This window comes from Spea bombifrons, chromosome 1 (genome assembly GCF_027358695.1).
Source record: "Spea bombifrons isolate aSpeBom1 chromosome 1, aSpeBom1.2.pri, whole genome shotgun sequence".
NCBI lineage: Eukaryota > Metazoa > Chordata > Amphibia > Anura > Pelobatidae > Spea > Spea bombifrons.
In genome coordinates, this window is record NC_071087.1 from 124,871,440 (window position 1) to 124,932,387 (window position 60,948).

The 60,948-nt window shown below is 40.6% G+C and overlaps 4 protein-coding genes across 9 annotated transcripts; 2 read left to right on the forward strand and 2 right to left on the reverse strand.

Annotated features, from left to right (window-relative positions):
* The first annotated feature begins 2,617 nt into the window (after positions 1–2,617).
* Positions 2,618–28,852, forward strand: RILPL1 (Rab interacting lysosomal protein like 1). Of its 5 annotated transcripts, none has more exons than XM_053472135.1 (8): positions 2,618–3,139; positions 4,714–4,864; positions 17,607–17,725; positions 18,540–18,764; positions 19,837–20,009; positions 20,958–21,050; positions 23,541–23,624; positions 28,501–28,852. In XM_053472135.1, exons 1-8 carry the CDS (start codon positions 2,855–2,857, stop codon positions 28,643–28,645), a joined length of 1,275 nt encoding a protein of 424 aa, XP_053328110.1. In that variant the 5' UTR covers positions 2,618–2,854; the 3' UTR covers positions 28,646–28,852. The 5 variants fall into 5 exon arrangements, with proteins under 5 accessions (XP_053328110.1, XP_053328127.1, XP_053328135.1 ...); XM_053472152.1 differs by lacking the exon at positions 23,541–23,624 and adding an exon at positions 25,380–25,467 and having other exon boundaries at positions 2,619–3,139; positions 28,501–28,640; XM_053472160.1 differs by lacking the exon at positions 23,541–23,624 and adding an exon at positions 22,231–22,286 and having other exon boundaries at positions 2,619–3,139; positions 28,501–28,639.
* A 2,967-nt stretch (positions 28,853–31,819) lies between these two features.
* Positions 31,820–39,029, reverse strand: SNRNP35 (small nuclear ribonucleoprotein U11/U12 subunit 35). Its single transcript, XM_053457438.1, has 2 exons — positions 38,950–39,029; positions 31,820–32,813 (listed from the first exon to the last, which is right to left on the reverse strand). The coding sequence occupies exon 2, from the start codon at positions 32,808–32,810 to the stop codon at positions 32,010–32,012; it is 801 nt and encodes a 266-aa protein (XP_053313413.1). The 5' UTR covers positions 32,811–32,813; positions 38,950–39,029; the 3' UTR covers positions 31,820–32,009.
* A 130-nt stretch (positions 39,030–39,159) lies between these two features.
* RILPL2 (Rab interacting lysosomal protein like 2) lies at positions 39,160–44,702 on the forward strand. The gene is made up of 5 exons (XM_053457445.1): positions 39,160–39,310; positions 40,128–40,442; positions 41,679–41,830; positions 43,885–43,998; positions 44,092–44,702. The coding sequence occupies exons 2-5, from the start codon at positions 40,137–40,139 to the stop codon at positions 44,120–44,122; spliced, it is 603 nt and encodes a 200-aa protein (XP_053313420.1). The 5' UTR covers positions 39,160–39,310; positions 40,128–40,136; the 3' UTR covers positions 44,123–44,702.
* Positions 44,703–47,073: 2,371 nt separating this feature from the next.
* Positions 47,074–57,470, reverse strand: KMT5A (lysine methyltransferase 5A). 2 transcript variants are annotated; one of them, XM_053472186.1, is made up of 8 exons: positions 57,331–57,470; positions 53,810–53,907; positions 51,878–52,034; positions 50,392–50,566; positions 49,702–49,789; positions 49,544–49,603; positions 49,134–49,324; positions 47,074–48,666 (listed from the first exon to the last, which is right to left on the reverse strand). In XM_053472186.1, exons 1-8 carry the CDS (start codon positions 57,338–57,340, stop codon positions 48,456–48,458), a joined length of 990 nt encoding a protein of 329 aa, XP_053328161.1. In that variant the 5' UTR covers positions 57,341–57,470; the 3' UTR covers positions 47,074–48,455. The 2 variants fall into 2 exon arrangements, with proteins under 2 accessions (XP_053328161.1, XP_053328153.1); XM_053472178.1 differs by having other exon boundaries at positions 50,392–50,590; positions 57,331–57,469.
* Between the last annotated feature and the right edge of the window lie 3,478 nt (positions 57,471–60,948).

Genomic DNA, 60,948 nt, shown 5'->3' on the forward strand with positions numbered 1-60,948 from the left:
AGGCATGTCAGTAACACCATTTATGCTTGGGAAGCGATTCAGATCGCTTCCTAAGCTGTTTTAGCCGGGCGCCGCCGCGATCTTTGATGATCGGTGCGGCGGCGGCCATTTTTCTTCCGGGGAGGGCTGCCGAGGGCTGCCCTCCCCGGATCCACGGTCAGCCTCACTTGTGAGGCTTCCGTGGATGCTGCAAAGCCGCCGATCGCAGCTATTTAACGGCAGCCCGTACATGTACGGGCATTGTCGTTAACCCATAGCACGGCAACCCCGTACATGTACGGGGATTGTCGTTAAGGGGTTAAGAGCTGGGAGGTGAAATATCTTTTCCTTTACAATGTTTCAAACCTTTTTAAAATGTATTTTATCTCATCCTCATTAAATTTTTCTGTGATTTTAGAATGCCTATTGTAATGGCTGCACTTTCATCATCAGGCAGCTACTGGCCTTAAAATGCCAGGTCCGTCTCGCCATTGCCAGCCCAGCCCAGCCCAGCCCATAAGAGATCCAAGAAGGGTCTGAATACACCTTCTGAGATCTGTTTATATATTTTTTATATGTGTTAAGTGTTTGGGCATTTAGACTCTATTGAAGCATAATCGCTGTTCATGGTCCAGTAAGTCTGATGTTCTATGTGCAGGGAAATTGCCTGTTTGGATTTGATGTAATGAAACTGTCTATGACCATACCTGGGAAGAGTCTACTTGGAGCTCTCTGAGGGTGGGGTTATAGGTGGGGCTTACTGCATGTAAGAGCTCCACTAGCCCCAGTTAGCCTTTAGTGGGCAGGGATTAGGTGGGACTTGGGCAAGGAATGGGTGTCACCAAATGCCTCTCATCTGCCCCAAGAATGCAGAGATTAACCTAGCTTCCCAGGTATGGCTAAAGTAAGCAGCTTTTAAGGTATCTGTAGCAAAAGTCAAAATTAATTTTCATAATTTTAATATTTTTTTTTTAAAATGGGTTTCTATTATAGACCTGCCGATTTGTGTAATTTGCATGAGTTTTAGTTTACACTAGTCTAAATTACACATCCAGATACTATAAACAAATATAATACGGTACACTGATGGACAGATACAGACGAGGATGTAAATGTGAATGAGATTGATGAATGTCCCAGCCATGTTACAGAAAAGAAGTCCATCTAGTACACTTTGGAACACAGCCAAGGGCTTATTATATTGTTCCTAAAATACTGCAGTGTACGCTGAATTCATGTGACAGCACTGCATACTTTCCAGTGTCATACCCTTGCACTGCAAGTCACTTTAAAAAGCTGACACTAAATAAACTTGAGCCAGCAGAAATATACTTAAAAAACTAATGTGTGTTTATCTGAGAGAGGCCGCACCAGCTGGAGATCATATTTGCTTTTAAGTGGCAGTGTGGACTTAAATTGCCAGTAAACATTGAAAATTTCAGTTTTCAGAATACAAACTTTCAACCTAACACCTGATGGCTCCCGACATGTGCTGATGATGTCAGTGGACATAAAGACCAATCAGCTGAATGTGGATGCTAATCAGCTGAATGTGGGTGATTGTCCCTCACCACTCCGGCTCTCTTATCTTGGCTGGTGGTGTAACAAAAAATGGCGGGGCCCCCCACGAGACTTACAGGGGGCCCCAAGCGCCTCCCATAAAAAACAGGTCACTTGATGACACCTCACCTTGGCCACTTACTCACATGTGTGGAGACACGTGCCTTTACATGACCCGTGCACCTGCGCACACATCTACATCAGGCGGTCAGGAGCTGCCTGCACCCTGCAGAACTTTAACCCCTTAAGGACAATGGGCGGTCCCTAAACCCATTGAAAACAATGCATGTACGGGCTTTGTCATTAAGGGGTTAAAAAAACACGATGCTAAAGTTAGCTTCTTATTCAGGCAGCTTCTTATTCAAACCTTATACAATTTTTTACTTCAGTTATGTTTAAACAGCTGATTAAAAAAGCCAATATCCAGATGGGTGGTAGTGCTTGAGTTGGGGGCCCCACAGGACAATGCAGGGGCCCATGTTAAACCAGTGGATTTGGTTTACAAATGGTAGAGGGGATCTAGTTAAAATGAGTGATTGCTGACGACCGGCATGCAATATCTGCTGCTGGCCATCCTGAGGAAAAAAATCTTCCTAAGTATACAGGCTGCCTTCTTAAGAGTTTGGGGTCAGTACAAAAAATAAGTTATTTTTAAAGTTTATGGGCACGTTAAGCACCTGCTTAACTCCTTGATAAAAATGGACTCAGGACTGGTTCCATATCAGAGATAACCTGTTGAGAAAAAAAACAGTTAAAAAAAAACAGTTATATAAGAAAAAAATAAGTGTAACTGAAAAACATGTTGTGGATCTAAGAAAAAAAAAGCATACGTGGACATATTTGAATAACTCTAAAATACTGCATATATAGGTTGATTCTTGAGCACAACCAAGCCTTCCAGGTACCTTTCATGCCACCTACCAAGTTTGTGTTTTAGTAATTTCATTTATATTGCTGTCCTAGTTAGTTTACAGATATAATGGACGCTCTGTACGTCACACTGGGTCACAGTGCAGTCAGCGAATGGGTTAACAAGTGTGCCAGGCTGGACATGCGCAGTAGCGCCCTCTGCTGTCATGCAGCCAGACCGTGTGTTGGTCTCGCTGAGAGTTGCTTGGCAGCTTTTCTGCGCTGATTAGAATAGAAGGCCAGGGGTAGATTTAGCTTCGGAGATCATGAAGAGCGTTCGTGTTATTTGAGATACCCCACATGATCTGAGGATTCCACTGCTTCGGGAGATCGCCCTGCCCCCGGTTGTCCTGCGGGAGGAGGCTGTGTGGAGGGCAGGAAGGAGGTTGGGAGGAAGGGAGCAGTCATGGAGCAGGTCTCAGCCATGGAGAAGAATGTGGCCGATCTGACGGTCATGGATGTCTATGACATCGCCTCTGCAGTGGGGCAGGAGTTTGAGAGAATTATAGACCAGTATGGCTGCGAGGCCATAGGGAGGCTGATGCCCAAAGTGGTTCGGGTACTGGAGATCTTAGAGGTACTGGTCAGCAGGAACCACATTAACCCAGAGATGGACGAACTCAGGCTGGAACTGGACAGACTGAGGCTGGAGCGAGTGGACAGGATTGAGAAGGAGAAAAAACACCAGAAGGTAACAAAGTGGCAGAGCACTTTTCTTTTTTTCCTGGTCTTCCCAGTTACTTGCTAGTTCATTTGGCAGTCATCGGGTTGAAGGGAGAGGTCCTGGTCACACAGGACACAAATGTCCTACCCAACTTTCCTTCTACCATTAATGATCACGTTTTGGACCATCTGCTGCACATAGTGTGTGGATATGGTCTCATTTTTGGGTGATGTAACCATCAGTATTCGATGAGCTCTTACACTTCTTGTGTCAGACCCAGACAGTATAAAATGCAGGATGTGCTTGTAATACACTCACTGGTGCATGATGTGTCTGCTGAGTAATATTGGGGTACTTTCTGTGCCAAGAAAAGAGGATACCAGTAAACAGCTCCCCTCTCTCATAAAAATGAAAATAGCTACCCTGCGCATAGACTGATCCTAGAAATAAGATTGCAGGTCATATTACTCTGGTTGTTGCAGGCTTTTTGCCCCAGGCATTCTATTTGTTTTCACAGCTCTTACAAAAGGTAAAAGGAATTTTGCCCAAGACATCTGTATGCGCTGTATAGCTGTCCATGCATCCCGGCGTTGCTCTATAGTGCATGGTGACTGTTTTGTGGGGTGGTCGAATAGTTTGTTTTTAGGTCCCTGTAGTTTTCTCTCTTAAATAATACAATTTGGAGAGGATTCAGTTCACTGATTAAAAACCTCCTCTCTTATTCAGTAGGGAGGTATAGCTGAATTGGATAGTTTAACTATAATTTATGCCTATGTGAACCTCATTGTGACAGAATGACCTGTCATACAGGGGCCCAAGGTACTCAGAGATGGCTCCAGCCTGGCTGCCAAACAGGCAGGAACTCCATTGTTTAATTAATCCCATCAATAGGATTGCTGATTGGGGATTAAAGGTTGGGTGGAATACATGTATCTGTTAATTTATGTTAATGAAGTTCTGTGGCTATATCAGTCTATGTTTTACTACAATAAACTGTTCATTCCTGCTGTACTCAGTTCAAGGTAGTTGTGTCTACTTATTGGGTACACATAGCAGGGTTCCAAGGTGCGCATGCTGACTGGTGCTGGAAGTGATTCCGGGGACAACAGGAGGATACATGTGGGTGATCTCTGGGAGTTACTACAGCTCTCTTGGTGAACCCGTTACACTCATTAATATTGTGTATATTTACATAGAATTTCACTGCAGATAAGAACCGTTCATCCCATATAGTCTGTTCATTTTACCAGATGTAGAGGCTCAGACCTTAATTAGCACTTATATATTGGATATATTTATGCCTAACCTATACATGTTTAAGTTCACTCACTATGTTCGCCTCTGCAACGTCTGATGGGAGGCTGTTCCATTTACCTACCACCCCCTTTTAAATTAATTTACATTTATAGTTAAACTTGGGCATTCTTTAAAGCAGGCTATTAGGCACCAAGTAGGCCCACCTTAGAATTAGCACCATCTCAAACTAAGCCTCACATTCGATAAATTATACAAATATCAATTATACTTGACCTGATCAATCAACTTATGCTGCATTGATATTTGGACAGTTCATGTATGAGTTATGTTTTTTGGTGTTTTAGGAGCTTGAGCTGGTAGAGGATGTTTGGAGAGGAGAAGCTCAAGATCTTCTGGGTCAAATAGCCCAGCTTCAGGAGGAGAACAAACAGCTCCTGTCCAACCTATCCCTGAAGGACATCAATATCACAGAGGAGGAATTTCAGAAGCATGAAGGTAAACAAACCATGACTTTTGAAGCATTACTTAAACCTGCTGTTTCCCATACTTTTCTGAATTAACACTCTTATGACTAAATGTAGTATTGCCACTTGAATGTCACATGACACAAGAACAAACACTGATAGGTTGTTTCTATAGGAAGTGTAAAACTTTTTTCATCGTTTATATATAGAGTCAAGAGGATTTCTTTCTTAACCAGTTTGGGATATTGATGTCATTGGGGTTTCTTGTCTTCTTCTGGCTCAACAGATATGGGAGGGTTTAGCCTGAGGGATGTTGTGTCTTTTTCAGCCTATGTAACTTTGTTAAATTCAAAGGACAGACACCGTGTCCCATGCAGCCTCACCGGGAACTAATCTTTTGGCATTGCTGTAGCTCTGGTACGCCTTCCCTGTGGTCTGGTTTTCATGCCACCGATTGGCTGCTTGAAACAGCCAATCAGTGGCGCTCCCACATGTGCACATGGGGTCTTGCAAGACCTTCCCAGAACCCTTGCCAAGCCTGCCATGGAGCTGACTGGCAGTGAGAATGCCATGTAGGCACAGGCAGCGATGTTTGGCCTAGCATATCTCCTGCAAGCCTAGGAGCTGGCGGGCGAGCAGAGAGGCAAGTGCACATTGGGGCATTCTGCAGAATCTCCTCATGCGTTTGCAATAGGAAAATTTAAATGGAAAACTCAGCTATAATATGCTTTAAAGTGCATATGATGGTTGGAGTATTCTTTTAACGTAAACATGCATCTAAGGTTTGTTTACATGGGTCAGCACTTTTAAGCACCATATTATTATGTCATATTCCCAGTTGCGTATTATTAGGGAGAAAGTTACAGTCAATATGAGAGATGCTAAGAGGAGAAAGTAATTTACTAGGCAATGGTGCCAACTCAGGAGTGTTTCAAATGAGCGTTTAGCTATTTTACCTATGATTTGTGAGGACACAGAATACTGGGCTCAGGAGACAAACAGTAGAGACGTGAGATGCTTCCCGGACACGTAGTTAGCATACCAATATGTCTGTTGTGAGAGCTCTCACGCTGCTAATAACGAACCCTTCTTCATGCTGCTGTTGTCGGCTACCAGCTATGAATATTGTGAATATTGGTGCAAGATATAGTCCTAGTGGTGCTTGCAGCCTTTTTTTTTTTTTATAAAGGGTTTGAAAACTAATGGGGAAAAAATAACCATTAAATGTCTTTTATTCTCGGTCTATTCAATCAACGTTTAATTTCCAACTACATTTCTAGAGGCATCCAGTGTTCTCTCTAGCTGCGGCCTCCTGACACCAGGGTGTAACATTTGTACTCAACACTTTTTTTTGGACAGGAGGTTTTTTTCTTTCAAGGCCTGAAGTATCATGCAGGAGTGAAACACCAGGCCCAGAATCTTCCTCTTCCTGGGCCGCATTCTCCAATGCAGATATGGACCCCTTTCTTTACTGCTATGGCCACAGCTAAAGCAATGGCCTGATCTTCTTAGGTCTCTCCTGAAGAGGGAAACCGCTTACCTTTTCCTTTGTGTTGTTCCAAACGGAATAACACAGGTCTGAATAACACAGGTCTTAACATGCTGTGCTGACCATCTTGGCAAGACACTACTTCTCCCTAGACATGGATTGTTTAGCCTGCAGGACCCCCTGATGCAGAGCTCCAGCCTTGTTATTTTGCATAAGTAAAGCGGAAGGCCAGGGGGTGCATTCTGTTTTGATCGCTAGTGTATTACTGAATGCAGGTAATTAAATATTTATATGCAGTGCACAATAGGCTGTAGGCTTTGCTGCCAGGTTTGAATAGCCAATTGAATAACACATTTACATGTGGAAACATTACATTGATGGCAGAAAGAGAAACAATAGTCTCCTTTTCTTACGGCTTTGAAAATAATTATTGTAATGGTATTATGCGCCATGTTTTCTTTCATTTGTCAATGAACCTCTACCGGAATGCAAGCAGTGCCGCTTGGCGTTCATACCTCCTCTTCCATCTCCAGAATAGTAAAAACTCAGAGTAATATTCTTGTTCATTGCTCAGTGTTCCTGAATGGACACTGCAGCCATCATATGCACTTAGTAATAGTAATAACAACAATGGTGGGAGCCCCCCTTTAATAATCACAAGGAAAGGTGCTGTTGGATATTGCCATTGAAACTGAAAAGTGAGAGTAAAGAATAAAATGACAGATCTGCTAACATTTATTTCTTAACATCTAGAAAGCTCACATGATAGCTCTCAGAGCTATTCCATTGCCGTTTCCTTATAAACGTACACATATACATCCATCTTTATGGAAACAGTTATTTAAGGGATTTTTAAAATGTCACTCTTAAGTGAACAAGAGATTTGTTTGAATCATAATCTAGGGTTTAATATGTACTTGTATAAGCATAACATGCATAATTTTGGACTACATTTTCAGGAAAACTATATATATAAATGACATGTTAGTTCGTACTTGTCTATAATACACACCCAATTTCTAATTGTCCTAGAAAGGAATAAAATAAATGTGATGTCATTGGGCTTGAATACCTATTGTAGGGCTCTATTCCAAATATTGCACTTTATATATGAATGTGGAGGGCTGTATAATAAGTAACACTAAAGGTCTGAATACTATTAAAGTAATGATGTCATATAACATTTAATACATGTTATGATTATGGCAGACAAGATTGGAGCTGTTACATAGAAACATGGGACAGCAGAAAAGAACAATTTGGCCAATCTTTTCCTGATGTAAATACTCAGACCTTAATCAATCCTTGGTTTTGTCTTAGATTAAGGATAACTTTATGCCTATCCCATGCATGTTCCAAAATCCGCACTGTATTAGCCTTTATCATTTTTGATGGGCGGCTGTTCCGTTTATCTAGCACCCTCTTGGTAAACGGTAGGGTATCCCTCTGTAAGGGGCAATATTAAATCTCTTGTGAATTGTGGCAGACGCATATTTTGAAATATTATACATGGATACTTTCTGTTCCATTTCAACATTGTAAATTATCATTTGACGCCCAATGCCAGTGGCTACATTTATATACGTCATAATAATCACATTTATAATACAGTCTTCGTTGGAGGATCATTGGAAATGATGAAAGTTGTGCATGGAATGTCCTGTGTACTGCTTTGATGGGGGTGGATATGATGTCTGAGCTTTAAAATACAAACCTAAATAATTTGAAAAGCAAATAAACATAATAATAATATTTACAGGATTAAATTACCGAGTACAAAATCTTGACCACAGAAGCAGGTTTCATTATCTGTCCACAGTGTGAATGAGCTGGGCTAGGCTCTTTTCGTGAGTTTTTATTATTTATAACTTAAAATTAAGTGGATGGAGCAGAAACCCTCTTTTTGACATTTCTCTCTACATAATCCATCATTAATAGTGAGACTTTGGTCTGCTGATTTTACAATCCAACCTTATTTACTTCTAATTGACTAATTTGCCTCTAATTCAACATCAACCTCATGTTATTTTGATCTTGACCCCTGGATTGTTATCCTGGAAATTTATCGCTATGGTCAGTCCATTAATACAATTATTCAAATAACAAAAACATCCAAAAGTATGTATATGGGGAAAATGGAACGCTTCTTATATAGTGCTTTAAAATGACATTTATCTTACGTGTGTCTATAGGACTAGTGGAGACTTCCAGTCTTGCTCCTGTGTAGACAACACACGACGTACTGTTCCTGTGAGCTCCTGTAAATATGTTATAGCCATCTGTGTTTTTCCTATCGGTATATGCAGTGCTGAACTGTGTGCTGCGGTTAAATATAGCCCTGTTTGTTTGAGTCACTCTGGTGTCCAGACAGAGACGCTGTTCCGTGTCAACCTATTCCCCTAGAATAGAACAGCTTGGGCTGGAAATAGTGAAGCGTCTCCAGCCGACAGTGAGCGCTGTAGAGAAGTTGGCCTCTTACTCATTGATATTGGCTCTTTTTGCTCCTTGTGGTCTTCAATATAAGGAAATAATATTTGTCTGATTTGGCAGCAGAACCCAAAATGACTCATTCAGTAGGTACAAGGGGAAAAAAAGATTTCTTTCTTTATGAAATCAGCTGATGTTCCTTGTATTTATCCACTTATAAGCTGCTGGACCTTTTCCATACCTCTTACTTATTGTTGGCAGTGGCTCTCCAAATCCTGGAGTCCATGATTTTGCTGTTGGTACTTTGATTTTATTCTCTTTTTATAGATCTCTGTAGATCTCGATTCCCAAAAAATTACTCTGGCGCAAATTATCTTTGTGTGTGTGTGTGTGTGTGTGTGTGTGTGTGTGTGTGTGTCAGATGGAAATCCCTCAAAAGTGTCACAAAGTAGTAATACCAAAAGGTGCTCATATGTTTATTCTCACTACCAACCAGCTAGGGTGGATTTTTTGCGAACGGGAAAACAAATCATATCACAGTACTTGCAAAGTTCTGAGAGCAGAACTAAATGTGTTAATAAAGGGAAAGTCTCCCAAAATATAAATGCATACTAAAAAACGCAGGTAAGTATTTCATATTAAAAAAAAAATTCTATGGGATACCCTTTTTTATTAAGTCATGGATCTCTGCTAAACCAAGTTCTTCAAATGCAGATGAACACCTTATAAGATTATTCGAAGTTCCCATTTGAACGTTATCTCCAAGGATTGGCAGGTTTAGCTTTTAAGCCTTATCATGGGTTAATTTTTCATCATTTGATCCAATTTCAGGCAACAAAAATAAATAAATTAGTGATAAGTGGCCTATAATTTGAAATTATTCTAGCCTTGGTGCCCGAATAATTATAATTTTAATAAAGACAGGAGGCGAGTATTTTGCATATCTTCCTTTACTCTCACCAACAGCAGCAAAGAAAGAGTTAATAACACAAGTGAAAACAACCAATAGAAACAGTACATAGGTGGTATATAAACTCCTTAACTATCTTCCTCTTCCTCTTTCGTCCGCTGTGAACCGGAACTGAAGAACGCAGCAAACCATCTAGCAACATAAAACCGAACCCAACACTCAGAACAGGGGCTCGAACAGGAACCAAAGTCAAGAGCAAGGCGACAATGCACTCCAACTGGGAAACAGAACCGCTATGACACGGAGATGGTATCAAGCTGAAACAAAGAGAGAGAGACATAACAGAACCAAATTCTTCACAAACATGGTAAAACACAGTAGAACGAGCATCACTGACAGTCATCACAAATCATCAAATGCAACGGAGCAGACAAAACCCCAAGAAAACACAAAACGAAATCAAACCAGGCTTACTTACCCAGAGTGTACACCTAACCATCGGGAGGGTAGGGAGGGAAAATACTCGCCTCCTGTCTTTATTAAAATTATAATTATTCGGGCACCAAGGCTAGAATAATTTCAAATTTTAAGGCAAGACAGGAGGCTTCGTATTTTGCATTTTTAACGCCGGAAACCAACGCCATTGCCCCTGAAGAAACCAGGCGGAAATATGCCCGAAAGGTGGCGGCATGGGACCAATCCGCCGCTCGCAGAATAGCCACTAAAGCTCCACCAGCCCGAAGGGCACAGGAGGCCGCAGCCCCCCTGACGGAAAGAGCACCGATGCTCTTGTAGGAGAAGAAAAACAGCCTTGAAAGGTTTCACAAAGGAGAGGAGGAGTTGAGATGTCAAGACCGGACGTATCGACGTCGTGCGTGACAGATAAGTCCTGACACACCCGGCGACACATTTTTGGGTCGTCTAGAAAAAAGGGATAGGATACAGACGAGAACAACTCAGGGGAGAATAGAGACAGCATGAGCATCCAAAGCGCTAACATCTGAAACCCTACGAAAGCATAAGAGACACAACAGAAGGGTAAGTTTCGCCGACAACTGTTGGAGGGAGAGTGTATCGTTGTCTGGCCATCCCGAATGGAAAACTAACACGACAGCTACTTCCCACAGAGAACCGTAGCGCGGCGCCGAAGGACGGGATAAATGAATACCACGCAAAAGGTGGCAGACTAAGGGAGCCAAGGGGATCCATGTGCCGTCCCAAACTCCAAGGAGCCCAGCCTCGCCAAGCTGTCCGGTATGACATACTGGTACCTGGAGCCCAAGATTTGCGGAGCAAGGACTGAGCCGCCTCCAATAGGCCCGAGACCGTACGGGGTCCCCTGAAATCGTCCATACGACCAGGAGGAGATGTCTTTCCAGGATGAGCGCATGAACCTGGACCTCCGGGCCCGTCAGGGGATAGTACAGAGATGGGATCTCCAGAGGATCCTGGGCAGATAACTGCAGCAGGGCTGGAAACCACGGCTGAGCATGCCACGGGGGGGGGGGTCACCAGAACCAAAGGCCCCTCGTCCCAACACAGGTGATGGATGACCCTCGAAATGACCGTCTGGGGATTCGTCCTGGATGCAAATAGGTCCAGGTGCAAGACCCGACAGAGAAGTCTCCAGTCGCTCGCATCCCGCCAGTGTCTGGAGAACCCGTCCGCCAAGAGAACCTCGGCACCCGGGAGGTATCCTGCCGGCAGAGTATGTTGCACGCAAGGCAAAAGTCGAAAACCTCCTTTGTTACCTCTGAGGTACTTGGACCGAGAACCCCCTAAGCGGTTGATATATCGAAACGCCGACATGCTGTCTAAGAAGCCTAAGAAGAGAAAGCGGCTTGGGACTAGTTCGGATTTGAGAGAATGGACTAGAAACCCGAGATGGTGAAGGGTCTGCACCACGAAATCGGTCTGGGCGAGCAGGGTCTCCCGGCAGCTAGAGAAGAGTAGAATGTCGTCTAGATAGACTATACACCTGATACCCCTGGACCTGAAGAGAGCCATGACCGGCTTCAGGAGCATTGTAAGGCACCAAGGGGCTGAACTTAGGCCGAAGGGAAGGGCCTTTAACTGCCATACCTGCCTGCCCCAGCGAAACTGAAGAAATCGCCCGGAATCTGGGTGAATTGGGACGGAGAGAAAGCGTCCGAGAGGTCCAACCATGTAAAGCAATCGCCTTCCAACCTAAGGTCTCAGAAGAGACGGATCCCTTCCATTTTGAAGCGGCCAGAAACAAAGCATTGAGAGCCCGTAGATTGATCACTGGGCGGAAGTCCCCGGTGCATTAGCGTACTAGGAAAAAGGAGCTGAGGAAACCGATTGATCCTTTTGCCCGCTGGATAGCCCCCTTGTCGCGGAAGGTGCGGAGTTCTGCTACCATTAAGGCCTGATCGGTAATGCCCTCTGAGATGTGGGCGGTCAGCGTACTTGAAAGGGGGGAAGAGCTGAAAAACTATCTTGAAAACTTGCACCGTTAGGGGGATCCAAGGGTCCGACGAAATCCACACCCAGTCGTGGAAAAAGATGATATATGGCCCGCAACCCCGAGGAAGGGAACGAAGGACAAGAAGCATTCGGACTTACCGAAAACGGAGCGTCCCCTGGGAAAACCAGAAGCGCCTCTACCGTCTCCGCGTGGGTTGAAGGCCCTCTGTTGGAACGGAGTCCTGTAGGACCTCTGGTTCTGAGGGAAGTACCAGGAGCCTTGGGATGAACGGCTGGCGGCCCGGCGGTCGACCAGCCCTCCCAGAAAAACAAAGGTCAGTCTGAAAGACCTTCCTCATTGACAGTTTGGCCTTATTCCATGATGTCATCACGGATACGTGGCGGTTTAATTCCTTGACAAATGTGTCTCCAAACAGTAAGTGGCTGCACCTAGGTCTTTAGGGCCCAATTCCGCCAACCTGGGATCATCTAGGTGGGGCTCATCCACCAAATACTCACGGACGAAGCGTGAGTCAAAATCTCTGGGCAAGACCAGATTTGCTGAAGCCTCTGATACACTAGATGAATCCGCGTGCCATACGTCCACTATAGATAATGGGTCATGCAAAGGAGTGTCAGGGGGTTTTGGGCGTTTGGCAGGTACCTTACCCTTGCCAACTGAAACACTACTGCCCGTCCAAGGCCGTTTGGAGCCGGACGCCTCTCCTTCAAAGTTCTCGGATTCTGACTCCGATGGTATTGCCTCTGGTCTGGAGGGAGCAGGAGGCTGCCCTTGGGGCAAATTGGCAGACATTTTAGAGAAAAAGGATTCCACTGAGTTAGAAGACTTTGCCCCTAACCAGGCCATAAAGGCATCCTGGGATGGAACAGTATCCTGAGACATTATGTCTGTATAAGGTAGGTGATGAGAACAGAGGCTCAGCCTGTATATTGTGCAAGGCCACTGGGACTCAGCCCGTATATTGTGCAAGGCCACTGGGACTCAGCCCGTATATTGTGTACGGCCACTGGGACTCAGCCCGTATATTGTGCACGGCCACTGGGACTCAGCCCGTATATTGTGCACGGCCACTGGGACTCAGCCCGTATATTGTGCACGGCCACTGGGACTCAGCCCGTATATTGTGCACGGCCACTGGGACTCAGCCCGTATATTGTGCACGGCCACTGGGACTCAGCCCGTATATTGTGCACGGCCACTGGGACTCAGCCCGTATATTGTGCACGGCCACTGGGACTCAGCCCGTATATTGTGCACGGCCACTGGGACTCAGCCCGTATATTGTGCACGGCCACTGGGACTCAGCCCGTATATTGTGCACGGCCACTGGGACTCAGCCCGTATATTGTGCACGGCCACTGGGACTCAGCCCGTATATTGTGCACGGCCACTGGGACTCAGCCCGTATATTGTGCAAGGCCACTGGGACTCAGCCCGTATATTGTGCACGGCCACCGGGACTCAGCCCGTATATTGTGCAAGGCCACTGGGACTCAGCCCGTATATTGTGCAAGGCCACTGGGACTCAGCCCGTATATTGTGCAAGGCCACTGGGACTCAGCCCGTATATTGTGCAAGGCCACTGGGACTCAGCCCGTATATTGTGCAAGGCCACTGGGACTCAGCCCGTATATTGTGCAAGGCCACTGGGACTCAGCCCGTATATTGTGCAAGGCCACTGGGACTCAGCCCGTATATTGTGCAAGGCCACAGGGACTCAGCCCGTATATTGTGCAAGGCCACAGCCTGTATATAATGTGCAAGGCCACAGGGACACAGCCTGTATATAATGTGCAAGGCCACAGGGACACAGCCTGTATATAATGTGCAAGGCCACAGCCTGTATATAATGTGCAAGGCCACAGCCTGTATATAATGTGCAAGGCCACAGCCTGTATATAATGTGCAAGGCCACAGGGACACAGCCTGTATATAATGTGCAAGGCCACAGCCTGTATAAAATGTGCAAGGCCACAGGGACTCAACCTGTATATAATGTGCAAAACCACATGCACTCAGCCAGTATATAATGTGCAGAACCACATGGACTGAGCCTGTATATAATGTGCAGAACCACATGGACTCAGCCTGTATATAATGTGCAGAACCACATGGACTCAGCCTGTATATAAATGTACAGAACCACATGGACTCAGCCTGTATATAATGTGCAGAACCACATGGACTCAGCCTGTATATAATGTGCAGAACCACATGGACTCAGCCTGTATATAATGTGCAGAACCACATGGACTCAGCCTGTATATAAATGTACAGAACCACATGGACTCAGCCTGTATATAATGTGCAGAACCACATGGACTCAGCCTGTATATAATGTGCAGAACCACATGGACTCAGCCTGTATATAATGTGCAAAACCACATGAACTCAGCCTGGGAGATGCAATTCCAGAAAATTCCCAACAAATATTGAAAGTAATGCAGGACTCACCCTGTAACCACTCCAGTGAGGCACAGATAAGAAGGAGCCCTTTAGAGTAATGCCAGCTATATGTGGTTCAAAATCACTTCCACACACATCATAACTGTAATGATCTAGAAAATAACTGAAGAAACTAGCGACCAGAACTCACAAAAAGGGGTCCCAGATAGGGAAAAGAGAAGGGAAAAATCCCTCCCAAGATGCACAGATGCAAAGAAACAATGAATATAAATAATGAAAGACAAGTAAAAAATATACATACAAACATATATTTATATCAGAAACCTATACTGTATATAAATGTGCATACCCACCTAATTATCTAGAATTAGGTGAAAAAAGCAATATGTAATGAATAATAAACAGATATTATTCAATAAATCAGCAATAAATGTAGGTAGGAAGAGGACTGACCTGCAGCTTTGGTGAGCAGCAAAGAAAGAGGAAGATAGTTAAGGAGTTTATATACCACCTATGTACTGTTTCTATTGGTTGTTTTCACTTGTGTTATTAACTCTTTCTTTGCTGCTGTTGGTGAGAGTAAAGGAAGATATGCAAAATACGAAGCCTCCTGTCTTGCCTTAAAATTAAGATACTTGATATGTTCCTGTTCATCAAACACTTGGGATATACGATAAGTGTTAGAACTTGATTTTAAGTCAAAAGAAAATAGGTACAAGGAATAATAAATCGGACTACTTGAGACATTTCAAGTGACTTGAGTCAATATGTACATTTTCTTATAAAAAAGCATTTAGAGGCATATGACTATTACCATTATAGAAGAATATATAACACGTGATAAAAGCATGATGTTAGAATTGAGGACTACTTGAGAAGAACAACATAGAGGTTTGAGTCATTATAACTACAGCACAGGTAAAACATTAACCCCGTCTCCAGAAGGATATACCTAGTATGAGAGTGTTAAGGGAAGGGCTACTGAAATTGTGACTGGTTTGCAGGATAAATATTATCAGGAAAGACTAAGGGATCATATAGCTCAGAGGAGAACTATTTAAGCTGGGCTGCTGGAGGGGCCCTCCCAATAACACACACTCACATCCAGCGACACACGCAAACATGCATGCACACACACCCTCCGCACTAATTCACACACCCTGACACTCGCAACAACACAACGGACACCTTTATAGGTAAAAGCAAGGTATCATGTTCCGTGTAACAGATACATCATTATTTATCATGATATTATATTTGCTTTACTTCTTAACTGTGGTTTTAGAAGAGAATCAAACATAAGGTACTTTGTTACCGGACTAGTATATTAGAGGGATATAACGTAAATACACCAGAGAGTACATTTGGTGCCACAGTAAATTACATTAAATCTGCACTGCTACACATCTAATGACAACATAATAAGTTACCGTCAAAATCAGTGATAGCTTTTTATGATTTGTATCATATTGCACCTGTACCATATTATTTCATAAGAGTGATATGTGAAACTCTTGGCCGATTCATTATAGCCACCTGTATTTAAGCCACAAAATGTAAATGTTTTGTTGGTGCATTCTGTTGTACAGGCCTAAGGTATATATCATTTATTTAACAATAAACACATTAATATGGCAGCATCTCCAGGTAAGAGTGAGCTTTGTCTGCATAGTTAGCTTCAGACAATTAGCCATCATGATGTGAAGAAGCGGTTTCAGACTTGCATGACTGTGTGTGCTAAAAGCATTATTTATTTTGGAATCAGCCAATAACACTTTTACACTGTTCATTGTCATTCTTATGCACCATTCTCTTAGCTCTGAGATTAGCCAACTAATCTCATTTAAAAATATCCTTTACTAAAGATAACCACTGTACTTACATCCTCTCTGGCAAATTTCCTCTTTGCCATACAGGGGTCTTACCGGCAGTGTAGTCTGTGGTGCTGACCAGATTCTTTTTTTATTTATTTTTTTATTATGAAAATATACCCATACATACAGGTTTTATGATATGTCTCAATAAATTCATAAATGTATATACTATTATTACGTAGTATGTCTATTTAAGTCTACCCGAGCATAAGCATACATTTATCCACAATTTTCCTAAAGTTGCGTAATGGACCTATCCTTCAGACACAATGGATAGTCAATTATCCTACATGATGTAAAAATACAATAAAACAACATTATATCATGAGGAGCAATGGTAGAAAGCAAAAAGAGGGGAGGGCAAATTCCCATGGGGATCTGGTAGATTAATCCACTGTCTGACAACAAGTAGTGAAGGAAAGAAAGAGAAATACGTCTGAAAATATATTATAGACCAGTAGTAATTAAATTGATTCTATTGGATCAGCTTAATTCACATAATTCCTATAAGTTTAGCCGGAAGGAATTGGATTTGTCTATATAAAAATAATATTAATTTAGCTAGAGTATTCCTTGATGCCACAGTTCAGGTATTATGGGTAAATTCCCAGAATCCAAGCCATGGAGACCATATAGAGTTGTATTTATCAATATTAGAATAGACCAAGTAGAAATATCTTTCCGTTTCACTCTGACACTTTATTTGTGAATACTTTCTCACCAGTGGGGACTGATTACCTCCAGGATCTTGCCATACATGTTTTTATGGCTGCTAGAATATGGATAGTTAAAGATAGACATTTGTTATTCAGAGGAGGATCTAGATAAAACAGAAAAAAATATGGGCTGAGATTAATATCTTGTTTTGAATTAAGATTTTAATATATCAAATAGTTTTTTTTTGTTTCATATATCTCAAGTTTTCACACTCCCACCAAAAATGATAGGTAATTCCAACTGGCAAGGTACGCCTCAAAACAACTTGGCCTGGGGATACCAATGGCTTTGGCGCCCGGATTTAGAGGTCCGTAAGAGTGACTCTATTGGTTGCTGGCAATTTCCATTAACCCCTGCTATACTACAGAACTGCATTCATGTTATAGGAGAAAAATATTTTTTTCCATCGGACTTCCACTTTAAAACATACACGAGTATTGAAAGAGCCATGTGTGAAATCATTGTTTGCTGTAACAGACTGTGTGTTTTGTTCTCTTCTAGGAATGTCAGAGAGAGAGAGACAAGTTATGAAGAAGCTGAAGGAGGTGGTGGACAAACAGAGAGATGAGATAAGAGCTAAAGACCGAGAGCTTGTACTTAAGAATGAGGATGTAGAAGCTGTGAGTGTTAAAATATCTCTAACATGAGGGAATATTTATATTCGAACACCCTGGTACATGTGTCGCTTTAAAAACAGCTTGTCCAAAGGCACACTACTGTGGCAAAACCCTATATTATCTTGTTTCCAGTAGATGTCTGTGCACAAAAATCATTATAGAAAGTGAGACGTGGATATTATTTGCCATTAATCATAATTTATTTTTTAATTATTGTCACTGAGGCCTCTGTGTTTGCAAAGTACAGGACCAATCCACTGTCCTCAGAGTCTCTAAAATTTAGGAAATATAGAAAAACCTGTACCAGGGGAAAAATCAGTAGAAACTGATCCCTGTGCCTACACACAGAAGTCTTTACAAGGCCAGGGCCCATAGTCAATAGGGAGGAGGCTGGCTCTCAGGGCTCTCCAGGGGCCCCGGTGACGGAGGGTTCCGTCACAACAATCAACCTGCAAAACAAGAGATTGTTTCAATGACGTTTCGTTGTTTCATCTCACTTTTGATTTTTGACATGAGTGACATGAGTGTCCACTAATTAGTGGTTACGCTAATTTTTTTTCCCTTCTGTTTGGAGGCCATTAACACGGAATCCACGAGGAACATTGAAATCAACCTGCAAAACAAGAGATTGTTTCAATGACGTTTCGTTGTTTCATCTCACTTTTGATTTTTGACATGAGTGACATGAGTGTCCACTAATTAGTGGTTACGCTAATTTTTTTTCCCTTCTGTTTGGAGGCCATTAACACGGAATCCACGAGGAACATTGAAATCGTTTTTTGTAGGTCTGATGTTTGTCTACTTCTCCCTATTACAGTTACAACAACAGCAAAGCCGTCTGATGAAAATTAACCATGATTTGCGCCATCGCATTACGGTGGTGGAAGCTCAGGGGAAAGCACTGATTGAACAGAAGGTAGAGCTGGAAGCGTATCTGCAAACCAAGGAGCAGGAGTCTAGTAACTTCAAAGTGGAGATCAGCAAGCTGAGAGAGAGGCTGAAGGGAGATCAGCAACTGAATGGAGTGGAGAAAAGGATAGAGGTATGGAGAAATCATGTTCAGTGATTTGTTGATGTAGAGGTTGGTGAGCCAACAAAAACCTTGTGCTAGTGTGTGAAGCTAGTTCCTCTTCATAGACATAGTGGGACAAAAGTGCAAACCGATTGGCACCGCTGGTATCGTTATTTGGTGGTTAATGGTGTCAGTGTCTGACAATCTAACTCAAGAAGTGCCCATATCTAGAATTACTTGTTTTGGGAGCACAGATGCATGTTTACAGGGCCAGTTAGAAGACCAGTCCTGTTTTACACCTACTGGACCAGAGCAGTTTTCGCGATTGCCAACCCTAATTTCTCCCATTTAGTCTAGCCACACAATTGATATATTGTGTTTTTTCAGGACTAGTAGAGTTTTTGTTTGAAACCATATACATATAACAAAATATTTATTAGGAATAAAACAAACACAAAAACCCTTTGATACTGCTTAATATTTTTTTTTCCTAAAAAGAACCCCATGTTGAGCAAACATCCTTATTATAGAGTAGTTCAACAAGGCCAGACCCCCAGGGATCTCTTTTTTGTTAATTATAGATGACCACTGAAGATATCTTCTTCTCCCTCTGGTTACCCTTCCTTCAAAGCATTCTGCAGCCCTGCTTTTCAGATCACAGTAGGTATAATCAGACACAGGGAGGTCAGCCAGTGGGGTCTATGCTTCTGCCGCACAATGCTGTCTATGGTGACAATTTTGACACAGAAAAAGAAATCCCAAACACTTTCAGTATAACCCGAGCTCGTACTGATCTCTGTTGCAGTGAATCTCAGTTGGGTGCTATAGTGTGCCTATAGGGCCCAAACATCTTCCGGTTTCTTTTGATTGCATTGTGTAGAACTATTTTGTGTTTAGGTTTGGAAAGTAGCATTTTAAATGTTCCCCCCAACCTCTCTTTTTAACCTTTGCATGAAGTGTTCATGTTGCAAATGATTTGGCATTCTTATTAAATGGAAAATCTTTAGTTTATTAAAGTGACAGACATGATGCTGTTGAACTCATTGAGAGACCCATGGTGAAGGTTACATATAATTATCCTGTTCTGTTTCCCCTTTTATAGACAGAAACTATAAATGAAGACAGTATTATTGACTCAGACAAGATGTCTTTGGATCTTAAGGATTCAAACCGGCCAAGATTTACCTTGCAAGAACTGCGTGACGTGTTACATGAGAGAAATGAGCTGAAAGCCAAAGTTTTTATGTTGCAGGAAGAACTTGCGTACTACAAAAGGTATAAGCGCTCAAACTGAGAGCATTTTTTTTACTTTTCCGAAAGGTAGATGGATGCAATAGCCTCTTATCAGAATACAGTGAGGATACTCAATCATGCAAGACCAAGGATGAGATGAGCTTTGAGTCTCTACTTCAGAAAAAATGGGCAGACTAGATGGCTCAAGTGGTTTTAGATTGCTATATAACTAAACAAGTAAAGTAAACAAGAACAAAAATGTTATTTTATGTCAAAAATATTCTAGCTGCTTGTAAATGGATAATATTTATTATTTATATAATATAGTGATGAAAGCTACATGACACTTACACAATTTTCTATTTCTTTTTTTATAAAGATTTATTTTTTTATAAACCATGATTTACTCCACAATGTTTATATCAGTGCCTCGGTGATAACTAGAAGTATTTATGCAGACTTGCATTAGCTTGTGAAAGCGGGATGGGAAGACCCCTGGAAAAGATGAGTTTGTCTTATTTAGAATTTGATGATATCGTATACATGATACACAAGCACAAAATTTAAGTTGAAGCGAGAGAATAGGTAATGAAGGTTAGGGTAGTAGTTGGAAAAGGTAAGATAGAAGAATAGAAAGAGGAAAAAAATATATAGTTAGAGAACTGAAGAACATTATAGGAACACAAGACAAGAGCTGAGGGCAGAATGACACAGAAAAGATGAAGACATTGGTGGCCAAGGTGTAGGAGATGTTGCGGTTGCTTGGACCACCATAGGCTGGGTTGCCCAGTGTTCGCTCCACATACAGATGGGTATGAAAAAATATGGTCATGCTCTGAGGTTGTATATCCACAATTTCTTTTTCACATTAACACAAATTAGTTCCACTCATGTAGCTCGTCAGAAGGCATAGCTATGGCAGTGCCCAGTTGTTGCTTATCCCCATTATATCATCTTATGATCCTGACACATCTTCCTTTTTCCCTTTAGTGAAGAAGCAGACGAGGAGAACAAGCTTCCGCAAACCTCACCTATAATAAACCCCAAAACACAAACATCTCAGGAGTCTGGCATCAAACGCCTGTAAGTAATTTAAATGTCCATGTTTATTATGTTCCCATGCTATTGAAATGTTATGTGAAACAAAAAGGCTGCAACAATAATATAAAGGAACGTTGCAACTCAGAACTGACTAAATTAGAAGCTTCTCCGAGTTATCAAGCCAATGAGCTAAATATTTAACAACAAAACCCAGTGGGGTTTTATTTGCTAAACAGTGAGTTTGCAGTTGAACCACTCTGCCCCCCAACTTACCTATGCATCCCCAAAAGTTTCCCCCCATGCTCCAGACTCCCCGGTGTCTAGTGGGGGCAGCTGGTGACTGAGCACCGGAAGGGTATGTCACGCCGGCGCTCCATCATAGGAGTAACAGGTAGCAGACGTTCACCGGCTGCCAGAGAGAAGGATCCAGGTCCCCTGCAGCGCAGCGTGGGATCTGGATCTTAGTCTTGTAGTCAGACCTCTATTTGAGGTTGGATTATAAGGTGACCTCGAATATAAGATGAGAGGGGCATTTGCTCTGAAAAAACCTCTTCTTATATTCGAGCAAATACGATACTTGTGAAACTATGTAGCATTAAAAAATTAAGAAAATGTGATGCTGGTTTTGATCATCAAATTCATTTTTGATTAGTTCTGCATATTCATTGAAATAACAATATAAGGGGACATGTTTTTTGTGAGTAAAGCATTACATTTATTTCTGCAAACCATTATTATTATGTATATTATTGATAATATAATTAATATTTTGATTATTGTTATAGTTATATTGTTGCCACGTGACCAGTTTTGTTACAGCTTTCCAGCGGCGCGCTTAATGGGTAATCACCCTTGAGTGCCGCCTCATGCCGCGTGTTATCGGACATTCATAAATTTTACATGCTGCTTACTAGAACAAGTAAAGCGTGGACCTGCAATATGCCGCGTTTGTCTGCTTGAGGAAAGAAAGCAATTAATTAAACATGGCGGCTCCCGTTTTTCTGACCAGATGGATTTTACACATCGCCACGCAGCGTTTAACAAGTGCATCCCTGGCAATGTACTTATCGTAGATCCACTGTAGCAAATAAATGATATGTAATATATTTGTAATCAATGGGGGATCTTTTAGTTTTACCCCCTGTTTACAACGCAGTGCTGTAGTGATGCTTCTGATGCATGATACTTGCTTCTCCATTCTGCATATTCATCCTATCTGCAGGTTTCCTTTTCGACTATAGTGATCACACAGTAGCCATTCAGCAAAGCAATATTTGGGTGAGAGCAAACATTATTATGCATGTTCCGGGACCAGCTCTTTATCAGGGCACTTGTGTGACTGCTTACTTTATTAAAGTAGCTCCCAATCTGTCCTAACTTTTATCTTACCTGCTATTCTTACGTGAATGCATGGCAAGTTAACGCACAGTAATCATATAGCGCCTGGAGAGTTTGGGTCCTGCAGCTGTGCTAATGGGGTGCATATCATGGTGCCTACTCACTAAAATCACTCCATTTCTTACACTCAACTTCCAGCCAAGTTTAATGTTGTCTATAAAGAAAAGTGTCGTGGTTCAACGACATGTTTGCTACTACATCCCAACAGAGTTCACCTAAAAACCCCAGTGGGGAGTGTGGGTGCATGGCTTTGTGAAATTCCCAGGTATGCTACAGGGCGTTCAGCCTTACTCATCAACGAACTCTGAGTGCCTAGTGATTATAGACCTGTGCGTACTTGTACTTCGTTTTATATAGATGTACATTAAAGAACCTGCGGGGGTGTTCATCTGCTAAAGAATACACTGTACGTCACAAATGTTAAGCAGTAATCAAGTCACAGTTGGAATATTGGGTAGCTTTGCTATTTAAAAGGTAGGCATCAAACTAAGCACAGAATGTTCACGGAGAACCGACACGTTGTGAACAATTCATATTGTGTTGTACAATGCATCTGTGCTCATTGCAGTATACGTGCAGCTTATCGCCTAGGAATACTTTACATATATCACACAGCATGTGGGTCTTGAGACCAACGTACACGGCACATATGTATTCCTTATAATCATTCATGATATTATCCGCTTCTTGATAGCCGCTGCATTTAAAAATCAATCTTTTTTTCCCATGAAATACATACTAATAGTAAATGAACATTTTTTTTTTCTACATTGAAGAATAATTTAATTAATAGAAAAACCTAAATATTTTTTATATATTAAAATTGTCAGCACCATGCCCATAATACTGATAATAGTGTGCTTATGTGAAGGAAACAAAACACAAGTTTTTTAAATTTTAACATAGATGTGTTATTGCAGTATAAAAACAAAAGTTGTGTACAATGAATGTTCTCACACTCATTTTGTGTTGCTGATCGGTCTGCGTTTATTGGCACCGTTTATTATTAAAGTAGTTGGGCGTTTTAAGAGTCGGCATTAAAAATGTGGAACATTAATCCCGAAATATCAGACAAAATAAGAAATTCCTGCTCTTTTATCAACCATAAACCAAGATGTCTCCCTCTTTTTTTAGTGCTGAATACTACCCTGTATACACTTATTTGCTAGTTTTTACATCATGGCTTTTGTGTCTCCTCTCCATGATGGTGTCCTCCAGGTAACATGGTCTTCCAATGAGTAATTTCTCTCTGTGAGAGTGTACTAACATTTACATGCATGGATGTGTCCTCTCCCATCATGATCTCATTTTGTCATTTAATACAGGCGTGTAGTATACATTTGCCATAAGCCTTGCCAGTTAAAGGGAAATATATAGTCTACAACCTAATTAGCCTCTTTATTGTGCCATTTTAAAGCAGTTCAAAAGAAAAGGGAAAAGGGGGAGCAAGAAGTTTTGTCATTACTGCAACAGTCCTGTCATCCTGGTTGACCATTAAGGGCCATGCCAAAGAGAAGACAGATTTCATCTTTAGCCCAATTAAAAATGTATGCTGTAGGGTCATGCACCTGTATCATGCAATTTAACATTAAACAAGCACTTGTTTCAGAGGAGGGCTACTTTATCATGACAGTCTAATTATCATTAACGGTTCCATTTAGGGTGACCACATTTCCTGGGCAGCCTCAATCTTGAACAATACCTTGTCCCGGAATGAGAGCTCTGAGTGAAGGACGTCTCAGCCAATCAGAAGACACTTCTTAACTCTCCTTACTGGCTGAGAGCTCAGAAACCTCTCATGTTTGGCTGAGTGCCTTCTTTTCACAGAGCTCAGCATAAGCTGCATCCAGCACCTTGACTGTGTTTGTCTGTTTTTGTGACTGTGCGTGTAATGTTTGGCAACAGAGGGGTTAATTCTCTGAAACTGCTCTTGTCTGGAAATGACTGTATGAATATTATAATATATTTATATTATTTAATCTGAAATCAACATGGTTCCCAAGGCTCCCCAATGGTTTATATAATATAAAATGTATTTTACGTGTATGTGGCGGTGTGTGCATATGGGAATCAATGTGTATGTAATGTGTGTGTGTGTGTGTGTGTGTGTGTGTGTAATCTCAACCACTGTCACTGACTGGCAAAAATAAAATGTGGTCTCCCTAGTTTACCTTTAAATCAGGAAAGCTCATTTTATGCCATCACAAGGTCAAAAAGACAGGAATTAAGATTTTATTTTACATGCTAACCAGTCCAGTGTTTTCAAACATGCTGTGGAACGGCTGTTTGTTGCGTGTACCCTATGCTATAAGGGTGCCCGTCGTTAACATCCAGGTCTCTCCAGAACTAGGCATATAATAGCTGAAACCCAATCCAGCAGCGATTAAACAGTTCTTCTCAAGTCAGTCGTGAAGATATTGTGATCCCAGCTGGAATACTACTTGGTAATTCTTAAATCCAAGGTTCCATAAAAACTGGTTTGAAAACCACAGCCACAGAGACTAAATAGACGGTTCTAGAACCAGCAAGTTTCACATTATCTATATTTATCTCAAATACAGCTTGTGCACACATTGTAATTGTTCACATTTAAAGAATTGTGCTTCATTACTTTGGCTGGGATAGTAGTGTTATATTACGCTACGCTTCCTTTCATCTTTATTTTGTAGATTCCACCCAACTTATCCACTAATGTGACTCGGACAAGTATCCCTTATATATAAAATATATCATATATTTAAATTTATAAGGAATTTTTAATATATTTAAAGAGGCTAATATATTTAGCAGGCTATGTACAGAAACTACGATTGTAGTAGTTCTATATACTCGCCCTACAGAGAGTTGGTCAATATCCTAATGACCTCGTAGTACACTGGTTTACATTATGTTCAAAACTGGCATAGCAAGGTTGTTTTTAACTATGTTTACATTTCCATCTGTTGAGTCCATATTTATGTTTATTTTAACTAGGCTCTTTACCGCTATAATGCCTATGGTAGCAGCTGGACTGATAGCAGATGATCCCACATTGCAGCCAATCAGCAGGCTTGTTTCTCTTGTACGACTTGCATTATTTTATTATTTTTTGCTTGTGTAACACAGAGTGCTTTTTGTGCATGTAGATAACAAGTTCTCAAGTGTGCCACTGATTCCATTCTGATTGGCTGTTTGTGGGATCACTGACCACAACAATGACCCAGCTCACCGCCAATCAGAATGACCACAATCTCAAAAAAAATCCATCATACCCTCCAATGACATATGTCAAGGGAAGCCAGTCATCAATGTGCTTGAGATTTAATAATTGAAATAACCTACTTAGATTTCATTTGATTGATTTCAAAATGCATTCTATCGAACACAGCAGTTTCTATTAAAATTATATATATTTTTGCAATAAAAAAGTCGTTTAGATTTTTGCCCACAAACTGTGTGTTCTAGGTGAGTGAACATGAAGTTTCTCATCTCACCACTTTAATTATACTTCATCTATATTTCCACTGTGTCATCTCACCTTAACTCACAGTTTAGTGAATGAACATTTCTATCTTCATTGGAGGACACTAACAGTTGTGTTAGTTTGAATCACGTAATACACATGTATTGTGGTGAGCACAGCGCTTACTAACAGGGCTGTGTATGGTTTTCATATTACCTGTAAGTGATCTTCTGCAGATTGGGCTGTGAAACATAGCATTACGTGTCTGTATATGAATCATTCACCAGAAAATACAGAATATAAACCTTTTAAATTGTATTTAACTTGCTAGATCATTAATAACTAGTATATGCACGTAATAGCCAGTGGTATATAACATTTTAAATGTCCTTGTCGATAATATTTTAACAATGCTATTCAATAAACTGGGATGGAGACTACACTACATGTAATAGGCATAAAATGATCTACCCTATATTAAAAGTCAAAATTACTAAAGGACAGTCACAGTACTTTAGAATTCCTCCCAAAATAAAGCACTAGAAGGCTTCAAATTGGTAAAGCTGTTTTTCAACCTAGTAGATTCTTAAGGATGAGAGGAGTTGCGTAGCATACCTAATATAAAACATATGTAGGAGTAGGGGTAAACTTACTCTAACTTGTTCAAACAGGACAGATCTACATGAAACAACACACAAGCTTGTCAAAAAAATGTCAAAAGGTTTGCTGTGTACCTTGGGTATACTTGTAGTTAAAGTCAAAAAAGCATTTCTATTACAAGGTTACAGAGTTCCTTCCAAGCTCACGTGAACCCCCGTCATACTCTAATAGCCTCTATCTTTTTGTTATTGTCATATGATTGTAAGGAATACTTATGGAATTATTGTCAAAGATAGTAACTTTATCATTTATTCCTTGGCATGAGTACTCTCCAACCCTTGATCAAACCTGGGAACTTCCCAAAGTAAGCTGCCCAGAGCATGTCCTCTACTGGGGCTTTGTGAGGATGCAGGGCTAGCTCTAGGCATCCTTTAGTGGGAGAGAAGTGGATGGAGGTTGGACATGGGTGGACAGTGGGCATGCCAAAATACCTGGAGAGCCGGGTAAGCAGGGTTTTACCCAGAGACTCTGGGGCAAATCAGGAGAGTTCCCAGGTATTCCCATGATTGTCTGCAATTTAAGAAGCTAGTTCTCCCTACATGGAAACCTTGTAGAGATTAGAACATGGCACACATGATGCAGTGTACAACATAACCGCGTAAATGTTTATGCTGCAAACTGCATCAAATTGTTGCAAAAATACCAACATGCATCTGTATTTGTGACAATACTTGGTCTTCGTGTACCTTGACATCATCTCAGGCTAGTGCCACCTCTTAGTGTTTCAGCCAGGAAAGCCAATTGTAGAGAACACTGGAGCTTCTGCATGTAAACCACTGGTAAAACAGGAACTCCGGGATACCATTCGAAGTGTTCTGTAAGTTTGCTGCTCTTCATGTAGCAAAACCTACTAAGCACAGAATGCCAAGTATCCTACCAACTATACCACTATGCTACAAGCAGGGAGTAAAAATTGTTAGCGTGAGTGACATGCAGTAGTAAGTCAAACCCCCAGGCTTAGTGTACAGATATTCTGCAATCTACACCAAACAGAATGCATTGCTTCAGCAATCCTGTAACTCATCGGTAACCATGGAATAATTGTCACTGTCCAAATGGAGTGATCATTTGCAGAAAGCATGCTACGCATTGTGCAATCCTAACCCTACGCTGAAGATGGCTTCAATGGAAGAAAACATTAATGAACAGGGCGTGGGTTTAAGCAATCTTGGTTGTGTGAGAAAAGCATGGAGTCTGTGATGACTTACAATAGGAAATATACTGAAATATGAATTGCTTAATTACTTAAAACAAAACAAAAACTTTTAACTGGTTAAATACAAACACCTTAACAGTAACATATGTAACTGTGTTGACTGTGTGTAGTTGGCCAGTTATTTCTGTTCATAACCGCATAGGCTTGTACACACTAGCAATGTGGTTTCAATCTATAAAATAGGCCCCATAACGTCAAAGGTGGTGCTAACAATTAGGTACATTAAGCAGCTGCTTAGGGTCTCCATTGGTGTAAGGGGGGCTTCACTTAGAGGATCCAGTTGGAGTGAGACAGATTCCTACAATGTATTTTGTTCCTGAACAGAATGCTGCTTTTAAATATCCTCACCTTGTACTTGAAATGGGGCTCCTCTCAATCTTTCTGCTTAGGACACCTAAAATCCTCAAGCCGCCCTGGTACAGGGATTCATAAATGTGTTTTTCACATTATTTTTAAAACTGCTTACATAATCTGCTTGTTATCTGGAACTATGTATAACAAATAATATGCACGTTTGGGGCTGTATGACAAGTTTTGGCAGCATGGAATTCGCATCGACAGTCCTAATAGTCGGGTAGAAAGCTGAAGCTCTCCAGATGCTGTTGTCCACAACTCTCAGAATCCTCCACCATAAGGGCCATTACAAGTGTAACTGGTCACAGATGGGCAAAGGGTTCTAAGAGTCTAAATTCATCAACTTCTGGAGAGTTAACGGTTTCTACTCTACCCGTCCAAAGCCAATATTCTTACTCATCCTGTTTATTTTGTCTCCTTAGGTTTAGTTTTTTCTCAAGGGATAAAAAACGGATACCAATGACACAGAGAAACGTCCGCGTTCAAGAATCGTACGGGGTTTGGTCTGACTACAACAGAGATGATGGTTATACAGAACAAGGACAAGAAGCCTTACAACACATGTGACATATTGCTTTGCCTTAAATGACATTACATGCGTTTCATAGCGGAGTAAAGCACAGATCCGTTACGCCAATGGATACGATTCTGAAACAATGTAGATGTTTGCGCTCTGGAAAGAGAAACTGAAATAACTGCTTATGACGTTAATCCAATAACCCTTATCGTTTATAATACACATGCCTTTTTATAAAAATGCTAAATACTTCAAAACTTGGATGCCATTTCTGTGGAGGACTCTGTTTTCTGTAAATGATTTGTAAATGCCAGAAAGGAAACTTTCTTTTTTTTTTTTTAATTGACAAATGCAGTTAACAAATATTAGTTTGTTTTGCACTTTAACTTTTTTCCTGTGGTTGTTCGGGATGTTTACGAGCCATAGTGTTAGAGGGGTCACATTTTAACACTGACTATATTATACATTACAGGAGAGTTTTCTAATGAAATTGCTAATCCTATTAACTGATTTTAGTGCATAAATCCCAATCTCAGCTGTAAAACAAAGCAAACCCTAACACATTCAGAAAGGCTTTCTGAACAGTATGAATTTATAGAGCGCTGAGCAAACGGGAAACTGTGTGTTGGTAAAGAGCATTGCTGTGCTTGTCAACACATTGGCGACCAGATAATATCCCCGCTTCTCACTATGGGGTTCAATGGGTTTTGCTGCCAAATAGCAGAGAAACTCACAATTTTCTTTATAACAGTTTGAGTGATTAACTGTTTACTGGAAGCCTTTTTAAGCTACCCAATCCATGTAATAATGTTTGAGTTTTGGGGTGTTCAAAACATGGATTTAAAAACCAGTTACTTAACCACTAATCTTGCTTAGCATTCTCAGACATCCATGTCAACCTACAAAAATGGGGATTTGTTTGAAAAGTGGTCTGGTTACTATAGCAACCAAACCAATTGTCCAGTCAGCAGGACTTTTACATTGGTTGCTATGGTTATACAATTAGGTTATATCATTTTGAACCAGAGTAACTTTATATATATATATATATATATATATATATATATATATATATATATATATATATGTGTGTGTATAAAAATATACATATACATACAAAAATATACATATATACATAACCCCCACTGTTCGATAAACTACAATAAGAATTACGATTGGTGTAAAAAATGTATAAACTATAGCGTGGACATGACTCCTGCCAAGTCCCGCTATACCCATTGAGCCTGTTTGCGCTAATCACTGCACATACGGGGCAAAGAAGCAAATGCTTATCAGTTTGGTGGCAACATCTTAAGAAACCAAAACTGCAGCCAGATGTAATCAAGCAAATGAACCTATTTGAATAGTTGCATTATCAAGTTTAGCACCTAACACTACCCCTACAGTGATGCTGTCCTGTGTGCTTTGATGAAATCCTCACCTCTCTGTCACGGGTTAGTGTTTTGATCTGCATCACTTGAATTATAAGAGAGAAAGTTGAGGAATTACAAATTAAGCTAGGTGCATTTCAATATAGCAAGCCATTTAAACATATGCAAATATAGACAAACAAAACAGGATACTTCTTACACTCCACACACACTTTATATATATATATATATATATATATACACACACATACATACACACTTTAAAATCAAAATCCAGATTTCTATTTTGTCACTTGTATTATAATCTGCTTTTTAAAGAAGGTGGTTTCATATACATATTACAGACTATGCTGTATTGTTACAATTATTTATAAGGTTACGGGGTGGTGGTTTTGTAGTAACCCTATCTTTCAGATATGCAGAATCCCAAATCTTTAGGTGTGAATTCACATAATGAACCAATTAAGTTGTCTTCCTTTCCTATGCAGCTGTTTAGTAGACAAGCCATCAAATATTAGCTATATTTTAGTTGAGCGGAAGAATGTTAAGCAATATAAAAAGAGATAACTTTCCCAAACTTAAATTTAAAGGGGAAATACAGTACAAATGTTTGCTATGCAAAATATTTTTCATAACATTGTCAAATATGTATATTAAAAATGTCCATTCTGTGCCCTACCTTTTGGGAAGCACATTTATTTTTTATTTATTAGTAAACACAACAGGAATTTAAGAATGCAAACAAAAATCTAAACCCTACCCCCAACATATTGACCAACATTTTTAAATACCCTCAATTCTGTTACATTTTCAGAGCTAATATATTGCATAAGATAAGATATATATGAAATCACTAGAAAAATATTTTCTTTTTACAATGTGTTACACTCTAATTTACCAAAAGCAATGTCAAGATTGGTTAAAACCAACTATGATGGAGTAGGACTGAAAATTGTAGAAGTCAAAGGCTCTAGATCAGTAGAATTGTGGGGGCTTATCTATATAAAAGTGATTGTAGTGCAAAGTTTGGTGGTGTCTATGGTGAGAACACTACTTTTTAGCAAAGTCTATTTTTATACATAACCCCCAAAACATGTATACATCAACAGAAAATGCTCTTGTTCTGTGGCTGCATTCAATCCAGTTGTGAACATGTAGACTGTATGCTGGTGACCAGACCATCCCTTGGAAAATGTATACTGATGTAGAATCATTGTTCATAATGCATTTTTAATATTTAGCTCTGGTCTTAAAAGCCAGCTGGTCACCTTACACGTAGACTATGTTCTCTATACTGCACACAAAAATTAAAAGCGATTTGGCCGCACAGCTTATTTGTTCTTTGTGCCTGATGAAGCATGTAAATAATGTAGATATACAAGACCTGAGTGTCCTTTGATTTCCCATATGGGTTTTACAGTATTAACAGAATGGTTTGAGTATTAATACAGCTGGAATCTAAGATACCTGTGTTTTTGTCTTTTTCCCCCTCCCCCTACACATTGTTTTGTGAATGAACCACTGTTGTGTGCAGATACAGTCTGAAGTGAGGGGGGCATCAATGGCCAGGGTCTGGCTCTCCCAGTCAAACCCATCCGCCACATATGGAGGGCACTGCACATGTCCAGAAGTAGGCAGAAATGGAATGAAGGGAAGTTTTTAAACCAGTTCATCTCCAGCAAGCACTTTTCAACTCTTTAAGGGCTAGGATAAACCTGGCTTTGGCCGCAAGCTCACACAGCTCTACGTGTGCAGTTCACATTTCCCAAAGTAAAGGTATACTGGAGAGATGAACTTCCAGGGCCTAGATTAGATTAATCTTTTACAGAAAAGTCAGACATCCACTTTTTTTTGTTTTAATAAATAGCTGCATTACACATTCCTAATTTCACACAGGATAACCTTCAATGACAATTAAGATGGATAAGTAAGAGATGAGTTAACCTTACGTTAAGGTAATATAGTGATGCTAAACACAAATAATAATACTTATGAAAAATACAGTACAAGAAAAAAAAAGCCACTATCGATCTTCATCTCTGCTTTTTCTGTAATCTCTTTCTCTGCTTCGCTCTCGTTTACTATCTTTCTTTCTTCTATCTCTCTCATTTCTTCTTCTGTCTTCCTTGTAATGTGTATCTGCAGTCTGGTCTTTATCAACCCTGCTTTGTGATCTGTCTTTCTCTTGCCATCGTGCGTCTCTCCCTCTGTCCCTTTCATACTCTGTTTTCTTGAGTCTCCATTCCTGCATTCTTTCTATAGAACGAGATCTATATCTCTTTTCTCCACGCCCTTCCATATTATGATTTGCAAATGTTGGCAAATTGATGGGTTTGCGAAATGGACGGTCTCTGCCCCCAAACCGGAGTTGACCAGATTCCTTCTTGCCACCAAAGCCTCCCCCAAGCCTACGAGGAATCCATCCTTTCAAAATTCTCTCCAGTTCAAAGTCAACAAAGACGTCACGCTGATCAATCACCAACTTGTTGGCATCTCGGTGAGCTTTCATTATTGCATTTTCTTGTTTATACTCAATGAAGGCATAGCCCTTTGAAAATCCAGTTATAAAATCTCTAACCAACCGAAGCCTCTGGATGTCTCCATAACGAGAAAAAACCTCCCTTAATTTTTCCTCTGTGGTCTGTGGGCTTAATCTAGCAACAAACAGCGTCAGAAGGGGGTCCCCAACAACGCCTTTGTTTGGTACATAACGGGCCAGCATTGCCCGTTGTACAGCTCGATCGTGAGGCTCCTCATCTGTGCCATCAATACTTCCAGCTTTAAGAGGATCATATTGCTTGGCTATAGGACTCCAATCATTCATTTTCTAGAGGAAGATAAAAGAAATGTAAATACAATTATGCCATTATATAAATATATATACACTGTAATATATAAATATAGATACACTGTAAAATCTCAGGTATGATAAACATAATATACTGCTTTTCAAGTGTCCTGAAAAAGGGGTTATTATACCCTAGTAAAAAAATGTTGCCAGTTCAATTGAAGTCAGCGAGAGTCAATGTCAGTACCCTAAACTTGTCCTGCCTAAAGTGATTTGACAGCGATTACTGTTTTTTTAAAATGTTTACAATATTTTATTTTTAACAGCTTTTAACCTAAAATGATCGGATCTATAATTAATGGCTCTTTACGGCACTGATCATTAGCAAGCGACCCAATCTGGTGGGTGCATATTATACACTTTTTTTTTCTCCTACAAAAGTATAAAGTGCATAAAGTTCTAATTGAATATTTCACACTGGTGCGTATCATGCCTGAGATGTCACAGTAATTATATATATTAGTGTGTGTTTCTGTGTATGTATGCGCGTGTTAAATTGACATTACATTCAGAACTGACTGGTTTTATTCTCCACATGAGACAGACATGGTTTGATTTTTGCAGAATACACCAAAAAATGTGATTCTCACTTACACTGAAATGTTTAGGGGTCCTTAGTATCAATACACAGTTCTCTCGCTCATAAAGCAAGCTGCTGAAATGACATGGACACTGACTTGCAGGATTCTAAACGAGTCAGCATTCCTTAAAGGGGACGTTCAGTCATCAGATTAGCTATGTGCAGGGCCGGACTGGGACTGAAAAGCAGCCCTGGAAAAATTTGGAGACCAGCCCCATATAGTTTATCTCACGGTCGCGCTCTTTAACCACACGCACCCCTTATACATACCCGACTCACACTATTCACCATTCTTTTTATCTCATTATTTGTATTAAAATGCCAGAAAGCAAAAGTTTTAAAAGGCCCTAATAAATTAAATACATTACACATAATGGGATCAAAACATTTGCTACAGCGAACATTTTAGATGAAAAAGTTCAGTGGAACAAAACAGTGATCACATTATTCTTCACGATATTCTGGTAAGAAACTTTTGTTTCTTTATTAATTCATGTAGACTATTTTTTTCATATTTAATATAAGCTATGATTGAGACATGTTTGGTTTTTTTTCCTTTTATTTGCCAACCTACCCCCGAGTTATGCACATCTGCCCCCAGGCTTGCCACTCTGCCCCCCTGATATGCCTTCTAACCCCCTATATGCCACTCTGCCTCCAGAAATGCCTTATACCCCCTATATGCCACTCTGTCCCATGATATGCCTTTTAACCCCCTGTATGCCACTCTGCCATATAGGGGTCAAAAGGCATATCATGGGACAGAGCGGCATATAGGGGGTATAAGGCATTCCTGGAGGCAGAGTGGCAAAAAGGGGGTTAAAAGGCATATCATGGGGCACTCTGCCTCCAGAAAAGCCTTATGCCCTCCTATATGCCACTCTGCCTCCCCGATATGCTTTATACCCTCCTATATGCCACTCTGCCCCATGATATGCCTTTTAATCCCTTATATGCCACTCTGCCTCCCTGATATGCTTCAATCCTCCTATATGCCCCTCTGCCCCGTGATATGCCTTTTAACCCCCCTTTTGCCACTATACCTCCAGATATGCCTTTTGACCTCCTCTATGTCACTCTGCATCCAGAAATGCCTTATACCCCTATATGCCACTCTGTCTCATGATATGTCTTCTAACCTCCTATATGCCACTCTGCCATATAGGGGGTTAAAAGGCATATCATGGGACAGAGTGGCATATAGGGGGGTATAAGGCATTTCTGGAGGCAGAGTGGCATAAAGGGGGTTAAAAGGCATATCATGGGGCACTCTGCCTCCAGAAAAGCCTTATGCCCCCCTATATGCCACTCTGTCCCATGATATGCCTTTTAACCCCCATATGCCACTCTGCCTCCCTGATATGCCTCAACCCTCTTATATGCCCCTCTGCCCCGTGATATACCTTTAACCCCCTTTTTGCCACTATACCTCCAGATATGCCTTTTGACCTATGTGTCACTCTGCATCCAGAAATGCCTTATACCCCTATATGCCACTCTGTCCCATGATATGCCTTTTAACCCCCTATATGGCAGAGTGGCATATAGGGGGTTAGAAGGCATATCATGGGACAGAGTGGCATATATGGGTATAAGGCATTTCTGGAGGCAGAGTGGCATAAAGGGGGTTAAAAGGCATATCATGGGGCACTCTACCTCCAAAAAAGCCTTATGTTCCCCTATATGCCACTCTGTCCCATGATATGCCTTTTAACCCCCTATATGTCACTCTGCATCCAGAAATGCCTTATACCCATATATATACGCCACTCTGTCCCATGATATGCCTTTTAATCCCCTATATGTCACTCTGCATCCAGAAAGAGTGGCATATAGGGGGATACACTTACATACACACACATGCTGAAAACACATTAAAAAAAATATTTTGTACAAAAAAATACATTACTTTACTCACCTTCTACTTCTCTTCACTGACCTGACATCCGGTGCTGCAGCAGTCTGAGTGCGAGGGGGCGGAGCTTCCACCTCACGCTGCTCCCATCACTATGCAGCCATCGGACTGCTGGGAATGTACCGTAATCTGAACGGCCGGTGCGTGCTGATGCCCCCGGCCGGAGCTACTTTAACACTTTTTTTTTTTATTTATATGGTAAGCTGGATCGGCTCGCCATATAAAGTAAAAAAAAAAGTATTAAAGCAGAGCCGGCCGGCGGCATCAGCACGCACCGGCCGTTCAGATTACATTCCCAGCAATCTGATGGCTGCATAGTGATGGGAGCAGCGTGAGGGGTGAAAGGTCAGTGCGAGGGGGCGGAGCTTTCACCCCTCACGCTGCTCCCATCACTAGGCGGCCATCGCACACGGCTGCTGGGTGCCGATGCGGTCGGCCGGCGATACTGTAATACATTTTTAAAATTTAATATGGCAAGCCGGTCCAGCTTGCCATATTAAATTAAGAAAAAAGTATTATAGTAGCGCCGGCCGCATCAGCACCCAGCGGCCGCTCAGATTAGATTTCGGGCAGCCTGGGGGGCAATTGCCCCTGGTCCCAGCCCGCCCCTGGTCCCAGCCCACGGACCTTCCGGCCCACCGGGAAATTTCCCGGTATCCCGGTGGGCCAGTCCGGCCCTGGCTATGTGATCCCTTTAAATATTCGTGGGGTCCCCCTTGCAAATACATGCGTGGAAAGAGCTCCGAGTGATTATAAACTCGAACCACATCACACATTGCTGCGCTATACAACTATTGCGAATTGTGAATACTTGAACTCAAATATATCGCGTCTTTATCACCCTGCGAGAAGAGCTTATTAACCCTTGCGTAACACACAGTGGGGTTCGTGAGAGAAAGTTAAATTTATGAAACTAAACATGAACGTATGCGATACCGTATGGTTTAACCCCTTCCGTACCGGGACGTACCTGGTACTTCCTGGTTAACAGTCACCGGTAGACCGGGACGTACCAGGTACGTCTCCTCCAAAAAACGCCCCCACATCACCACAATCGCGGTGATCGTGGAGGCGCTGCTGCTGCCGTCTGCCCAGGACTCCTGGGCAGACAGCACAGCCTGTCTAGGCCCGCCCCCAAGCCTACGATCACTCCCACGGAGTGATTTTGAAGGCAGAAACAGCGATTGCAGAAAAATCTGCAATCGCGGTTTCAGCTGCCACAGGCAGCTTCAGGGAAGGGGGGGGGTGTTGAATGGGTCCCCACACAAGTGTGGGGACCTGATCCAACACCCCCCTGCTGCCTGATCGCTCCATGAGAGCGTCAGTGCAGCGTTAACCCCTTCAATGCCGCGATCGCGGCATTCAATGCCGCGATCGCGGCATTGAAGGGGTTAATTGCCGTTTTGTAGGGGGCTCTGCTGCTGGTGGTCTGCCTGGAAGCCCAGGCAGACCAGCAACAGCAAAAACGACCCCCCAGAAGTCCTCTGATCAGTCCTGTAGGACTGATCAGAGAGACTCCTCCCCTACAATCTCCAGTCTATTGGAGATTGTGTCCCAGCTGCCAGAGGCAGCTTCAGGGACAGGGAGACAGGGTTCTTTGGTCTCCACATGAGTGTGGAGACCAGCCCCCCCACCCCCTCCCTTGCTCAGTTAACCCCTACCCCCCCTCTTCCTCAATTAACCCCTTCAATGCTGCGATTGTGTATGACCCCCCATCGCAGCATTGCAGGGGCTAATATTAGTCCCCACAAGCTTGTGGGGACTAAATATCAGTCAATGCTGTGCTTCAATGGAGCATCAGCATTGAAAGAGTTAAAAAAAATGAAAAAATAATAATAATAAAGAAAAATAAAAAAAATAAAAAAATAAATAAATAAATAATAAAATAATAATAATAAAAAAAAATAACAGCACTGACCTGAAAGTCCAGGGTGCTTCCAGGTCAAATGCTGGGCTGGGCTGATCAGATCGCTCCTGGCCAATAGGAGTGATCGGATCATTATGGCAGCCCATGGATGACCCTGCTCTACAAAGAGAGAGGGGTCATCTAGGTTAATTATGAAAAAACACAAATTATTAATAAATAAAAAAATCATAATTATTACCTGATCACTTGTCGGTGACATTTTAAGTCGCTGATTATTGATCGGTCTCCCTGATTGATGTCAGCGGCCTAAACCTGTCACTTACAAGTAATCTGATAAAAAAAATATTTTAAAAAATGTAAATGCACATGTTCCAGTTTTGCCCTCATAGCTTCCTCAAAAAATGCATGAACCATGCATGTGAGGCCTTGTTGGAATCAGGGGATCTTGGTGAACAAAATGTGGTGTTTTCTTCCACTGTTGCACGTATGCTGTGCAAGAAATTCAGTGCAACATTGAAATGTATGCGTTAAAAATGCAATCAAATAATTTCCCTGTGAAGTTTGGCAGACATCAGTGAAGAAATGGCTGGCTGAAAACTGTCAAAACTACCCTAGTTGAACACCTTGACTTGTCTACTGTTCGTAAATATATACTTTTATGGGGTAATTTACAGTGGGGGGCTTCCAAAATGTCCCAAATGGGATATGGGCTCAGCAAACCAATTTCTGAAAATTCCAAATTTGAAAAGGAAAATGCGCATGTTCCAGTTTTGCCCTCATAGCTTCCTCAAAAAATGCATGAACCATGCATGTGAGGCCTTGTTGGAACCGGGGGATGTTGGTGAACACAATTTGGTGTTTTGTTCTGCAGTTGCACATATTCTATACAAAATATAATATAAAATCTAAAGCAACATTGCAACAAATGCAAAAAAAACAAAAAATATAAAAATACCTCAAAATTTGGCAGCAATTGGCGATAAAATCCCTGTTTGAAAAGTGTCAAAATGACCCTAGTTGTACACCTTGACTTATCTACTGTTCATAAACATATAATTTTGGGGGGATAATCAGTATCTGTGACAACTATTGCAGTTATTAGACTACCATGCCAAATTTGAAAAAAATTACATTTCAAAAACGTGATGCATGCCTTGCAATATTTGCCCTATACTGGTCAAAATAGATAAAAATCCTGGCCATGTTGGGTGGTTTCCAAATCAGGACAACTTAATGAATATATTTGGGATAATTTTTTCCCATTGGTTCAATGTGTGTACAATTTGTATGTATACAAAACTGTAAAAAAATGCTTTTTTTTCATTTTTTCCCCACTTTTTCCAGTTTATTTCAAACAAAACAATGTACTACCCAGCTTAATATGGTTTCAAATGAAAGCCCTACTTGTGCTGAAAAAAACAATATATGATTTGTGTGGGTGCACCAATTGATAAGAGAAAAATTACAGTTGAAGAAAGACATGGCAAAAACACAAAAACGGCTCTGGTCCTTTAGCGACACGTTAGTATCAAAATCCCGGTCCTGAAGGGGTTAAAAGTCCATTAAGCCCACCATACGGTGTTTTTATTTAAAAAAAAAAAAAAAAAAAAAAAAAAAAGGAAAAATACGGGGAAAACACAACGGTTTCCCACAGAGCACCGTAAGCCTCCAGTTTACTGCTATGGATACAAAAAAAAACCCTGTGGTAATAAATACAAAACTTAACAATTGTGTTTTCATTTTTTTTACTTACAACTTCAAAAACCGAGCGCCCGCAACAAGAAACCCGCGTCCAGCGTAACCCAAATTATACCTCAGGAACCGTGATGATGCAGAAGCACACGCCCCTGATAAATTGGACAAATCAGAAAGCAACGACCACTGCAAGCGACGTTCCTACTGGCTGCGTCAGAACGAGGCTTGGAACGCACGACATGGGTTGGTGTCGATTTCTGATTGGAAAGACTCGGTAGAGTCATGGAAGCAGAATGTGCACTGCCGTTTCCAAGGCAACCGCCTCTTAAGTGTTGGGGCTGGACGTTATTTGAAACTACTTTACAGGGAGGAAGTGACCAACTTGGCGACAACAGCGAGGTCTCTTCTGTGCGTTAAAGGTGGGAAAAATCTTCATTTAATGCATTGTAACAATTTGCACTTCATCTTACTGTACTAGAATGTTATGGTTAGCATATATGAACCATGCATTTATGTTGGTGGTTAGTGATTTCATACACTTTGATTAAGTTCATATAATATAGATGGTCTAGTTCGCTGCAGTTGGCCGAGCGTGATGGGAGTTGGGCTAAACTGAACGACAATAATGACCTGCAATGTCATTTATGATAAGACTGGAAAAAAAGAGTGCTGGGTGCCATCTACTGAAGGAGGGACATTCCACTTGTTGCGATCACGAGATACAATAATAGCTATCACGTGATTGTTAAATGCCAGACGGCGTCATTATCAGTAATGTCATGTGGATCTTGTTCTTTCTTTTGGCACTCAAACAGAGCTTAATCTCTGTGGAATTTGTCACTTGTAGCCAGGATCGCACCCTTGGCCAGTATTAATGGCTAAAAGAAAATCCCTCCTGACCCCTATGGGTGATATGTTTAAATACCATGTGGACCCCCAACTGGACCTGCTTGGGAGGAGCCAAGAAAACCTGACCAGGAGGGAATTTAATTTTCATCCCAAATGATGAAACCGGGGACCGCTTTGTGCACTGTGGCTTGGGTCAATTAGCACAGGACACTGTGTTTCCAGAAGAAACTATAAACTATAATACCGGTATATAGGTCTAGTCAAACACTGAGCTTTCATGTTTCTGCTGGTGAAGTACTAACAATAAAGAGCAACCAACCCACGTATAAGGGAGCAGGTTTCAAAATAATATTTTGTGTTAACATCGGTTTTATTGTATTTTTGAAGGTTTGTTTTATGGAGATGGAATCAGAGGATCTCGGGCCTGAGATGGCTTTAGACAAGGACCCCCAAAAATTGACAGTAGAAGATGTTTATGACATTTCACATGTAATTGGCCAGGATCTACTGAAAATAAATAAAGAAGGTCACAGGGTGTCAGAACTTGTATCAAGTCTTCAATTTAAGATTGTTCGTGTTTTGGAAGTACTGGAAGTTTTGGTGAACCAGTCAAGTCTTACAGTCGAAGAGCTAAAGATGGAGAAGGACAACCTGAAAGCTGAAGTGGAAAGGCTGATGAGAGACCGTAATGAAACAGATACGGTAATATAACAAGAAATGCTGCCGTTTTTTGCAGATAATGTAAAAAAAGTTGTTTTAGGCTGAGAATATGTGCTTATATATATATATATATATATCTATATATATATATACGGTATATATATATATCTATATATATATATACGGTATATATATATATATATATATATATATATACGGTATATATATATATACACAGTATATATATATATACACACGGTGTATATATATATATATATCTATATATATCTATATATATATATATATATATATATATATATATATATATCTTCCCAACTTTTCTAAGTTTGGAACCCATTTAACAGCATGGCTGGTAGAGTTCTAACTATGTAATGAATCACAATGGTTAAAATGCAATTTCAAAGCACAACTTTCCTAAAACAGATATAGCATAATAGTTATCTGTTTTGCTTTCTCATAATGACCCATGTTTATAATAAGAAATTCTGGCACTAATGGTGCAGCCATCATTATGGAAAATACTGAAAGGATCCTGATGGTTGCCCAACATTTTGCAATTTGCACTTAAAATGCTTCTTTTAAGTATGTCCCATTATGTCTGGACTGGAAGACATTTAAGACCTCACTTATAAACTGCAGACTTTCAATGGGATTTCTTTGTTTAAAGAGAATAAATATATTTGCTCTATTAATTAAAGTAAGCGTGGTCGGGAGACTTTGTGGTTGCGCTTTCAACTCCCTCACTTCAATATTCATCGTTAAGGGCCAACATTGGCAGGTTGCTACAGCTAGAAGGACTGATCTTACCCTGACTGAAGCATAACTCAATGTGTGAGAGGAAGAAATATCACTGATTTAACTATACAGGGTCTGCCAAGCACTTCTTGCAGCCGAAGGTCACTGGTGTGGATGTTCATAATGTATAGTCAAGCATATGAAACCACAGCTTTCCCTTTAGTGACTAAACCCAATTTTGAACTGGTATATGGTAAACCGGAGTGGTGAGTTATGGAGAGTTATTTTCTGGTGGTGCTATTTTAAGATTTCCCTTTTCTCTATTAATACAGTAAATGTCTCTATGTGCATAGTTCACAGGGTTCTGGGATATTCTACTCTATGGGCACAGTCTGAAGGCCCGTGGCTTGCTCTTTTTCTTCCACTTTTACTTTGTATTGTAAGATTTAACTTACAAACGTCTGAAATGTATCTGTAATACCCTTTTTGAAAGCTAAAACATACATCTTCCTTCATTTACAGTCAAGCTTAGGACCAGATAAAATGGTTATAGACCTCACCGACCCAAACCGCCCCCGGTTCACGCTGCAGGAGCTGAGAGATGTTCTTCAAGAACGAAACAAGTTAAAAGTTCAGCTATTGGTTGCACAAGATGAGCTGCAATGCTACAAAAGGTAATCACAAAGTCAGCAATTATCAAATGTATACATATAAACGGTATGTAACCCATGTGTTGCGCTGGGCAGTGCCTTAGGCGAAGGTCCAATCCGCTTGGTGGACTATATTTAGATGTTCACCTTAAGGGCCATTCATGGTGAGTGAGTGTTGGTCTGATGACCTGCCTGTTATGTTGGTGGAACTTGTTTTTCTGATCACTGCAGGCCTGTCAGTGACATAGCATACTGTATGTGTGGAGAATTTGTCAAACCCTCTAGATATTGGAAGCACATGCCTAAAACATGAAAGGGGGTGCGAGAACATGGAAGAGAAAATAATATTTTAGTGACCTAAATGTATATGTCACTAATGACATCTAGATTGCTTGGAAAATTAATACATGCCAACTAGAAAAGATTACAACAGCAAATGTATAGCAGTATAAACTACCAGTATAAGGTGTAATGAGCATGTATTGCAATCTATTGATGAATAGTGTTGTCCATGCTAAGCCCTAATAATTAATGTAAACTAAAAGGGCAGCAATGCAGTTAAATAATGTAAAATAAAACTTAAAGGGACACTCCAGTGATAGTATGCGATCTAATACATATGATACTGATTGATTCCTTTATGTTTTTGTGTATCCCCCTGGCAAATACACAAGGGGATTCTGCAGAACCTTAGTATATGCATTTCTACCCATGTCAGACAACAGGCTTTGTGCTGCAGCTTCTCCTAAAGATAAGTCATTGGATTAGATTTTTTTTAAACACTGTAGCATCTGTGATTTTATTTTCTCCGAAAATTCAATTACAAAAAAAAGCGTTTTAGAAGCTTTTGCTGTTTCCGTGGCAACATTATCAGCAACCACTTTTGTCGCACAATTAAGTGTTCCCGGCAAAGATTGTACATTATATATTTTTTCAGGCAAAGGGTTTTGCATGCAGCAGTACTAAGTGATAATTACGCAGAGTAGGTGGAATAACCTTTTAATATAAATAAAAAAAACACCAGTTTCTTACCAATATTTTTGACATGTTTTAACCTGATGATAAGCTACACTCACTGCAGTAAAAGTATGCTTAGAACAATTGTCTAAAACAGTAACAGTCTGCATGACATCCAGTAAAACAGATCAATTCTGTCATCTGTACCTTTTTGTTATTTTATAAGGTGGTCATGATTCCATTAACCCCTAAAGGACCAGGCTGTTTTTTGCTTTTTGTACCCTTTGGGACTGAGGCTGTTTTAACACTTTTGCAATTTTCTCCTCACTCATTTAGTGAACCCACACAAATTATATGTTGTTTTTTTCAGGACGAGAAGGGCTTTCTTCATATACCATTATTTTCATCGTATCATATAATTTCGTATAAACAAAATAATAAAATATGATGAAAAGTTGATGCCGATCCCTGTGTTGCTGAATGCCTTGACATCGAGACATTACAGCAACACCATTTAAGTGAGGAAAGTGCCAGGCACGTTATTGGTCCTTACCTGACAGTTTGTGTCCGATGTGCCTGGGCCTTGAAGAGTTAATAAGGGATGGATTTGTGATGAAAATCGGTTCTGGAACTTTAAGGCTAGGGGACAATAAATGATGTGTAATTTTTGTTGCAATAAATGTCTGATCTCCTAACCTGGAAGCCACAATATCTTTGATTGACCTTCCCTACTCAAACATGACACTAAGCTGTGGTTCCACCATATACTTAAATTAGTCATTCGGGTTGGTGGCCAACACAGAGACGTTGTATTGTTTACCATGGGCAGTATGGTAAGGAGTCACTGTGTTAGACTGTCTGGTAGACTGGGCTAGCACAATTTTCGACATGCATATTAGTTTATCTATTAGCGTATAGAAAAGGCCGCTATCGTTTGAGAACTTATCTACGATGTGATACTAGTGTCATGCTATATATATATATATATATATATATATACATATACATATACATACATACATACATACATATATACATATACATACATATATACATATACATGTGTTTGTGGTGGTATCTGTAACGACTAAAGAACTCGTAATCCCATTTTGCTTTTCTAGTGGTATTGCTCCCCCAACAGAGGACCAAATCATAACATTAGAACAGGAATCGGTAATAACAACCTCTCCACGAGTAAATGAAAGGAGCAAAAGGAAGTCTTCCGTCAAACAGCTGTGAGTATATCCACTGCCTACATGTCTACTGAAGTCCAATTCCCCATGGCTAAAATAAAGAACTCATTTCTATGTTTTTTTTCTCCCCAATAGGTTTTCATTTAAACAAGAGAAGGAAACATAACATACTTGTTGCGGCTTTTTTATTATTATTATTAATGTATATGGACTTTTAAAGTATGCTATTGGAAGGTCACACTTTTATCCATGGATATATGGATGTATGGATGTATAAATATATCAGGTGTCACATATGTCACTCACCTACCACAATCATGTGGTAAACAAGATGTGGAAATAAAGTATGTAGAAGATTGCATTTTTAATGAAAAACTATATAAACCTGCCCTGGTACTGAATATCCCTGAAATAATTGCTTTTTTTATTGGAACAGATCAAGCTTGGGCACTGGGCAGTAGTAAGCATTGTACATACCCAAGGGTATACACAGTTAATCATACACATTATATATTGAAAATAATTGCTTATTGAATATTTTTTTATTCAACTGATTTAAACATGGAGGTGTTTTGCTGAACAGTATTGGTGAAAAACCCACTTTTATAGAAATATAGATCAATTTAATACATTGTAAGTCAAATTGCTCTCCAAAGCATTATCTGTACCTTGCAATGACAATAGTATATATTCTGCATGAAAAAATATCCTAGACAAATCATATAATAAAAATCTGAAAATTTCAAGGGACTTTGATTTTCTTACTATACTACAGGGAAAGGTTAGCCTTATCACCGTATCAAACAAATCTGCCTTTTACTGAATGAACATGTTTAAAAAAGAAAAAACCTTAAAAAGGAGAACTTCAGAGAGTAAACCCAATGATTACATCATGCTCTGCATCACGTCACACAACTAGTACCACGTTTTAATCTCCAAAAGGAATCCAGGTTTATAAACCCTTTAAGGACGGGGCCATTTTGGTTTCTTTTTGTACCCTTTGTGTATCCCCCCCCCACGCTTTTTATGACCTCATTTGAAACATCTTTTACTCACCTACAAAAGCTAATGGGGAAAAAAAAACTGCTAAATAGATTGTAATATTTGTTCTGAGTTTAGAAATACGCAATGTTTTTGGGCCTTTTTTGCAAGCTATAGGACAGTAAGTACAAGTAGCGGTTTGCTACATCAATAACTTTTTTAAAATCTTGTAATCCTGCTTCTATGTCCTGTTCGGGACATCTTTAAAGCCGGTCGATTAAATTTTTCCCCATTAAACCATATATTTATGAAAAGTAATTACTTCTCCATTTATTAATAAAGTTAAGGTACAGGGTACATGTACTTTGCGTAGGTACAACATAAGCTGGTACAGCGAAACACGCAACATACAATATCACATGAGGAGTCCCTGAGAAGTACAGAACCATGGGTTTGCTATGATGAGCTCATCGTCTGATAGTCACATAGGTAAAGCTGTCAAAAGTCTTATTATTTAAACATAAGAGCCCAAGCTGTAACAACCGGAGTACATATAAAAGAAACTAGTCATAATATATTTTTGAAACATAGACACCCCAGGTTGTTTCAAATGGTTGTATCTTAACAGTTTTCATGCACTAATTTTACCACCAGCATTTGCCCAGGTTTGTGGTAATAATTGTGTGTCTTTCCCCCCCTCAACACACATTGTACTTTAGATAGTGATCCCACTCATAGGTTTGTTAGGAGCTAAAAGGCCACATTTGGGACACAAGCAATTCAGTTTTCAAATTGGAATTGGAGCCTGTATGAAAAATGTGTTCAGCAACATCGAGTACCATGACAACCCTATTCATTCATAAAAGGCCACCTGTGAGACTTGAGCTTATTTATTTATTTTAAAAGAATTTTGTGGAGATGGACACAGACTGGACAGATGTCCAATGTCCTATATTTGGGACATCTTTGAATAAGGGGATTCAATTTACCCTAACAAATCCTAATTTTTTTTTACCCCATGCGCATTTAACATACCAGTATTTTAACGCTTTCCCTGTGAGAATTTTTGTGAAGATATAGCATATAGAAATATATTTTTGTACCTTTTGCATGGTTAATGCAGTACCTAAGCCCAGAGTTCTTAAGAGGGTCTGTGCAGCTACGCACAGATCTGTAGCTTGAGGAATCCAAGGGCTTTCTGCTTGTTTCCCCTCCTTTGTTCACAAAGGCCAGCAACGTTGTGTTTCCTGAAAGAATGTGAATGGCTTTGTGTCAACAGTAGGGCGCTAAAGCCCTCAAGCCCCCCCTAGACTGCCAGCAGGTTCAAATAGTTGATATGATAACTTTCTTTGGGGGGGGTTTGGGGGGAGACCAGACTCCTTGCACAAACTCGCTTCTTGAAGGCACACCGACCACAGTGGTTGGCATCTATCAAACAGGAATCCAGAGCAAAAAAATTCATAGAAAGCGCTGAATGATATTGCCCCCCCGACTTCACCACCTCAGCGAGCAGAGCACAGATCTGCTTCGACAGACCTTCTTCTGAAGGGAGAGAGCCCACCAACCACGTAGCAGAAAGGACTAAAGAGCCAGGGAATCGTAAACCAGACCAAGTCATAAGTCCCAGGAGCAACACGACAGGCTGGATGGAAACAAGAGGGGAGGGTTAAACTTTTATCTGTTCCTGCGCTACCCGAGACAGAGCTACCAATTTCTCTCCCTGTGCAACCAAAAACAGCCAGGGAAGCTAAGTTCCATCAGTCACCGCCATTTTTCTGTGAGCCATTAAGAAAATGATGTAGTTCCAATGAACCACATTGGTTGACTAGATGGGCAATTAAATTCTATAGTTCCATTCCAAAAAAAAAAAAAAACTCTAAATTGAACATTTCATTATAAATAAATTAAAAAAAGATGTGTGAGGGGGTATAAAAGGTTAAGTTCTACTTACACTAGACATTGACCACTAGCATACAAATATTTAGCTAAGCAAAATGGTCTCTGAAAACGTAATCAGAAAAACCAGAAGCGTTTTAGAAGCTTTTGCAGTTTTATGGCAAGATCAGCAACCAATTTTGTCACAATTAAGTGCTTCCAGCAAAAAAAAATAAAAATACAAATAAAAAGCCACACCAGTTTCTTAGCAATAAATATTTATTCCAGAGTCTTTTTTATATATAAAATGTAAATTTGTTTTTACCTGATAATCTACACTCACTGCATTAAAAGTCTTCCTAGAACTATCTATTACAGTAACAGTCTGCATGACATCCAGAAAATAGATCCATTCTCATCGCTGCAGAAGTCATACATTAATTCTCACACTTAGCCCTGCCATGGTAGGGAATATAATACCAATTAAAATTTGATTTTGTCTAAAGGTGCTAGATTTCCCAATTAAATCAAACACCCAGAAAAGTCCCAGAAACCCAACGGCAAAGGTTACTGTCCATAATCCTAACTGTATGTGCACCAAAAGGCTTTGTGGGACATTTCTGGGCATTCTTCAGAGTTTCTTAAAACGTCATTCTCAAGTAGACAATGCAGGTTTTCAGCAGCCCCCATCGTGAGCTCAGGTGGATCTGTGACAAAGGCCAGTTAAGATACCTATGCCAGCACATCGCCTGCATTGCTGGAGTATGAATGTTTTAAGAACCCTAATGCATAAAATCTTCATTTTAGAAACAAAGTTTACATCCACATAAGAACTGGTCCCTTTTAAAGGAAAGCTTTAGGCAAACACTATAGAGTGAATCCCTAATAAAAAGCCACTTGTACGTACTAAAAATGAGCCTTGCGCTCCAGTTGTTGAACACATTTAATGCTAAACCAATTGATGACACCAGGTGATGGTTGTCTACAGCTTGTCCATCTGTCATTAGGGGACATTGATCAAACATTGTGTATGAGAAACAACCTGTTATTGGAAGTATCAAGCAGCGGTGGTAAGACCAGCACACCACTGCACATTTATGTACAGCACTAGAGACTTGCCAACAATGATCTTAGAGGTGCTGAAAGCTGTTGTATGCTCCTTTTCAGCTGGTTTACATATTATTGCCCTATACATTGTGTAAACTCCAGTATGAACCAGGTAGGGTATAAAAGAAAAAAAGTAGGAAGTTACAAGTATGACCAATATGCCTTTTGTTGTCATAAAGCAAGACATCTTCACAAAACCCTAATTCGGCATTCTCCAATCCATGACTTGAAGATTAGACCACCCTATGCACTACCTCAATACGGAATTGTCAACACGGCACAAGGAATATTTCTCTTTTGCACATACACATAAAAACTGCATATTAGTTCATTGCATGCTTTGGAAGCTCTGACTTCGCTCTATGCAAAAAGGTACAAAAAAAAAAAATTGCATATAAAAAGTTTTGGTAATCTCTAAGACAGCCTGTATGTAAATGCACACCAATTGCTTATATGTTTATGTAAAAGGGGGATTTAAAAACCAAAAAGAAGCAGTTCACAAAGAAAACTCTAAAATCACTGAGTCTATAAGATGATCAGTGCTTAAGCCAAGGATGTGCTTCAATGGAAGATTTGCTACGGTCCCCATAGTCGTACAGTAATTCCTCGCCTGCTTTGATGTCCCGTGATGCAATCAGTATGAGGTGAGGTACATCGTTGATGTTGTGTAGTTTAGTGTGACAGTTTCCGGTCTTGCTATGGTTCACAAGTCTTCCTAAACGGTTGCTTTCTTTTGTGGCATCCACACTAACGTCAGAAAAACACAAGATGTTAAAAAGACAAGAAACAAACTTAAAACCACTTAATCCAGGGCTGCTCGACTCATCCTGGGGGCCCACAAACAGTTTGGTTTCATTTTTTATTGAGGCACCTGTGCTGGGGAACCCAACCCTGGAGGAATGGACATGTGGATCCTGATCAATCCTTCACAGTTCAAAGGGGAAGTAATAGAATAAATATTCATGCTTAGCCATTTTCCCCAAAGTGGCAGTCTTGTCATATCTCCAAAGACAAAGTTAAAATACCTCTAGTGCAAACTCATCTAGGGAAACTACGCCAATATTTATATAACCGTTCTACATTGAGAACTCTCCTCTTAAAATGAAACTTTGATCAGTTTTTGGGGATGTTAACATATGAATGGTATTGGAAAATATACCATTTGGTATACAGGTGGGATTTATGGTGGGTACAGACAGTAAAAGGTAACTTACCAGTAGGTTTTATTCAGATACTGAAAATAATACATGTAGCAGCCAGTGGAGGAGTCTTGCGCATACACAGCTTCTCGTTTCTTCGCATCCGTTATCTCTATAAGGTCCCCGTGATATTCAACAACAAATTCCCCACGCTGGAAGTGTCGTGTTGCAATCACCCCTCTTCCTTTTCCACTAATTATGTCAACCTGCAGAAAATGAGATTCCAACAAGTAAAATAAAAGTTCCCATCTACTTGAAAACGCAAATAAAGTAGTACTGGATGAAGTCTATTGTTTAGGGCTAAATTCAGCTTTATTGATAGAAAAGCATTGGGAGTGCCAGAAAACCCACAGCCAAAGACTACAAAGTATACGAACAATATTTCTGATTGATACTTATTTCACTCAAGCGAAAGGGGAGCTTACCTTCATCCCTTCTTCTTTTCCAGTTTTGATCAATTCATCTATCCTCTTTTTTTCTTCTATCTACAAAAAAAAAGTAATAATGCGGGTATAAGATACATTGAAGAAAAAAGAAAAAAAAAAATTCCACAGAAAAAAAAAAAATCCTTAAAAATAAGCACCTCTAATTCTGTTTTACTTTTTCTACAGCTCCTTCTTACTGGAAAATAATCAGTGACTTTTCTGTTGGGGGAATTCTTTGTTTGAGCCCTATAGAGGGAGGAAAAAAAGATTTAATAGTTCCATGGCAACACGCGAGTTATTGAAGATAGTTATTTATATTATACACACCCACCCACCACAGTTTGTCCCCATGTAGTAGCATTGGCCAGAGGCTCTGATATATATTTATTTATTTATTTGGACTGTGTAGTAGATCTACTGAGAAATTTGGAATACAGACCACCATATGAAGAACCACTAAAGCCTAAACAATTCCCCTAAATGTTTTGTATATCAGGTGCTTTGCTAAACAATATCTCTGCTCCTGTGTCTGCTGGATGGAAGGTCCTGTCACTAACTCTGAGCCTCTTTTCCATGCAAGCAGTAACCCATGCAGCTTGCACTCATCTTTAACATGTGACTTTGAAAGTATGGTCTTACTGGTTGACCTTGTCAAATCACCAATAACCAAGGCAGCACCTGGGTTCCTCGGCTTTAGCAGGGGCATTTACGGAGACACTGACTACTACTGTGCAGTGCAGGCAAATCTATGAAATGACACTAAAACTAGCTATGAATTGGCTCTTTAATATAAAAGTGAAAGGGGTAGACATGCTCTGGGAATATACAAGGACATGCCCATTACTCACCTCCTCCTGGTAGGCTTTGCTTTGACTTTCTTCTGAGGCTCAGACTTCTGACCCACGGGGGGCGATTCAAAGTTTTTAGGAGTATCTATTAGGTTTTGTTTTTGGTCAGGAAACGTTTCCGATGAATTGCAGCCTGTATCCTTGTGTTCTCTTGATTTCACCACCAGCTCTGTTGCTGTAACATTTTTTCTTTTATCAGCTAAAATGGATATGTAAACCATCACTAACCCACAATCAAAATATATAATAAAAAGAACCCCTAACTATAGTGAATCCATAACATTGCGTAAGTGTCCTAAGACATGCCGTTTTATAAACCGTATTTGCTCGATTATAAGACGACCCCCCAAAATCCGATTATTAATTTAGGAATAAAAGAAAAAGCTCGACTATAAGATGACACAACAGGAAAAAAAGTTTTACTAGTGTTAATTCATGTAAACTATTTTTTATAATCAAGCTATGATTGAGGAAATTGTGTTTTTATTTCCTTTTATTTGCCAACCTGCCCCCACCCCAGGCTGGCCAGTCTGCCCCCCTCCCCCGATATGCCTTATACCCTCCTATACACCATAGTCATAGACGCCCCGGAGGAAGTACCAGCAGTAGCGTGGGTTGTCTGAGTCCATCAAGCAGATGTTGGGTGGCTGCCAGAGAAGAGTACTCCCCACAGCGCTGTGGGCAATTCCCATCTCTGGCAGCCGGGGAAGGTCTGCGTGATGCACAGACAACCTCCGCTTTACCCGGCACTCGGTGGAAGCGCCAGTGGCAGCTGAGGTTACCAGACAGGAGGATCTGCGGGTGATCTGGATCTTAGTCTCATAGTTAGACCTCTATTTGAGGTCTGATTATAAGACAACCTCAATTATAAGACTGGTATAAAATAAAAAAAATAAAAAAACTTGTCTTATAATTGAGCAAATACAGTAGCTAATCCAAAATATTCATAGTTAAGGAAAGCGCACATACCACCCCCAGAACACTTACAGCATGATCTAAGAAATATGTTCTGGTTTGAACTAGAAACTTTCAAGACTATATATACACAAATTCTTGCTATTTTTTTTCTGGAGAGGAATATTTGTTGAAGCCAGAAGGAGTTTACATTATAGTAACAGAATTGTGTGTATTCTGGAGTGAGCAGTAAGAAAAATCACAATGGAAGTGTGTCGCCCATGCACAAGGGGGTCTGAATCGGCAGTGTTTGGAGAACCAGAACTGAATCAAAACGGGAAGAAAGGATATAACTTGCATGGAGATGTGTTCAGCCAAACACATAACCGGCACAGAAAATGCATTGTTTTCAATGGGTTTAGGGACCGCCCATTGTCCTTAAGGGGGTTAAATTATTTATATTGACTGTATGTAAGCAAACTTTGGAAATTTGTAGCTTTTTTGTTGTTAAATCTTTAAATTCTAACAGACGAAAAACAGGGAAAGGTCTTGTGGAATTCCACTCCTTCCCAATGCCCGCCTGAAGACTTACATTCTGCTTTTTTGGGAGTCTCTGTATGCGTTTTTCCTGGACATTTGCCCTCATGGTGTATGACCGAGTTTTCTTCTTGAAGGGGTGGACGGGTAGTGGAGGGTTTCGTAGGGCTCATGTAAGAGTAGATTTTTGATTGACCAATGAAAAACAGATCCTGGATAAACAGAAAACATGTACCGTCAATGCCATTTACCTTTCAACATCACCAACTACGTACAGCGACCCCCATGGGGAATAATATATCACATAATATATATTCTATATAGCGTTTTCATGCAGCTGTATATTAGGCATTTGTATACAGTCTAGCTCTGTTTTCTTGGCCCAACTGAACACTTACTCCATCTAATGCAGTGACTTGGTCTTAAATTACCAAGCTGGACATCTTGACTAATGAAAGTCACTGTGTCTTGTACTTTAGGTGAGGAGGCATAGGATTCCCCCTCTAGATGATAAACTCACTTTTGGGTATATATAAAAGCAATTAATATGTCATAAGTCTTCTTAAACTATGACCTTAAGCCACATGCATCTAGTATTTCCCTTTGGCCATTTGAAACGATTGGCTTCACCATACAAATCCTATGGCCCTTCGCTATAAAGAGGGGTCGACTCAAAAGAACATGGAACATTCACAATCCTTAAAGTACTGGAACCAAAATATGTCTGACTCTTAATTTCTGCAGTCAACTTCTGGGCCACCTGTGTCCAATCTCCCATCATACAAGGGTTAATATCAGCTGGAATCCTGAGACAGCAATTATAGGCCCCTCGGGTATATTCGTATTACCAGCACTCCCCCCCCCCACCAATTCCCCCGGCTTGCGCCTAGCTATGAAAAACCTGATCAAGGAGCTAGGTTTGTGCACATGAACCAATTGAACCTGGGACGCCTGATCCAACAATACAGATTCCCAAAGCGTTTCTCAGAGCTTAGGAGAAAATTGGTCAGTGCTATCAGTTATACCTGAAATGCACAGCAAGGGACCAGTTGGCAGGTAATGCTGCATAATACCCTTGTTTTCTGTCAACTCCTAGTGGTTGTGTGTGGAACTGCAAGCAAAACCACCATAGTGGCCCAAAATATTGAAATCAGAGAAGCCATAACTCTTTGGCACCATAGGATCAACGCGACCAGACCAGGTGTATCCAACACAGTCCAGAGTATTTTGTATATATAATTTTTGATTTATATAGCACCATATTCTGCAATGATGGATTTCACAAATTCGCATGCAATTAGGATAAATCAATAAAATGTGCTACATAGAAAAATCTCAATTTTGTAGCAATATGTGATTACCATGCGGAATTTGTATAATACATCTTTACACAGACATATTAAAGATGTATTTTTGGCAAATTCTGGTAAAATATGCAGTATAAAAAAGGTAACTACTTCTGGTGTCAAAAATGGGAATACATCAATCTGATTTAATATTTGTTCATGTACAGACAAGGTAGTGCAGAAGGAGATTAAAGGGGAAAGTTTGTGCTACTTGAGGACATCTGTTGCTACACAATATAAGTGCATCGTTAGCCCTGTGGTACTCAAAAGGTTAACGTTTAAAGGCGTTTTAAATAACATTAAATCCTACTGATAGGACATAGTAACTGTTTGGGCATTAAAATTAAATGTTATTTACGCATCATGTGTGACTTCATTCCATCACAATGTACATATATATGTTAACCCTACATTTATACTTTTAACCCTTGCACTGCATTAAAAGCTCCTCTCTCCCCTGAGCGCTTCTGTCTCCTCTGATCCCAGGAAGAACTAGTTCGGCCACAAAACGTTATGTTTAAAGCCTCCCAAATAAAAGTATTTAATAGAAAACCAACGTGCACAAGAGCCTGTGCAGTCACATATCCGGAACTACTTTGTGCCGATTTGTAGTAAACACTGTATTGAATAGGCCGACCGACCCCGTTCATTTTCGGGTGGTTCTCATTGGTGCCGCCGATCCGACAGGTTTCCGGTGCCTCCCCGCTTCTTCCGTCGCTGGGTTTGGACATTTTCTTTCCTAGGAGACAGAGTTGAATTTGTTAGGGTTACATTGAGTGGGAGAGATTCAGCGCATTGTGCCGAGAGCTGCAGGGCAAGGCGCCGCCATCTTTAAAGGGACTGGGACGAGAGGTAAGGAACGTTCGGCCACGCCCTCCAATCGCACAGGCCTAACGTGAGCCCCGCCCCCTAACCCATTGACTGCCGGCATAACTCGATAAAGCCCACTTTAATTCACATTATCTACTTTTTAAAATGGCCACGCACGTGGCAAATCCAATTCTATTCGGTGGCAGAGCCTTGTGATGAGAAACCGGATACATTTTATTTGCACTGGACTATCAGGATCCTGGGTTGGGCAACGGAGGCCTGCCCGAAAATTTGACTACAACTCCCATCATCATCGCCTTAAGGCTGGATAAGCGTGAATCAGAAGTAGTGAACTAAACATTGAGTGTCTAAATGTGTCACAAGGCGTTCCCCCTACGGAAAGCTTATTAATGTCAACTCACTAGTATTCCTTAACCAAACTGAAATAGCTACATGTACATCCAGGGAAGATAGGTCACATTGTACAAATAATGTGTTGGGTATCCTTTAATCCAGTGTCCGTTTTGTATCTACCTGGTGTGTATTATAGATGTACTGTGTATATTATACACACGATATATATGTATACACACTATTAAGATTTACTTTGTGCTTCACAGTAAAGTAAGCTGGGAGATACAATAAGTGCTGCCATAAGTATAGTAGTCATGGAGACATTTCGTCATATCAGGTATGAACACATTAGAGAAGAGGGTCCCAGCCGTATAGAGCTTATGTATTAAATGGCTCCTGGGTACTACAGTGGTGGGTAACATCACCATAGTAGGTTGACTAACTTGGAGCACATGGGATAAACCATTCCTAGATGGTAACAGTGTTCCATTTCTTATTAGTAATTGACGTACAAGTAATTTTTGCCAAATATGACATCATACAGCTCAGTAACCATGCCTTACGTTTACCAATTCAACATATACACTAGAACACCTTTTGTGTAGAGCATGGGGTAGTGGTCATAAGTCCCAGTTCTCAAGCCCTGTATGATGATTATTCCTTCCCATTCGGTTATCTCCCTCTATTGTTAAGCTGCCTTTTGTAGCCTCATTGCTGCAGTCAGCCTTTGTAAGGTTCAGGAGATTAAGGAAAATGAGTCCAGGACAGGAAAATATGTATTCTAGTTTTGTAAAGTTCACCTTCTAAATATCTGACAGTCACTGAACTGGGGGATACACAAGATGGCGACTGATTAAAAACCAGAAAAGTTCCCAGAGGGTCTCAGCATGTAACCACGCAATTCAGTGGAGCCCACCTTACAAATCACTATGTGGTCAGTGAAATATGTTTGAGCAGGGCCATCCACACCTGTTTCTGCAAGTCAAATTTTATATGTACCCATTATACAGCGCTATGGATTATGATGGCGCTATATAAAACAAATGTGAAAAAAAGTAAAGATGATTAATTCTCTAGTGATGTCACCATCAGGTGAACCATCCAATTCCAACAAGAAAAAAAAAATATATATATAAAAAATATTTTAAAATATTTTTTATTTAGCAAGCTGTAAAATTGGTGCTGTATCTTCCCAAAAATCTCAATATGCAAAGAAATAGAATAGCAGCATTTGAATTTCCATGGGGGTTAGTTTTTAAACATATACGGTTTGATGGGGTAAATTGAATTAGCGGGATTTAAATATGTCCCAAATAGGACATGGGGGCAGAAGGCCTTCTTATACTAAAAGAGATCATTTGTGCAAATACACTACATGAGAAGAAAATTACCGCTAAACCGCAAAAAATGCCACAGCGTAAACAAAAGAACAGTCTTGCCACTAAGGGGTTAAACATGGAACCATATTTAATGGAGACATTATATCCAGATAACAGTTACTCTGTATTCTATAAAAGATATAACTAATAACAATTGATTTCACATATTGTAAAAAGGATCGGGGGGAGTTTTATTCCGATAACATTCCCTATAAAATATAGCAAAGTATGACCAATGACTAGCAATTGAACAGTAAAAGATCCCACACCAACTGCCGTCTGTTTTGGTTTGGATCTAGGAGCCAACCATTTTTCCCTTCTCCAATAATGTTTTCATTTTGTTGCACCACTTTCAGGTTTGTTGCACCACTTTCTACAGTACTGCAGTTAACCCCTTAGTGACAAGGGGTATTTTACACCATAAAGACTCAAGCTCATATGTTTTTACCATCGTTCTTACACACGCCAACACCATACAGTAACCGTGTTTGAACAGAAAATGCTAACACCTGTCTAACACCTTACAGTCACAGACGCACCAACCCCATGCACCAATAAACACACCATATGCTGACACACACTCATGCTAATGCCAGCCTGTAACATGAACACCATACACGCCAACACCACGCACAGACACTGGCTAACACTAAACATATATAAAAATACACAGACTATGCACACATGATTTGGCACTATAATACAGTAGACATACTGACTCCGGCAAAAGAGCGTTGCACATACGCACCGGCTCTAGCACCACACATATACACACTGACACTACAGTACACACACTCACATACACTAATCCCAGTGTCCCACACCATGGCCTATCTGCTGCCATCATGAAGCAGGCATTCTTGCCAGTGGGTGCCGCGAAGTACCCAGTGGGTTCACAATGGCAGTGCCTTGCAAAACCCTGGGCACCAGGAAGTGGTTTCTAGTTGCCATGGCAAGGTAGCACCCAGGCATTGTCAAGCCCAAATATTTGATTTAAATAAAAAAAAAAACAGAATTTGAGAGCAGAGTCTGTCCATTGTTGCCCTCCTTTATAGACTTGGACCCTAATCAGTCCTTGATCTCATCTTAGGTTCGGGATAGCCATATGTTTGTCCTAGCCAAGTTTAAAGTTCCACTTATCTACCACATCTATTATAAATTATTTTTTAATATACTATACAAACTAAGAAGGCTGTACCCGGAGAAGAACCGGCTCCTCTTAGCTGCCCACCGTACAGAGTGCAGCGGCTTATAAAAGAAAGTGTTGGAGCTCACGGATACATTTCAGGGAGGATACATCTAGGTCGGATAGTACACGGCACCTAACGCTTCTTAGTCTACCGAGAGACCTGGGCAGCTCATGCTCGGGAACACTGCAAATCGGTACATCGGACGAGCAGAACATGTGATCCGGAGTATGTTTCTAAACCGGGGGGAAAGTGTTCGGTGGATAAACTGCCGGAGTGTGCAACACCAACTCGAGCTTCGTTACAGACACGTTCTTCCCTTAGAGGACCCAAAGCAAACCGGCAGCAAACATTACACGGATCATCCAAAGCATTTACCGATATGTAACGTATAAATCACACAATACATGTATGCAGGCGAAATAAAAATACCTCGTCCCATGGTGTCTTATAATCAGAGTAAATCGCGAGGAAAAGTCCCGTGTATTAATCGCTATTAGAACCAAAGAACATAACCATCTCCATACAAACTCCAAGCAGTTACGGTAAGTTTAAAACCCCGCACAATACGCTGGTTTTAAGAAAGACGCCGGGCAGGAAACATCACCGCCCATCTCTCTTGTGATTGGATCCATTAGCCGTCCTTCAATCATCGTAAGGTTTCTATTGGTTCGAGACCAAAGACGCTCTTGCTACGCCCTCCATTTCGTTCACACCTCCTAAGTTAGAGCATGCACGTTTAAATTTTCCCCTGCATTTTTCTGATTGGCTGCAGTGGGAATGCAACGAGCACGTAATTGGTCCAATCGCGAATAAAATAAAACGTGAAGCTGATGCGAATGTACGGCACGCAACATACGCACAAATAGGTGAACTTTCTAGTGCCAGGATGCTAGCATAAAAAACATCGGTTTTCAAGCAGGGGGTTTCAACTGTGTTATTCCAATGAGAATTGTGGGATTCCACAGCCATCATATGCACTTTACTGAGTGTAATCTCCCTGCAAATGCAGATTTTCCCCGTATACATTTGTGCAATAGTTTGCCCCTACCTTAACTATTTTATATACAGATGTGTTTAACTAAATGCATCTCTTGGCACGTGATGTACTCTGAGACCCCGTACGCATTCATAGAAAGAGGTATTTTTTTTAATTTAAATATTCATTTTTAATAAATGCGTTATACTACATCATGGAATACAATATGCACTGCTATGCAGAACAGAAGCATCATCAGTATAAACATTCATAAAATGAGGAATACGTTATGAGCACTGCAGCACAGCACAAATATCAGAGTAACAGAAAGCTAAAATATACAGTAACTGCAGAGGGTGGTTCCAGATCCAGGCATGGCACATATGGATTAACACATTGGAAACAAACCTGGTAAAGTGGGGTGATGTTGTGACTGGGGTGGGTGAGGGGTGTGTGGTAAATAAGGGGTTGAGGAGAGTGGGGCTAGTCTTCCTCCACTAGGCTGTCCATAAGAGAATAGTCCCTCAGTAGCCTGTGGATGAACCTGTGGCAGTCATGGACTGTGATCTGCTTCCTTCTCTACACCACCCTTTCCTCTTTGAGTTCCTCCTGTTTCTCTCTAGATATATATGAATAACACTGATAATCTTGTTATCATGGCACCTGTCAGTGGGTGGGATATATTATGCAGCAAGTGAACATTTCATCCTCAAAGTTGATTGGAAGCAGGAAAATGGGAAGCATCTTTGTTCCCAAACAGCTTAACAGTGCCTTCTTTGTGCCCAAACAGCTTAACAGTGCTATCTTTGTGACCAAACAGCTTGTCTCTGCCATTTTTGTGTCCCAAAACAGCTTCCCAGTTCTATCATTGTCCTCAAATGTGACCCTGCTATGTTTGGGGGGCCCAACCCAGGTGCCACTCATCAAGGGGTTTCACATTAGCACAAAGGGGGCTGCCCCTAGGCCAATACAAAATTGTTCACAAAGGGCTGAAGCGGACTGGCCCTTTATGGACAATTGTGGACCACCCCCTGTGTGGCAGTGTGGCACCATGCTTATGAGAAGCACCTGAGGGGGACTGCCCCCCCAAATGTAGCAGGGTCACATTTGAGGACAACAATGGAACTGGGAAGCTTTTTGGGGGACAGATATGGCAGAGACAGGCTGTTTGGCCACACAGATAGCACTGTTAAGCTGTTTGGGCACAAGGATGACACTGATAAGATGTTTGGGCATTGTTAAGCTGCAAGACACACACCTGACTGTGAGGGAGCACCAGAACAGTGGTATATATGAACAGACCTTGTGCTCCCTTCTTTTTATACAAACAGACCTCACACTCATTCTACAGGACAACTGGGTAGGGAGAAAAAGAGAGAGGGGAAATAAATACGGAGAAAGGGTAATAGATCATAGGAGAAATGGGGAATAGACAGCGAGAAAGGGGAAGAAATAAGGATAAATGAGAAAAGATAGGGAGAAAGAGGAGAGAAAGAGAAATGTGAAGAGATAGGGAGAATGGAGAGATAAAGGGGAGAGAAAGAAATGGAACAGAGAGAAAGGCTAGAAAAATATGGACTAAGAACTCACATTGCAGTGCTTACAGTAATTACTTTTCTTTCATCTGAGGGGAAATCCTGTGGAAAAATAAATATCTTTCTTTGAGCATTAGATTCAGCGCTGTATACAGTAATGTAGAGTAGAACTATAGAAAACTGTGTTTTATTTCATATTGTTCCAATAAAATGTCTTTACCTGCAGACCTAGAGGTCACTATTGCATATAATCATGTAATATTGGATTTATATCCCATAGTGACTTGTAGATAATGCAAAATCCAATATTGTTTTTAAACAATGTGTGCATGCTAGGGAGCACTATTGCGGTCTTTACACTGTGGTTGAGCCACATTGGCCTTAATCAATCTTGTTTGGATTTACCCCCAAACTTTATCTACTTATGTGTATAAATATTCAACACTATCTTTAGGATGGATCAGACCAATACACCAAACCTAAGCAGTCCCATACAGAGGTGTATTTACCTTTGGGGCTGCCCTAGACCCAACTTATAGGACAGTGCCCCCAGCTGCCCACCAACTCTGCGGTCAGCATCCTGAAACACTAAAAGACGCTGTACTCCTTTAAAACATAGAGCACCAGGATATGACATCATATCCTGGCACATCATGTCATAAGGGTGCACAGCACCTTTTAATGGAGTCTATGGGCGCTGTGCTAGCTCAGCACACCCTCCACTTTACATATCGCCACTCTATGCCTTCTATCCATATACCTTTTAGTTGTCACTGTCTCATTGTGATGTATGTAAATGTTTTAAAAACATTCAATACAAACTTTTAAACATAACCATTCAATATTTTTTTAACTTTCAAAAATTTTATTGAAAGTGTTCATCCATGTATATAAACTTAAACAGGCTATTTAGCAATTAAATATTCTGTACCTAAGTATTGGAGTTTAAGGTACTGTTAAGACTGTGTGACATTTTTTCCATGACACTATGAAGTTCCAGAACTGAGTTTACTTTAACCGTGGGTTGGGACTTGTTTTGTTTTCCATTCCCTAGCAATCAGTAGCAAAAAAATGTATAGACAACTTTTTATGCGATGAAGGTATATCTTCTGGGAAGAAATTCAGCAAAGCTACTTCTGGGTTAAAAGGTAAAAACAAACCTGTCACTACAAATCTAACATCAAACACTACCCTCCATAGTGGTTGTAATAGGGGGTACCCCTGCACTATATGCAACATTGTACCCCTCCGATGACTTTCCCTCCATCAATCTGGAGAGGTAGCTTCGTACATTTTGGAGAGTTTAGCTGAAACTAAATATTTGTTAGACAAAATTTCTTATCACTTGAGTATGACACTTCTCTCATGTTTTATTCTGATTCCAATTATGATTCTAATGGGAACAATTATACGATTCACAGTCCCATGCTATCATATTATAGTATAATAATTCCATCGCATTAGCATAACAATGAAGATATGTCTAGTCGTCTGTGCTTGAGAACAGGTGAATGATCACATGGGGTGGAGACCTTG

Bases quoted from the DNA above. Each gene is read 5' to 3' on its own strand.
- RILPL1 (XM_053472135.1), top strand. From the start codon at position 2,855: ATGGAGCAGGTCTCAGCCATGGAGAAGAATGTGGCCGATCTGACGGTC. The intron at 3,140-4,713 runs GTAACAAAGTGG...TTGGTGTTTTAG, and splicing joins AGGAGAAAAAACACCAGAAG to GAGCTTGAGCTGGTAGAGGA. The intron at 17,726-18,539 runs GTGAGTGTTAAA...TCCCTATTACAG, and splicing joins AGAATGAGGATGTAGAAGCT to TTACAACAACAGCAAAGCCG.
- SNRNP35 (XM_053457438.1), bottom strand. From the start codon at position 32,810: ATGAATGATTGGAGTCCTATAGCCAAGCAATATGATCCTCTTAAAGCT.
- RILPL2 (XM_053457445.1), top strand. From the start codon at position 40,137: ATGGAGATGGAATCAGAGGATCTCGGGCCTGAGATGGCTTTAGACAAG. The intron at 40,443-41,678 runs GTAATATAACAA...CTTCATTTACAG, and splicing joins ACCGTAATGAAACAGATACG to TCAAGCTTAGGACCAGATAA. The intron at 43,999-44,091 runs GTGAGTATATCC...TCTCCCCAATAG, and splicing joins AAGTCTTCCGTCAAACAGCT to GTTTTCATTTAAACAAGAGA.
- KMT5A (XM_053472178.1), bottom strand. The intron at 52,035-53,809 runs GTCGGTCGGCCT...CTGTTTATCCAG, and splicing joins ACCACCCGAAAATGAACGGG to GATCTGTTTTTCATTGGTCA. The intron at 49,790-50,391 runs GTGAGTAATGGG...CTCCCTCTATAG, and splicing joins GCAAAGCCTACCAGGAGGAG to GGCTCAAACAAAGAATTCCC.